General features: G+C 34.2%; 2 protein-coding genes across 10 annotated transcripts; one reads left to right on the forward strand and one right to left on the reverse strand.

Moving 5' to 3' along the window:
- The first annotated feature begins 22,932 nt into the window (after positions 1–22,932).
- LOC140864484 (uncharacterized) lies at positions 22,933–28,405 on the forward strand. 8 transcript variants are annotated; one of them, XM_073268697.1, is made up of 7 exons: positions 22,933–23,070; positions 23,224–23,419; positions 23,504–23,527; positions 23,815–23,905; positions 26,772–27,464; positions 27,543–27,731; positions 28,010–28,405. In XM_073268697.1, the coding sequence occupies exons 5-7, from the start codon at positions 26,787–26,789 to the stop codon at positions 28,028–28,030; spliced, it is 888 nt and encodes a 295-aa protein (XP_073124798.1). In that variant the 5' UTR covers positions 22,933–23,070; positions 23,224–23,419; positions 23,504–23,527; positions 23,815–23,905; positions 26,772–26,786; the 3' UTR covers positions 28,031–28,405. The 8 variants fall into 8 exon arrangements, 6 of the variants coding, with proteins under 6 accessions (XP_073124798.1, XP_073124797.1, XP_073124794.1 ...); XR_012144247.1 differs by having other exon boundaries at positions 22,943–23,419; positions 28,010–28,096; positions 28,177–28,405; XR_012144248.1 differs by having other exon boundaries at positions 22,943–23,419; positions 28,010–28,096; positions 28,184–28,405.
- A 1,134-nt stretch (positions 28,406–29,539) lies between these two features.
- Positions 29,540–32,797, reverse strand: LOC140863006 (probable protein phosphatase 2C 60). Of its 2 annotated transcripts, none has more exons than XM_073266085.1 (6): positions 32,746–32,797; positions 32,374–32,465; positions 31,531–31,955; positions 30,769–31,136; positions 30,432–30,668; positions 29,540–30,068 (listed from the first exon to the last, which is right to left on the reverse strand). In XM_073266085.1, exons 3-6 carry the CDS (start codon positions 31,838–31,840, stop codon positions 29,799–29,801), a joined length of 1,185 nt encoding a protein of 394 aa, XP_073122186.1. In that variant the 5' UTR covers positions 31,841–31,955; positions 32,374–32,465; positions 32,746–32,797; the 3' UTR covers positions 29,540–29,798. The 2 variants fall into 2 exon arrangements, with proteins under 2 accessions (XP_073122186.1, XP_073122185.1); XM_073266084.1 differs by lacking the exon at positions 32,746–32,797 and adding an exon at positions 32,590–32,729.
- Positions 32,798–72,089: the final 39,292 nt, after the last annotated feature.

The following is a 72,089-nucleotide window of genomic DNA, read 5'->3' on the forward strand; positions in this document are numbered from 1 at the left end:
AGGTACGCCCAGGCGGCGCACTGAACCAAAGGATCCCTGATACGAATGTCGTTCCACCTGATCTTCGGCGTGGGCGGCGGAGAACTCGGCAGCAAATCCTTCAAGCTGGTGTAGCTCATGCTCCGCAGATCGATGAGGCCCACGCCGCCGCCGCAGCCGCCATTGGCCGGAAACGGCGGAAGACTCTGGGATTTGAGAATATGGTTCCGAGTTTGAACCATTTTGTGGTGTTACACACAGAGAGGCCGATCGAGTCGGATTACAATGATTTCTAATTCATTGTGAGTGAGTGAGTGTGTGTGTGTGTGTGAGTGAGTGTGTGTATATAAGGAGTGGGGGGAGGTGGGGTCCACGAATGACACGTGTGCGTAGTGCTTTGGATGGGTGGGCCCGGTTGCGTGGGTTGTGTGGGTTAGCATTTTTCTTGTTGCGGAGGCCTTTGTCTCTTTTGCATGCCAAAATGTTTTCTTTCAATGCCTAGGTCCTCATTATTCTTACTTTACATACGTTATTTTACTTTTTTAACACAAAAAAAAAAAAAAAAAATTGAAATTTCATTAATCCAGTATATGGGCTTAATGTGAAAAGGTTGCGAGTGTGGCTTGGGAATTAATTTCACTACTCATTGAGTTGGGTTTTAAAGTTAATTAATAATTTCGAAACGACAAATTCTCGTTGATGATCGATGTCTATTTTCGGATCGATCTTATCTTGAAAGTGTTGTCGAATAATGGGACGATCAACTTTTAATATCAAAACGACAAAATACGGAAACGATATGTAATCCGAGCATGCGCACGTGGACATTTTTATAACGGTCATGCTCGCCAAAAATTAATATATACGTACGTGTGACTTACGTATTTTCGCTATGTCACAAATGTCATTCCATCACGATTAGATTTCTATACCATGTAAGGGATGGAATTGTAGCACCCTTAATTACCTCTTGTGTGTCGTCTAGCCACTGCTCTGTTTATATGGCTCGTCCAACTATAGACCTTCCTCGTGGAATGGAGTGTCCAAAATGAAAACAAAGATGTGGAAGACAAATCTCCCTATATGTAATGCACGAGAATACAAATCTATATGCAATGCATATATTGTGAACTGGTGATCAGAGATCAAATTTGGAATCTCATGCTTAGTCTAGAAACGTCATAGTGTATATGTAGTCGCTACATGATCGTCACCAACACACTCATATCAAGACGTGGACCTGGGAGGTCATGGGTTACCATAGCCCGCTCTTCCCATCGGACACTATGACTATCGGTACCAACATCCACAAAAACAAGATTGAGTGATTATACTCAACAAAGCTATCTCAAAGATACATAGGCTCAACATGATCTGCAATGCAACATATACATGAACATATATGATAATATGACAAGTAAAATGCACATATAAGAGTGTATTTTTTTTGTAGGGAGGCTTTGTCTCTTTTGCATGCCAAAATGTTTATTTCAATGTCTAGATGTCATTTTCCTTACTTTGCATTCGTGAAATTTCAGTTAGACAAATTCAGTTCAGTTCAGTTAGTTTCAGTTTTGCAGACTTGTTTAGTTGAATTCAGTTCAGTAGACCAGTTTGGTTCAGTTCAACTAGAATGATGAGTTCAACTAGAATGAAATTCCAACAGACCCAGAGCAACTGTTGCTTCAAAGTTATAACTGACGCATTAAATTCGAAATCATGTTGAATAATGAAAATAAATGATAGTCTAATAATCATATTTCTCTCTATAAATAACACTCGGATTTCTGAGATAAAACTACACAAATTCTTAGCATAAACACCTAGAAATGCGAGTGAAAGGAAGCAGATTTCGAGTGAAAATTTCGAGGAGTTAATTGAGCAGCTCGAGAAATCAGTTGAGAAGCAATCCAACAGTAACCACAAAATATATTTTAGCAAATTTATGGTAAGTGAGCTTTTTGTTTTAACTTGATAATATATTATCTATTCCAGCATGTTTAATTTGTGTTTAAAACTTGAGCTGCTACTCTCTCTCCTTCATCTTCTAGTCAAATTGAGACAACTGAAGTCATGACTACTCCTTCTCCAATAGCCATTCAATGCATCAGTGAACCTTCTATTGATCCGGCATCTTCCATATTGCAGCATACTCCTCTGATCCCTGAAAAGCCAGACTTAGTCATTGATGCCTTAGGCAAACTTTCTGAGGCTATATCTTCAATTCAGATGGACAAATTTCTTACTCCCAAAGATTTTGTTAACTTCAAGCACATTGTCTTGACACATATTGAAGAATCGTCTCCTCTATTCAGCACATGCATAATCTTCAGATGCGAGAAAATGCAAATATTCTCTGCCACATCAGCAGTGTTCAAACATCAATGCAAGATCAATTTCAAGAGATGAGATCTACCTTTGGTACCTAGCTCACAAAAATCATGGATTTTCTCCAACATGCTGGTGATGCCAAAAAGAGGGGAAAAGGAGCCTCCTCTTCTAAAGGAAAGGCCAAGAAATGAGAAATTTTTATTAGATTCTACGGTTCATTGATTTTAGTCATTAGACATTGATCTTTGCTAATTCAAACTTATCTGATCTATAAAAAAGATATTTGATCTATTAGTATGTGTTTCTTGGTTTTGTCATCACCAAAAAGGGAGAAATTGATAAAGATAACTTCATAATTTTGGTGATGAACGAGCAGATCAATTGATGAACGAGCAAATCAATCAGAACAAAACCAAGAACAAAGTACATTAGCGCAAAATCGATCATATGTCAAGACAAATCAATGTATCGATCTGGATACATAAAGACGAGAACAAAAGTTATCTCATAAAAACACTTCGTCAAGAAACAGATAAGAAGAAAAGATCAGAACAGATCGAATGATCAGACCAAATCAAAGCTACACAGTAAAACTAACAAAAATACAAAGATAGTTATTAATTGGGATATAAAAGTTAGCCTCCGTACTCGACACTGATTCAAATTCTCCACTATATTTGGAAAGGTACGAGGACACGTGTCATCTTCTGCTTCAATGTCGGATGAAACAGAGAAAAACATTCTATCGGCTACTTTTTTGAACGTTGCAGAAGGAGATACTATAAATACTTGATGCTACTCAGAGATCAATAACTTTTTTGCCAAATTTTGCTCTCGTGATTCCTAGTTTAAAATATTATCAAGCCTTCATTTGAAAATTCACGCAGTCAGACAAGCAGCAGATCAAAGTTATATATACAGAGTTCAAGCCTACTGCTTACATCAGATCCATTGATTTAGATCACTTCGTGATATCCAGATCAGCTTGTCAAAGCATCTTACATTTAGAATTTAAACTTGTAATTCAGACAGATAGTGATATGTATTGAGAAGTTGATACTAAAAGTTCCTTTCAAGGGTTGATCGAATCGGATTTGTACAAGTTGTTGTGTAAATCAAACTCTTCTAGTGAAATCTTTCTGGAAACAGAAGAAGGAGAGTCGTAGAATCTTAAAGCTTCGAACTTTCGTAAAAATCTCTTGTCTCTTATCTTTACTTACTGCACTAAATTATTTGATCTGCATTAATCTTTCCAGTTCAATTTTGCGAGGAATAAACTTCCGCCTGATCAGATCAGTTCTTTCGAGTAAAATCGTATTTAAGCAAATTATTTGTCTAAACAAGCTGTTAGATCAGCTCAAGTTACCAAAATATTTTTAAGTGTGTATTCACCCCCTCTACACACGCTTTCGATCCTAACAAATTATAAAAAAGTGAAAATATCCGATCAAATTTCAAAATTTTATTTGAAAATTGGTGTATATATGTGTGTAATTTATAAAAAATTTCACGTACATATGGATACAAAAAATTAACGCAAATTAAAAAATAGTAATACCATTTGATCAAATTTCAAATTTTAAATAAAAAATTGATGCGTCATTAATATCATTTATGAAAATTTTAACATATATCTATGGACATAAAAAAAATATTGATATCATCCTATCAAATTTCAAATTTTGAATAAAATATTGGTACATTATCATATATAACATTTATGAAAATGTTCAGATATATATGGACAAAAATATTAACTGAAATTTAAAATTAGTAATAACATCTTTGTAAATTTTGAACCCAAAATTTGTATACTGTGAGACCCCATTTCTAATCTTCTATACTCGATAATTAAACACAATCGAACACGAGGAGCCGCGAAAAAGCGAATCAATTTTTTTTTTTAAAGTCGCGCGCCCGCGCCGGGACCTCGCAAAAACCAGCGCGCCCGCGCCCAAGCCTCGCGGAACAACGGCGTGCCCGCGCCCCCCTCTCGAGCTGCAGAAATCCATTGCACGAAAAATCTTTACAAACTCAAATCAATAATCCAAGCAACCAAAGTTCAATCCATAGCTCCTACAACAAATAAGGGATTCGAAACACCAACAAAAACACGATTAACAAAACAAGTTCGACGATATAATACGACCGACTAATCAAAACAACACAAGTTCAATGACAGAACCCTAAGACACGGTGTCTCACTTCTATCATCTCACCCTGGGCTAACCCAAACGACTTGGTCCTGCTCCTGATCCTCCTGTTGCCAAGTACACATACAAACAAAAACAACAGCCGGATAAACCGGTTAGAAATATAATTTCTAAGTAAAAGAGACAGGCATGCAATATCGGATAAACACCTCAGATTAAAATGCAATAATCAATAACAAATCAAAATGAGAATGAATGTATGCGTGACTTCAAAACTCGGGACTATCAAATCAGATAATCGAAATATCAATCGGTATTTGGTTGGGATCCCGGGACCAAGTCTTCACAACAACTCACCGACATACTCATTCGAGGTGGATATCGTTCAACTCAACCACTAGACTTCAGAACAACTATAAGAAGTATTCTAGCACTTGGAAAAACTCGAAATCCAAAACCACTTCAATATAGCTCCCTAAATCGTCTAATTTCAAAACGAATCGAGAAATCGGCTCAATATGGATGCAAGTGTAAATAAAATGATCAATCAAATTCACACAAGCAAATAAATATGTAGTATGTGATTTTCGGGGCTCGAGAATCAATCGAACTCGAGTATTCAACCCTATTCAAATAAATGTCGTATTTTACCTTTCAAGTCCATCGAGGATTCAAATCTGAAAATAACAACGAACTCAAATAAATAATCAATCGAATCACAACAAATCGAAACAAATAAACTCAATCAATATACCGTTTTCGATTCTCAATTCGATCAACTCCCAAGTTTGATCCAAATCCGAAACTCCAATCCAAATCTGAAAATGAAGATTATATGGATTCGGTGTCAATCCAACAACTCAAACAAACCCGGAATTGAACCAAACAAACAACCAATAAACCAAAACTCGATTTCGACGGCATGATGGCTATAATCGGTCAAACCAAAAATCTCCAACAACAACAAACAATTCTATGCCATCCATAACCTCTTCCAATCCATCAAAAGAAACCAAAATCAACCAAAATCCAAACCCCCCATTTTCGAAATATGCCTCAAAAATCATATAAAATCCAAACTTCGTTCTTTTTCCGAACCGACTTCGAATACACAGTCCATGCTAGCTCAAGAACAACATACTCCAAGATTATTAAATTATAACAACCCGAAAAAAATCAAACTTCGAGGATCGTAGAAAAACTTACGTCATAATGAAGCCCTCGTTGCGGTGATCGTGAAACTCAACTCGGAATCAAAATCTGAAGGTCGGATCGTGCGAATCGGACGAAAGAAAAGTTTGGGAAATCGCCTCTCATGGCTTCGAGATTCAGTACGTATGAAATGGAGAAGGGAGGAGGAAGGAGTGAAGGTGATGTGATGGTCAAGTTGCAAGGTAATAATAATATAATCCAACTTTTGCATTTCGGTCCCTGAAACTCCCAATTAATTCGATTCAATCCCGGCTCAAAAAATCTCCAAAATAATTCATAATCAATTCCAATAATCACGAAAACTAATTTCAGGGCCTTACAATTCTCCCCCTCTAAGATTCGATTTCGTCCTCGAAATCTGACAGATCACAGACTGAAACAAGATAGAACCATACTGAAAAAGAACTCACCTCAATCGAACAATTCTGGAAATCGCTGCCTCATATCAGATTCGGTCTCCCAAGTCGCTTCTTCGACTCCGTGACGACTCCACTGAATCTTTACCAACGGAATCGACTTGTTTCTGAGCTGCTTCTCTTTTCTGTCGAGAATCTGAATCGGTCGCTCGAAGTAACTCAGAGTCTCATCAAGTTCGGCCTCATCTGGCTGAAGAACATGGGACGGATCCGGATGATATTTCCGCAACATCGAGACGTGAAACACATCGTGGATGCCTGAAAGAGACGGAGGAAGAGCAATCCTATAGGCAAGATCGCCTATCTTCTCCAGAATCTCATACGGACCAATGAATCTCGGCGACAACTTTCCTCTTTTCCCGAATCTGACAGTGCCTCTGAACGGAGAAATCTTCAGAAACACATGGTCTCCCTGATCAAAACATAGTGGTCTGCGTCTGACATTCGCATACTTGGCCTGTCGATCTTGGGCTGTCTTCATCCTGATTCGAATCAACTTCACTTGCTCGGCCATATCGCGAATCATATCTGGACCCAATTCAGGTGATTCTGAAATCTCATCCCAAAATAATGGAGATCTGCACTTCTTCCCGTACAAGTCTTCGAAAGGTGTCATTCCAATACTCACCTGGAAGCTGTTATTGTACGAAAACTCCACTAGAGGTAAAGATGAAAGAGTGGGTGCCCGGTTAGCCAACTTGTGGCTAAGGGCTTTTATGACTCTATGTATAAACAATCTTTGTTTAATATAATTTACATTCATTAATGGCATTTTCTTTGTCTTTCTTCATATTGTTATATTGTGATATACTATTGTTGTTTTGATAAAGACTTTGAATATACTATAGTGTAAGTAAGATGAGATAGTGAATAAAGAGAGATCACTATTATGAAACACATCTTATAGTCACTGTATATTCTAAATAGTTCCTAGTCAATTGAGTCGTCCGCTAATAAGGATAAGGATCGCTCGAGATTGAGACTAGCATTTGTGATGTCAAGTACCACGTTTCATTGGTAATGGACATGGAGATGTTCAAAGCATGCAAATGGATATTCATATGATGAATGATCGAACTACCCTATTCGAACTTTTCAAGTGGTTATTATTATTTGAGTGGATAAGTCCGCGGTTTTGGTTGTACACCATTAGTCCTTACTACTTGAAACATCATTGAGACTCTATATGCTAGTACTGTACTTTGACTCGTTTACCGACTCTATTGGGATCATCAGGTGTCGGGATTGGGTACAGTTATGACACATATAGGAGTCGATGCTTTGTTGTCAAGGATTCACCACATACTTGCGAGTGTGGATATCCTATGCGATCTGAGGAGATATTAGTGTGACAAATCTCTGGCCAGAGTACATTATGTGCTTTAAGAAATGGTTTCCTAGTAGCACATGCGATGTCACTATTTGATCTTCAAGATGCATTGCATAGTTATCGAATCTCGAATGACTCTCGATGTACCAATGGTTGTTGATTCGATCGGGATATATGGATGAAGGGACCGTACTGTACGCTAACCAAAATCTACTGGTTCTTGCAGGCACTATCAGTGATACCTAGGGAATCATGGGGCGATGTTGCTAGGCGCTCTTACCATGATTCGTTGGGTAAGTCGGAAATTGTTGTTCCGAGTCACAAGGTGTTGTGAGCCCACGGATAGCTGTATCCCTGAACCATTGAGGGTCACACAAGTAATGGATTACTAAACCCCGTTGAGATAGTTAAATTTAAAGAGTTAAATTTAATGAAAGAGAAGTTGGACTTCTTAATTAAAGGGAGTGGAATTTCCTAAAATGACATAGGGATGGACATTTTTGGAAATCACTGAATTCGGATTCAGAAAAATTATCTTGACTTTAAAAGGTGCAGAAATGGTTTCTGTGCACATTGGTGAAATTGGTTTATCAATCGGAGTCATGATGAATTTTATATTAATTTCTATAACAACGGGCTTGGCTTGTTGGGCTTAAGTTATGGATTGTGGGCCCTAAGGAGTTAGAGTCCTAATACAATTATAACTTAATCTAGTCTAGAAATTATTATCTATAAATACATGTGTAGTGTTAAAAAATTGACACAATTCATTCTAGCAATTTTCGAAATTCACATAAAATAATTCAAGGGGATTTTCGAAAATTCTCTGCTCCTTTTTGAGAAAATTCGGTTTGTGATTTTTACGAAAAATTACATTCTGAATTAACAGATCAAATCTGTTTATTCTCTTCGATAAACATCTGATTGATTTCTAGTGCAATCAATCAGAGGGTTTCTGTTTTATATTCGTGGACCTTATTCCGGTGATTGATCGTGGGAGACATCGGTTCCCGGGATATACAAGAAGAGCAGATTAAATTCTGTTGAAGTCCATTATCAAGCCTTTGCTTGAATAGGTAAAATATTTAACTGTGTTTATTATTTTACTTGCAACAATTTTAATCGTTAAGATTTGATACCCACGATATGAAATCGTTCCATATCAAAAAAATAAAATTTTTTAAACTTCCGCTGCTCCGGGTATCACATTCGTGTGATCAGAGAACGCGTGTTCCAACAGTGGTATCAGAGACAGGTCGTAATCTTTGATCAAACGATTAAAATTAATCGATTGCACAAAATTTTTAGCCTCGATTTTTGGAAAACAAAACAAAAATTTTAAACGATAATTAAATTTGAACAGGGCAACGGGGCAGCGATCGTCGCTGCCCAAAAGGGCAGCAATTGTTGCTGCCCAGGGCCGCGAGATCGCTGCCCAAGGGCAGCAATCATTGCTGCCCAAGGGCAGCGAGATCGCTGCCCTACACCCAACGTGGGGGCTGCCCTGCCCCACGTGGGGGCGGGGGCTGCCCGGGAACGTCCCGGGCAGCCCGAAAAATTAAATTTTTTTTTTTCCAGAATTTTAAATTTTTGAAATTTTAGTTTTTGGTCTGATCGAAAATTGTTTTTGATTGGTCCACGAGGCATCGGATCAAATTGTTTGAGTCCGAAATTTTTAAAATTGATTTTTGGATAAATTTGAATTTTTTGAAAATTTAAAAATTTTATCCGTTAAATTAGATTTTATAAAATTAATTATTTTGGTACAATTGATGATAAGATATGATCTTATGAAAGGATAAGATAAGATTTGATTTTATCTTTTTAAATATGATGATAAGATATGATCTTATGAAAGGATAAGATAAAATTTTGATTTTATCTTTTTAAATATGATGTCATTGCATGTTATCAAATTATTTAATTATTGAATTAATTATTGGATAAAAAGATGATCGATTGTCATGACCAATTTTGTAGGTGTATGTTAGGATATTTACATTTGTTTTTATTGTTGTTGGTTTTTATTAATGGGCTTGATTTATGGCCCAATTTGAATTGTCATTTGTAATAAAAAGTGGGCCTGGTTTATGGCCGTTTCCACATGGCGACCATCCATCACAACATAATATTGATGGGTTATCTTGACATGTCACAATAAACGGCGTCATATTATTGGGCCCTTATTGGACATGAGGTAAAAACATGGGGATTGTTTTGGAAGCAATTGGGCTCTACCTTTTGAAAATTATGGTTGGCTGATATTATTCGGGACTATAGTTTGTCAATTGGACTCCATGTTCTCACTAAGGAAACAAGTTTCCCGTTTTCACTAGAGGGTAGTGAAATCGTTAAAATAGTGGGAGTGAAATTCATAAAATAAATTTCGCCATATTTTATGTCTTAGTAAATTAATTAAGCAATCATCGATTATTGTCTGTTTCATCTCAGTATATCATTATGATGAATCTTCGTAATCCACATGTTTCAATTCTCGAACAAAACAAACTTTCTGACGCAAACTATACGGAATGGTTCCATAAGTTAAGATTGTCCTGAGCTCGGAAAAGATTTTCTAAGTGTTAGAAAAGGCTCCTTCGAAAACAGCCCCGGCTGATGTAACTTCGGAAAGGTTGGCCGAACTAGAGAAATGGTAGGACCATGATCTCAAGGCCAAATGTTACATGCAAAGATGGACAAGTCTAAATAAATTTGTCATCACTGCAAGAAACCCGGTTACTGGAAGCGCAATTGCAAAGAATGTATATCGAGTAGTTACGAACTACAAAGGATATATTTTATAAATGTTTCACTTAATAATATTTCTTGGGTATTGGATATCAGATGTAGATCTCACATTTGCAATGAGTTGCAGATGATGACAAGAAGTCGTAAGCTTAGGATGGGTGAGACCCAGTTATGGCTCGGGAATGGTTCCAGAGTTGAATCCAAAAGCTATGGGAAACATTTGTTTAATTTTGCAAAAACAATTTTAAGCTATATTTTGAGAGAGATGTTTTTATTTGTACCAAGATTTTATTAAAACATTATTTCTTTTTCTATTCTTGATAGAGAAGATATTTCTTGAAAATTTGCGAATGAGATTTGCAATATTTACAAGAATGAATGTTTGATTTGAAATGGACAATTTAAAAACGATCTATATAACTTAAAATTAAAAAACGTTCCAGTTTATTATGTTGATAAACCGGTAACAACAAACAAAAGAAAAATCGATAGTCAAAACCCGGCAAACCTTTGACATGCTAGGCTAGGTCATATTTCCTCAAGGAGGATGAACAAGCTAGTGGGAGAGGGCATGTTTGATATGTCTGATATTAACTCTCTACCTACTTATGAGTCCTACCTAAAAGGAAAAATGACTAAATCTCCTTTCAAAGAAAAGTCTGAGCGTAGTCAAAATATGTTGGATTTGATCCATACAGATGTTTGCGGACCATTTAGTATCGGTACTAAATTTGGTCACACCTACTTCATTACCTTTACTGATGATTATTCTAGGTATGGGTATTTATATTTAATGAAATATAAGTCTGAATCATTTGAAAAGTTCAAAGAATTCAAGGCTGAAGTAGAAAACAAACAAGGTAGAAGTATTAAAGCACTTCGATCGGATCGAGGTGGAGAATATTTAAGTACCAAGTTTTTGAGCTATCTAAAAGAGAATGAGATTCTCTCTCAGTGGACTCCTCCTATGACACCTCAGCTAAATGGTATCTCGGAGCGTCGCAATCGAACTTTGTTGGACATGGTTCGATCTATGATGAGCTTCACTGAGCTCCCTCCTTCGTTTTGGGGCTATGCACTTGAAACGGCGGTGTTGTTGTTGAAAAATGTTCACACCAAAGCAGTGAATAAAACTCCATACGAGTTATGGAATGGCAAAGCTCCCAAGTATTCGTACTTGAGGATTTGGGGATGTCCTGCTTACGTGAAGCAGACAGTGGGAGATAAGTTGGATAGTCAATCCACCTTATGTTATTTTGTAGAATATCCGAAGAATTCAATCGGATATTATTTCTATCATCCTACTTAAACAAAATTGTTTGTTTCGAGGAATGTCATCTTCATGGAGAAGGAGTTTTTATTAGATAAGAAAGGCAAGATGATGGAACTCGAAGAAATTCGAGAAGAACCTGAGATACAAAATAACGATCCCACACCTCAAGAACCTTCAGTGGACACGCCTACATCTGGGAGATCCGAGAGGACTTCTAGACCTCCTATTCGATATGGTCTTCTTCTTGAAGGGGATCAAAGTGAACCCGACATTGGATGTGATCCAAGAAACTTCAAGGAAGCAATTTCTGATGCGGATTCGAATTTATGGCTTGATGCTATGCAGTCGGAAATAGACTCGATGCATACAAACCAAGTTTGGCCTTTAGTAGATCCTCCCGATGGAATTGTTCCAATAGGGTGTAAATGGATCTACAAAAGAAAACTTGGGCCTGATGGCAAGGTACTAACCTACAAGGCACGATTGGTAGCAAAAGGTTATACTCAAAGACAAGGAGTTGACTATGATGAAACCTTTTCACCAGTCGCAATGTTCAAGTCCATAAGAATCCTTATTGCCATAGCAGCATGGTATGACTATGAGATATGGCAAATGGATGTGAAGACTGCATTTCTTAATGAAAACATTAAGGAAGAAATCTATATGATGCAGCCCGAGGGATTCACATCCATGGGAAGCGAGCATAAGGTATGCAAGCTTCAGAGATCAATTTATGGTCTCAAACAAGCATCAAGAAGTTGGAACCATATATTTGATGAAACAATAAAGGACTTTGGTTTCATCAAAAACCTGGAGGAACCGTGCGTGTACAAGAAAGTAGTTAAGGATGCGGTGACGTTCTTAGTGCTTTATGTTGATGACATCCTACTCATTGGGAATGACGTAGGGATGTTGCAGTCAACAAAGATATGGTTATCAGGTAGATTCTCGATGAAGGATTTGGGTGAGGCCTCCTATATTCTAGGGATACAGATCTATAGAGATAGATCTAAGAGAATGATAGGACTCACTCAAGCAACCTACATCGACACCATATTGAAAAGGTTTTCTATGGATGAGTCCAAGAGATGACATCTACCTATGTGTCATGGAGTTTCTCTATCCAAGCCTATGTGTCCCAAGACTGATGAAGAGATAGAGAAAATGACACACATACCATATGCGTCAGCCATAGGTAGTATTATGTATGAGATGATATCTACCAGACCGGATGTAGCCTTTGCTCTGAGTGTCACGAGCAGATATCAGGCCAACCCCGGTCAAATGCATTGAAAAGCCGTAAAGGATATTCTTAAGTACTTGAGAAGGACTAAGAATATATTCATGGTTTATGGAGGAAGAGAATTGAAATTGGAAGGCTATAACGACTCTAGCTTCCAAAGCGACGTGGATGACTCAAAGTCAACCTCTGGATTTGTATTCATGCTCAATGGCGGTGCTGTCTCTTGGAAGAGTTTCAAGTAAGACACCACAGCGGATTCCACCACTGAGGCAGAATACATTGCAGCATCAGCTGCTGCTAAAGAGGCCGTTTGGATGAGGAATTTCGTCCAAGAGTTGGGCGTAATTCCTGAAGTTGTTGGTCCAGTTCCGGTGTACTGCGACAACACTGGTGCCGTTGCTCAGGCAAAGGAACCAAGGTCTCATCAAAGATCCAAACACGTACTGAGGAAATACCACATCATCCGGGAGATTGTGGAAAGAGGAGACATCACTGTCGAGAGAGTGGCCTCTACAGACAATATCGCTGATCCACTTACTAAGCCCTTGCCAGGACCATTGTTTGACAAACATCGCGAAGCAATGGGATTACGTAGTATGACTAGTTGGCTTTAGGGCAAGTGGGAGATTGAAAGAGTGGGTGCCCGGTTAGCCAACTTGTGGCTAAGGGCTTTTATGACTCTATGTATAAACAATCTTTGTTTAATATAATTTACATTCATTAATGGCATTTTCTTTGTCTTTCTTCATATTGTTATATTGTGATATACTATTGTTGTTTTGATAAAGACCTTGAATATACTATAGTGTAAGTAAGATGAGATAGTGAATAAAGAGAGATCACTATTATGAAACGCATCTTATAGTCACTGTATATTCTAAACAGTTCCTAGTCAATTGAGCCGTCCGCTAATAAGGATAAGGATCGCTCGAGATTGAGACTAGCATTTGTGATGCCAAGTACCACGTTTCATTGGTAATGGACATGGAGATGTTCAAAGCATGCAAATGGATATTCATATGATGAATGATCGAACTACCCTATTCGGACTTTCCAAGTGGTTATTATTATTTGAGTGGATAAGTTCGCGGTTTTGGTTGTACACCATTAGTCCTTACTACTTGAAACATCATTGAGACTCTATATGCTAGTACTGTACTTTGACTCGTTTACCGATTCTATTGGGGTCATCAGGTGTCGGGATTGGGTACAGTTATGACACATATAGGAGTCGATGCTTTGTTGTCAAGAATTCACCACATACTTGCGAGTGTGGATATCCTATGCGATCTGAGGAGATATTAGTGTGACAAATCTCTGGCCAGAGTACATGATGTGCTTTAAGAAATGGTTTCCTAGTAACACATGTGATGTCACTATTTGATCTTCAAGATGCATTGCATAGTTATCGAATCTCGAACGACTCTCGATGTACCAATGGTTGTTGATTCGATCGGGATATATGGATGAAGGGACCGTACTGTACGCTAACCAAAATCTACTGGTTCTTGCAGGCACTATCAGTGATACCTAGGGAATCATGGGACGATGTTTCTAGGCGCTCTTACCATGATTCGTTGGGTAAGTCGTAAATTGTTATTCCGAGTCACAAGGAGTTGTGAGCCCACGGCTAGCTGTATCCCTGAACCATTGAGGGTCACACAAGTAATGGATTACTAAACCCCGTTGAGATAGTTAAATTTAAAGAGTTAAATTTAATGAAAGAGAAGTTGGACTTCTTAATTAAAGGGAGTGAAATTTCCTAAAATGACATAGGGATGGGCATTTTTGGAAATCACTGAATTCGGATTCAGAAAAATTATCTTGACTTTAAAAGGTGCAGAAATGGTTTCTGTGCACATTGGTAAAATCGGTTTATCAATCGGAGTCATGATGAATTTTATATTAATTTCTATAACAACGGGCTTGGCTTGTTGGGCTTAAGTTATGGATTGTGGGCCCTAAGGAGTTAGAGTCCTAATACAATTATAACTTAATCTAGTCTAGAAATTATTATCTATAAATACATGTGTAGTGTTCAAAAATTGACACAATTCATTCTAGCAATTTTCGAAATTCACATAAAATAATTCAAGGGGATTTTCGAAAATTCTCTGCTCCTTTTTGAGAAAATTCGGTTTGTGATTTTTACGAAAAATTACATTCTGAATTAACAGATCAAATCTGTTTATTCTCCTCGATAAACATCTGATTGATTTCTAGTGCAATCAATCAGAGGGTTTCTGTTTTCTGTTCGTGAACCTTATTCCGGTGATTGATCGTGGGAGACATCGGTTCCCGGGATATATAAGAAGAGCAGATTAAATTCTGTTGGAGTCCATTATCAAGCCTTTGCTTGAATAGGTAAAATATTTAACTATGTTTATTATTTTACTTGCAACAATTTTAATCGTTAAGATTTGATACTCATGATATGGAATCGTTCCATATCGAAAAAATAAAATTTTTTAAACTTTCGCTGCTCCGGGTATCACATTCGTGTGATCAGAGAACGCGTGTTCCAACAAAAGACTCCTGCTAACCTGAGCCAAAGTCAAGCACTACTGCTCGAAGCATATCCTCCAAAGTCTGGATCGTACGCTCTGACTGACCGTCGGTCTGCGGGTGATACGCTGTGCTCAAGTGCAAACGAGTACCCAATGCCTCCTGTAGACTGTGCCAGAAGTGAGAAGTGAATCTCGGATCTCTGTCTGATAATATCGAGTTCGGCACACCGTGCAATCTCACAACCTCTCTGACATACAACTCGGCCATCTGATCGTGACGGTATGTCATACGATATGGAATGAAACAAGCAGATTTCGTCAATCGGTCAATCACTACCCAATCGCATCACAACCTCTAATTGAACGTGGTAGCTTTGTGACAAAGTCCATAGAGATATGATCCCACTTCCATTCCGGGATTGGCAAACTGTGCAATAATCCACCTGGTTTCTTCCTCTCGGCTTTCACTTGTTGACAATTCAAACAACGGGACACAAACCTCGTGACATCTCCTTTCAACTGCTTTCACCAAAACCGAGTCTTCAAGTCCTTATACATCTTCCGGCCTCCAGGATGAACACTGAACCGACTGCAATGCGCCTCTCGAAGAATACGCTGTCTCAACTCAGAAACATCGGGCACAACAATACGGTTATTCAGAAATAGCACATCATCCCTTACCTGAAACTCTGACTGATGACCCGATCTGACCTTCTCTATCGAACTCTGAATGCTCGGATCAGATCTCTGAGCCTCTCTGATCGACTGAAACAACTCTGGCTCTGCCTGAATTGCAAAAACTCTGATGGATCTCCTATCGATCTCGAACTCCAAACCAGAAGTACAACAGTCTTTAATCATCTGAGAAACACCCCTCGTAGAAAGAGATAATGAACAAAGCTTCCGACTAAGAGCATCTGCAGCTGCATTCGACTTTCCAGGATAATACTTGATCTCACAGTCGAAGTCCTTAAGCAAATCCATCCATCTCCTTGTCTCATGTTAAGCTCGGACTAGGAAAACAATTATTTCAGGCTTTTATGATCAGAAAATATCTCAAACGACTCACCATAAAGATAATGGCGCCAATTCTTCAAAGCAAACACAATCGCAGCAAGCTCAAGATCATGGATTGGATAACGAGTCTCATGCGGCTTCAGCTGACTCGAAGCATAATCTATGACGTGATTCCTCTGCATAAGAATGCATCCAAGACCACGGTGAGAAGCATCACAGTAAACGGAAAAACCTCCCGAACCTGATGGAATAGACAAGATCGGAGCGCTGGTCAATCTCTTCTTCAGTTCAATGAAATTGACCTCGCACTCCTCGGACCAAACAAACGGTGCATTCTTTTGGGTCAACTGGGTAATCGGATTTGCAATGGAAGAGAATCCCTAGATAAATCGACGATAATACCCCGCCAAACCCATGAAGCTTCGGATTTCTGGCACTGATGTCGGTCTCGGCCAATTCATAACTGTCTCGATCTTACTGGGGTCAACAGAAATTCCATCTCCTGATACAATGTGGCATAAGAAAACCACTCGGTCCAACCAGAACTCGCATTTCGATAGCTTAGCATACAACTGTTCGGCTCGCAAGATCTGCAATACAATCCTCAAATGCTCTGCATGATCTGAACGGTTCTTCGAATAGATCAAAATATCGTCAATAAAGATAATGACAAACTCATCCAAATACCGCTGAAAGATACGATTCATCAGATCCATAAAAACTGCTGGAGCATTTGTCAAACCAAACGGCATGACTACGAACTCAAAATGCCCATATCTGGTTCTGAAAGCTATCTTAGGCACATCCTCGTCACGAACTCTTAGCTGATGATACCATGATCTCAGATCTATCTTTGAATACACTGAAGAACCCTGCAGTTGATCAAAAAGATCGTCGATCCTAGGTAAAGGATACTTGTTCTTGACCTTCGCTTGATTCAACTGGCGATAGTCGATGCAGAGTCGCATAGAACCGTTTTTCTTTCTCACAAAGAGCACTGGAGCACCCCAAGGCGATACGCTAGGTCGGATGTATCCCTTGGTAATCAATCTTCTAACTGCTCCTTCAACTCCTTAAATTCTAACGGAGCCATTCGATAAGGTTCTTTCGAGATGGGTTGAGTACCTGGTGCAAGTTCGATGTTGAACTCGATCTCCCGAATCGGCGGTAAACCAGGAATCTCGTCCGAAAAAACATCAGGAAACTCGCTAACCACCAGTATCTCTGTCAACTCAGAACTAGACCTCTGAACATCTACTGCATAAATCAGGAATCCCTCTGCTCCTTTCTTTCAGCAAACGAGACATGGACAATACAGAAATCAAAGGAATCTTGGATCGAGAACCCTTACCGAAAAACTTCCAATCATCTGCCATCTCAAGTCTGAAACGAACCACTTTCTGAAAGCAATCTACTGTCGCCCTATACTTGACCAGAGCATCAATCCCGACAATACAGTCAAAATCGGATAATCCAAGTACAATGCAGTCAATCTCAATCGAATTCCCCTCAAATTCTAATACACAGTTACGGACCAATCTCACCGAAACAGTCTCCACACCCAAAGGTGAAGTAATCGAAACAACAACAGATAATGACTCAGCAAATAAATCATGCATCACGACAAATCTTTCAGAAATAAAACAGTGAGAAGCACCCGTATCAATCAACATATATGCAGGATAACAAAAAATCGAACAGTTACCTGTTATCACGTCATTCGGGGCTGCATTGGCTTGATCCTCTGTCAGGGCAAACACCCTTGCCTGTTGTCGAGGAGGTTGGTTCTGATTCTGATTACCTCCCTGATGAGTCTGCTGCTGGGGCTGAAAGGAATGAACTGCGGAAGCTGATCTCTCGGGCTGAGCTGGCGGTCGAGAAGAACTGCCGCTCTGAGCTCTATCAGATCCTCACTGAGGACAGACTCTAGCAAAGTGACCCGGCTGCTGGCAGATATTGCAACTACCAAACACGCCTCGACACTGATCACTTGGGTGGCGTCCTCCACACTTGCTACACGATGCTCCTAAAAACCCAGAATTCTGTCCGAAACTGAACTGCCTAGAGCCACTGGAGCTCGATGAACTGCTCCCAAATTTCTTGAACTGTTTCCCCTTCGGTCTATACTGATCTCGCCTGTTTCTGCCACTGCTGCCTCCCTCAACCCTCTGAGACTGATTCGACTGCTGAGAAGGTTGGTACTGATACTGGGACTGCTGAGGCTGAAACTGAACAGGCTAGTTCTGAAAAGATCTCTGCTGCTGCTGAGGAGTTACCTGATTTCCTCGTTGCATCAAAAGTCCCGCTTCGGCTCCCTTTGCCTGATCCATAGCATCTGCAAAGTTGTTGGGTCTCCCGGTATTGACCAAGGTAAAGATCTCAGGATTCAGGCCATTGATGAAATGATCGGCTTTAGCTTCTTCGTGGTCTGCGACGTGAGGCGCAAACCTCAAGAGACTGTCAAACTTGCTCACATACTCTTCGACACTCAAATTCCCTTGCCTCAAATTCGCAAATTCGGCACCATTTTCCTTACGATACGAGATAGGAAAGAACCGCTTGTATAACTCAGTCTTGAATAAATCCCAAGTAACAACGGTACCTCGATTCTCATTTGCCCTTTTGGTTGTGGTCCACCAATTCTTGGCAACACCCTGAAACTGGTGAATGACTAACCTGATTCTGTGGTCATCGGTATAGTCAAGGGAATCAAAGAGCTGATCGATGTCCTCTAGCCAACTCTCACAGTCAATGGAGTTCTCGGTACCAGTCAAGGTAGGCGGTCGGAAAGATCGAAATCTCTTCAATAGAGTCTCCATTGGGGTTTCTGTTGCATCAAACTGATCCACTCCAGTACTACCCTGATCATTCGGAGGAGTTATTACTGGCGGCGGATTCTCAGTAGAAGGAGGAGTCAAAGGTGGTGGATTCCTTCTCACAGATCGTCGAGGTGTCATCTGATATCAAAGGTTAGGACACAATATTTCAAACTCAATCTCAAAACCTCGGTGTCCAAACTCTGCTCTGAGTACTCATGAATCTCAATGATATCCAATGACAGATAATAGCACATGTACAGATATATATCACGTAATTCATGCTTTATAAATTAAATCACAACTCATGTAATTCAATTAATTCAATAATCAATAAAGCATGCTCGCATATATTCAAGATAATCAATTAAATAAATCAATCACATGCGATAATTCAATTCATGCGGACTCGATCTACCCCGCTCACTCTAGTTCAAATCCAAGAATCTTATCTCTCTGATACCACTTAATGTGGGACCCCATTTCTAATCTTCTATACTCGATTAATTAAACACAATCGAAAACGAGGAGCCGCGGAAAAGCGAATCAAAAATTTTTTTTTTAAAAGTCACGCGCCCGCGCCGGGACCTCGCAAAAACCAGCGCGCCCGCGCCCAAGCCTCGCGGAACAACGGCGTGCCCGCGCCCCCCTCTCGAGCTGCAGAAATCCAGGGCACGAAAAATCTTTACAAACTCAAATCAATAATCCAAGCAACAAAAGTTCAATCCATAGCTCCTACAACAAATAAAGAATTCGAAACACCAACAAAAACACGATTAACAAAACAAGTTCGACGATATAATACGATCGACTAATCAAAACAACACAAGTTCAATGACACAACCCTAAGACACGGTGTCTCACTTCTATCATCTCACCCCGGGCTAACCCAAACGACTTGGTCCTGCTCCTGATCCTCCTGTTGCCAAGTACACATACAAACAAAAACAACAGTCGGATAAACCGGTTAGAAATATAATTTCTAAGTAAAAGAGACAGGCATGCAATATCGGATAAACACCTCATATTGAAATGCAATAATCAATAACAAATCAAAATGAGAATGAATGTATGCATGACTTCAAAACTCGGGACTATCAAATCAGATAATCGAAATATCAATCGGTATTCGGTTGGGATTTCGGGGCCAAGTCTTCACAACAACTCACCGACACACCCATTCGGGGTGGATGTCGTTCAACTCAACCCCTAGACTTCAGAGCAACTATAAGAAGTATTCTGGCACTTGGAAAAACTCGAAATCCAAGACCACTTCAATATAGCTCCCTAAATCGTCTAATTTCAAAACGAATCGAGAAATCGGCTCAATATGGATTCAAGTGTAAATAAATTGATCAATCAAATTCACACAAGCAAATAAATATGTAGTATTTGATTTTCGGGGCTCGAGAATCAACCGAACTCGAGTATTCAGCCCTATTCGAATCAATGTCGTCTTTTACCTTTCAAGTCCGTCGAGGATTCAAATCTGAAAATAACAACGAACTCAAATAAATAATCAATCGAATCACAACAAATCGAAACAAATAAACTCAATCAATATACCGTCTTCGATTCTCAATTCGATCAACTCCCAAGTTCGATCCAAATCCGAAACTCCAATCCAAATCTGAAAATGAAGATTATACGGATTCGGTGTCAATCCAACAACTCAAAAAAATCCGAAATTGAACCAAACAAACAACCGATAAACCAAAACTCGATTTCGACGCATAACGTCTATAATCAGTCAAACCAAAAATCTCCAACAACAACAAACAATTCTATACCATCCATAACCTCTTTCAATCCATCAAAAGCAATCAAAATCAACCAAAATCCAAACCCCCCATTTTCGAAATATGCCTCAAAAATAATATAAAATCCAAACTTCGTTCTTTTTTCGAACCGACTTTGAATACACAGTCTATGCTAGCTCAAGAACAACATACTCCAAGATTATTAAATTCTAACAACCCGACAAAAATCAAAGTTCGAGGATCGTAGCAAAACTTACGTCAGAATGAAGCCCTCGTTGCGGTGATCGTGAAACTCAACTCGGAATCAAAATCTGACGGTCGGATCGTGCGAATCGGACGAAAGAAAAGCTTGTGAAATCGACTCTCATGGCTTCCAGATTCATTACGTACGAAATGGAGAAGGGAGGAGGAAGGAGTAAAGGTGATGTGATGGTCAAGTTGCAAGGTAATAATAATATAATCCAACTTTTGCATTTTGGTCCCTGAAACTCCCAATTAATTCGATTCAATCCCGGCTCAAAAAATCTCCAAAATAATTAATAATCAATTTCAATAATCACGAAAACTAATTTCAGGGCCTTACATATACTATCAAATATAAATTTTATGAAATTTTCAAATATATAACTGGACACAAAATATTAACTGAAATTAAAAAAATAAAACATTATTATATATATCATTAGTGAAAATTTTCACATATATATGCTCACCAAAAAAATTATTTGAAATTATAAAGTTGCGATAGCATCCTATCAAATTTTCAATTTTAAAACGAAAAATAGTATATTATAATACATAAAAAAATATTGATTCTCTCTAAAAAAAAAATATTGATAACATCCAATCAAATATAGAACCGAAAAGTTTTATATTATCATATATAGCATTTATAGAAATATTCACGATACGCAGACAAAAAAATTTAACTGAAAATAAAAAATCAGTTATAACATTCGATCAAATTTTAAATTGTGAACTGAAGTTCAGAACATAACTCCAGATAGAATTTATGGATATTTTTAGGTATGTATCGATACACAAAAATTAAGTGTAATTAAAAAATAATGATAAAATTCAATAAAATTTAAAATTTTGAACGAAAAATAGGTACACTATCATCTATATCGTTTGTGGATAGTTTTGCACACAAAATACTAATTAAAATTAAAAAATAGCGACAATATCATATCAAATTTCCAAATTTTGAACCGAAAATCTTCATAGCTTTGATTACCATTATTTCTTTTCTTGGTAATTATTTTTTGACAGGAAATTATTATATATAGCAAACAACTATTTTAATATTTTATTTTATGCATGCATCATATTTCTTTCATTATTTTTAATTATGCGTATTGTAATTTATATGTTATGAATATATATATATATATATATATATATATATATTGATGTATTTTTCAGGTTTATGCTGTAAGTTCGACAGTTGGAAGTCGTCGCTGTATATTTTGACGAGCCTCTAAATTATGTTGAATAAACATATTATTGTTGTTCGTTATCGTCGGGATTAATCTAAAGATTATTGAGTTAAGAAAATCGTCAAAGTTTAATATTGAGAATTGTATATAAAATATTCGACTTTGAAGATTTTAGAATACTTGTTGGATTTATTTAAGAATTTTCGGTGGATTGTCAATTTATTAGGTTTTGGAATATTTAAATGTATTATAGGCCAAAACTTTGGGAATTCAAGTTGATTGTTTGGATTATTGTGAGTTGGTATATATGTATGTTGGTTGAGTCGACGCTACCCGCAGGATAGTGATTTGCGGGTGACGTGGCGGCTTATTATTGGGTAAATTTAGTGGGCTCCACATGGGACCCACTATTTTTGATCAATCATGAAGTTACACGTCACCCGCAGGGTAATGCCCTGCGGGCGACATATACTAAACCATGTATGTTATCGTATGATCCCTGTAGATAATTATCCGATAATTTGATATAATTAAAATAATTATTGAGATGCTAGATTAAAATATTTATTTATACCAAATAAATTACAAAAGTATGTTAAAAATATATATTTTAAAATATCGAGATTTGAAGCATATAAAATACATATTAATGCTAAAATAATACGCTTGCTTTATGGATATCTATACATAGATATATACATAGATACATACACGTATAATTACTGTCCTCTCTCTTCCCAAAAGCCCGTTCAAATATTCCCCTTTCTCCCCAAACCCTAGCAGCCTCTCGATGCCGCCGATTCGCCGCCTTAGTCGCCGGAAAGCTACCGATTGAAGCTAGAAAAGGTCAGCTCGTGCTTGGCTTCAATGTAATATCAAAATATTGAGGAATCTCGGCCCAAATTTCAAACTGTAGCGCCGCCCGTTCGCGACTGGAGCTGCGTGGGTTCTTGTTCTTCGCGATTTTGAGCTATTTCTGGTCGTTTCTTGGTTTTCCAGGTTGGGTTAGAAGATTAAAGCAGTATTTGAGCCAAGCCCAAAACTCGCAGCTATTTCAGACGTGATTTGGGATTCTCCGGCGCGCTGCCGCCGTGCCTGCACCGCGATAAAGCTGCTGTTCGAGTTCCACCTTAGGATAGACTCAAATTTGGACAGTTTCCAGCCTTGATCGCAACTGTAGTAGGCTGCCCGGAAAGTGAGATTTTAACCCTTCGATTTAAATTCGAATTTGTTGATTATATCGCACCATTATTGATATATAAATGTGATAATGTTGTAGGTTCGACATTTGAAGAAGTTTGAGGTATATTTTTATCGACTGATAACTTAGGTTGGATTAGTTTAGAGTGATATTTTGGAGAAGTTATGATTGTGATATTTTGGAGAAGTTATGATTGCTAGATATTTATTGAATTATAGTAGCGATTATTTATTTCAGAAAATAATCTAATTTGAATAGTTGTGTGCCATGGTAGTATGTTTAACAAAACTGGTGATTTTTGTGACCTGGGTCCTTTCAGAAGACTTATTTATCCTATCACCTCTGTATGTTAAGCAATTGAATCACAGTACATCTTGCGGATTTCTCAGTACTATTACGCATGGAGCCAATGAAATCGCATCTTCTTTGTACGAGTTACCATCAGAAGTCAGAGCTAGAAGCATAAGCATCCATTGATTTGTATGTACAAAATTTATGTTGATGTTATTTTATATGGTATTTGGAAGTTGATATAATATTTTAGTATGTTTTTTTTGTTATTAGGTTTGCCATTTTTTATGTTCGAAAAATTCAATTTTAGTTTATAATTAATTTATAGAGATGTAAAACGAGCTCGCTAACGAGCCTACTTGACGAGCTTGCTAACAAGCCTACTTGACGAGCTCGCTTAATGAGCCTGAAAACGAGCCGAACTCGAGCCAGACTCGTTCAATATGATAAACGAGCCGAGCTCGAGCTCCTTTATATTACTAAACGAGCCAAGCCCGAGCCTTATGTTAAAAACTCAGATCGAGCTCAAGCCGAGCCCGAGCCCGAGCCCGAGCCCTTATATATATCAAACGAGCCGAGCCCGAGATTGATACTGTTCGGCTCTGCTCGGCTCGGCTCATTTACATCCCTACTTGTATCTTGAAGGAATACAATATTTGTTTTAGGTACAATCGATTGGCTAAGGACTAGGGAGTGTTTTGGAGAGCTTTTACTTATTTAAAAGTGATTCTAGTAGAGATTATTTTGAAGTTGGTGAGAAGCTAAAGTAGGGAGTGTTTGGAAATAGAAGTTGAAAGATAATACAAGCTAAAGTTTAGTGTTTGGAGAATAATTCCTTCCAAGCTTAATTTTTTAAATAAATGACAAACATACTCTTATTTGATTATTTAATTTTTTATACTCACACTATAAAAAATGAATTTTTATATTATTTTACATTATGAATTTTGTACCAAAAATATTTTACTTTTTATAAGATGAATACTTGAAAAAATATATAAGATTAATAAAAATAAAAATGAAAAACATGAAAAAAATTGTATAAATATACGAGATATGTACAAAAATGTATGAAAATGCAATATATATATATATATATATATATATATATTTAAATAAATGCTTGTAATAATAATGTAAAATTTTTAAAAATATTTTTTTTAAAAAAGGCTTGTAATAATAATGTAAAATTAAAAAAATATTTTTTTTAAAAAAATTCTTGTAATAATAATGTAAAATTAAAAAAATAATAAAAGCATATGTAATATGATAAATTTATTAAGGATATATATGTCAACTTGTAATTTTATACCTTAAACAAAAAAGCATAAGCTAAAAAAAACATCAAATTTTAGCTTCTTGTTTTTGGGTAAAAGTTGTAGAAGCTAAACAGAGAATAATAGCACACTGAGCCTTGTCCAAGATTTCATCTTTTTCCTTTATCCTTCAAAGAACTTGACATTTCTCCCCTTTTTATCAATGCCTCAGCCCAACCTTGCTGTGCAAGGATTTCCCGCATCTTAATTATCCATAGAGCAAAGTCATTCTTGCCCATAAATTTCTATGTCAAATTTCATCGATCCCATAATGTCTATAATTCCCACGTAGGGCGCCACTGTTATGAAATCGACCTAGAAGACTCAAGAAACTTACCCAACTATGCAGATACAAACTTTACTTATGAACACCAGAATCTAATGCAAACTATTTCCCGAGAATCAATCAAGTAGCTAATAAAACCAATCAATTGAATAATAATCAAAGCAATGCAGAAATTATCAAGATAAATTTACGTGGTTCAGCACAAATTGGCCTACGTCCACGGGGAGGGAAACCAATCTCTTCATTTCTGGAAATTCACGTCCAAGTATACAATCAATATCCCAAGATTCACAGATTACAAAATACAAGAAAATTTACAGATCTTTCCAAAATTCCTCTATGTTCTTTTTTGCGATCGCCTCGTCAGTCCTTGATCGCAGCTCACAGCCCTTGAATCTTGGTAGGTGTTTTGTATGTTCTGTTATTCCTTTGACCAAATCCATCAAAGCTTATAACTGAAGCTGGAATCTTCCCCCAAAGACTATAAAACAATTGGGTTTTTTTGTAATGTATTCTTTAGTCTGGGCCTTGGTCTAACTTAACCCTTGGGCACTGACCAACAATCTTCCACAGCCTTCAGCCTCCGATGATCATGGCCCAAGCAGCAACTTTGCAGACACCAATCCAACACAATTATTTTCTCACTGGCATATGTCTCGTGCTGGTATATTAGCAAGCTGTACATTGAGGAATTTTCTATAATAATTAATATAATTGGAAAATCTTAAAATATAACTGAAATATACTTTATTTCCTTTTAATTTTTCACTCTCAGCTCCCCTTTACCTCCTAATGTCTGCCACATAAATCCCTAGCCTACAAACTCACCGATGCCAACTCCCACCGGCCGACTTAGCCAACTCCCGGCGAATTCCGCCGGCGGAGGAACCTATTGATAACGTTCAATTATAGATTCTGAGATTTCAAAACTTATGCCTAAGTTGTGCATTCAAATAAGCTAAGAACTTAAGGTGCTGGCATTTCTTCTAATCAGACACGTTTCAAAGAGGATCCGTGATATTGAATTTGGTTGTGTATGTGATTGTTATATGTTTATTGCAAACAATATATGTATATTGTCTACGACTTCTTTACATATTGCATTATTACCTTCTCCTTGTTTATTTCATATTGTTTACCATGATATTTTACAGAAGTTTGATTTCTCATGCAATTACTACAATTTTTTTGCGAGGTACAGTGTATATGTGTGTTTATGCAAAAATTATATGGGTGGATTTTCCATGTTAATGTTTCACATGAATGGATTTTCCACGTTAATGTTGTTGATAGAGTTTCCTCGACCTAGTCTTATATAGGTGATATTCTGTGAATTAATGTGGTCACTAAGGTTGTCTGCTACACTTGTAGCAATTAGCCAATTACGGCCTCACCAAGGATTTTCTTACATTTTTCCTCAGTGTAATCAAATGTGTATTTTTTATTTTTGCAGGTGAGATTGGGATAAATGGATGTTGAAGTTGACCATTATGTTGTTTTGAGCCTACCATCTGGTGAAGAAGGTGCCAGACTTTCAGAGCAAGAAATTAACAAGGCTTATCGATCGAAGGCCAGGGAGTTGCACCCAGACAAGAGGCGTGATGATCCCAACGCACATGCTAATTTCCTAAAGCTTCAAACCTCTTACGAGGTTCTGAAGGATGAAAAGGCTAGGAAGTTATTTGATGATCTACTTCGAGTGAAGCGAGAGAAGCTTCATCGCCAGAGACAACATGATTCTAAGCGCCAAAAGATGATGTCTGATCTTGAAGAGAGAGAGAGATCTTTTTTCGCTGCTGACCCCAGCTTAGAAGCTCAAAAAGAGGAACAGAGAATTTCTCAAAAACTGAAGGAAGAGATCAATAGAATTCGTAGTATGCATTCAAAAAAAAAAATGGCATCTGGTACATCACCTTTCAAGAAAGATGCACCATCAGGGGGAAAGGAGGATAGCAAGGAAGGTGGAAGCGATGGATTGGATAAAGATAAAGTGCTTAAAGTTTCATGGGAGAGGATTGGTGAAGAATATACATCGCAAAGACTTCGCGAAATTTTTGAGAAGTTCGGTGTTGTTGAAGATGTAGTCATTAAGAGTTCAAAGAAGAAAGGATCAGCGCTTGTTGTAATGGCCTCTAAGGATTGCGCTGTGAGTATATTTTCAGGTTTTCAGTGTTATTCGATTTTGTTCTTATTGTGTTTCTCAGGGGGACGTTGCTCTTGTCAGGTTGCTGCAACTGGAAATGTATTGGGTGATCTTTCCAACCCTCTACTGGTTTTACCTCTTCAAACAGCTTCAACGCCATCTGGTTTCAGTGCCGAGAGAAACGAGCCCGGTAGTCCAAAATTGAGCAATCTTGTTGGTGCTGGATATCAGGCGTTTGAAGAATCGGTGCTGGATAAATTGATGAAAAAGGTTGGTGGAGCTTCAATTTTTCGCTTGCCTGCTCTGTATAAATTGTTATATTATCTGTTCAAACTTTTTCAAGTTCTTCGCACTTCAAAGGTCTTAAATAGAAGAAATATAAGTATTCTCGTAAGTGGGTTGTCAATTTGAAGGGACATTATATTTTTACTGAATTTAGGTTCTTTATTTCTTTGTTTCTCATTACACTTGTGTCAAAAGTAATTGTTGCTTTGTTGTGGACAATATCATATATAGTCATTCTGATTAAGTTGTTTCTGTGGTGACAGGCTGCTCAAAGGCCAAAATGATATCCTAGGACACTTGAGAAGGAGGGCTGAATGGTTGCACAAGGTGTTCTCAGTTTGGCAAGGGAGGTAGCTACTAAAACAGAAGAGTATATGAATATCTTAGTAACATTATTTCCTTCTTAATGCTAGCTATGCTTGTGATATAGCATGCAGGTTGCACAGCTTGCACTTTCGGTTCTAGCCTAGCAGGACAGGAGTGGCCACATTTATTTCGCTCCCTTGTATGCAATTAGAAGCTTTCTTCCAGTATAACTCACATGATAGTGATTTGTTTTCAGAGTAATATTCATTTTGGTACGATAAAATGTCAAATTGGTATATGAATTATTGTAACCTTGTTAATTGGTACCCGATCAAATTAAAAAATTTAGTTTACCCTTAACCTAAATTGCTATGGAGTCTATTCTTATTATTAAAATTTGATTAGGTACATAATTTTATTTTCAATGTTATTTTTATTCATTAATTTTTAAAAAATTATATTATGATAAATAATTATCAAATTGTACAACAAAAAATATTGTAATATATTAAAGAAAATATAATAAAATAAATATAAATTATCGGATTTTGTTGATCTTGTTTTTAGACTGTTGAAACAAACTAATAATTATTTTAGGATAAATTGACTTTTTTTTTAGTTTGATCATTTACTAATTAAGTTATTTTAAATAATTCACGCACAAATTTGACATTTATCAATAGTTGATGTAGGAAAATGAATTTTACTATTTGTTTTAATGATAGAATAGAACAATTCTTACTAATGTTGCAATTGTTACATCATTGTTACGTGATATATTTTGCCACTGTAAAAGGCAGATGTGGTGTTTGGGTTCATACAACCATCAAGTCAGTGGTGAGGGGCTTTGCTGCATTTTTTTTTATCTGCTCATATATTCTGAGTTCTGAGTATCGCAAAGGCCAAAGATCACCTAGAAGAGGCCACAATAAGACAAGAAAGTCGATGAGATCTAACAAGCCCTAGGACAACAATATGCCGAGGAAGAGGGCGCCCAAGCTCGAAAATGCCATGTGTATGGTCTGCACATGCCTCTGTGGAAATGTGGACCGGCCGGTTATGAGCAAAAATATGCAACACAAGGTGATCAACTAGACCCAGTTTCGAGGTGTGACAGATGACTTTTGGGAGCATCTTACCAACCAAGAAGCAGTTGATCTAGTCCAAGATAATCCACGCATCGTGTTCCCCTCAGCTAGCTAGGGAGGATTGCGAAATTATAAGAACAGGGGATTCTGTGTGATTAGGACACCCAAGCTTAGAGTTTTTTTGTTTGGAAAAATATATTTAGAATTTTGATGATAAAGTTTTTTTAAAACCAAAGAAAATCAAAAAACATCTGGATACTGAAACTGAGAATCATCTGTATGGCAACCTAGCTTTTGAGACATCATTTGTAAGATTTGATGCTTGTTATTAGTTACCACTGATAACTACTGAGCAGAAGCTTAGTTTGTACGACAACATAAACACCCATTCATCAACTTTCAGGTGCTTGGGCCATAACCATATCTCGAAAACGTTATCAAAAGAGTCATTTAGCTGCAAGTTCACTTAACGAATCTGCTCAGAAAACATAACTACATTAGTTGTCATCTTAAAACTTGCTTTTTCCCAAGAGCCAAGTGTGGTCTTTGGTTCAACAGTTACGCTTACATCAAAGAATCCACGAGGAGTTCTCATCTCTAACTGTATTCACATCAAAAGTGCGCTAACATGTAATATAACATCAGAGGCAGAAGGGTGTCAAGTGGCTACAGTTTCAGAGGGCGTGGAGAAAGGAGCCAGGCTACTGGTGGGGAGAGTAACGCCACCACCTTTCACAGATATGCTGGAACTCTGACCCGAGCTTGCCCTGCTCACAAGATGTGACTCGATGAACACCACCACGACAGTGATATCATCGTGGAAGTGGCGACGAATTCCACGGTCGATTCTCTTCAAGTCTGAGTACCTCATCTCCCTCTTCTTTGCTGCCTCTAGTAATGCTGTTTTCACTAATCTCCTAGCAATCCCCTGCATCATTCGAGGCGTTTAGAATATGAACATTATGTTACCTTCCTCTTCTTCAAAGGAATAAGTTCTTTGGTTTGGGCTTTATTTGCCAAAGGAGAGAGAAACTGTTAAATTCTTTTCTTTTTGTTAGTACATTAGATGCTCTTTGTTGAACTGGAATATCAAATGCCGTCTCAAACTCTGTACCATCTCAAATCCAAAAGTTATCGGAATCATCACGGGCCTTCCATCCTGAAGGATAAATTTTACAACTACAACGTACTCGAATCGACCCTATAACTGATGCAGGTAAGGGCAAGTAACCATTGGAAATAGAGTCCAAATCATAAAAAGGAAAATGTATTTAACTGCTAAAACACTTACATTGCGTGGATTATTTTGGACTAGATCAACTGCTTCTTGGTTGGTAAGATGCTCCCAAAGGCCATCAGATGCAAATATAATGAATTGATCGTGTGGCAGCAACTGGTGCACGGAAATTGATGGTTCTGAGCTCAAAATTGGTTTTCCGAAAGGTTCGCGTAGTCGAAATTTTTGATACAGAGGCTCCCTGTTGAACTCAGCATTTTTCAGATACACGTCTCCGATTGATCTCGTGATCTGTGAAACAACACCAGAAATGTCAACTGAACAAACATGAAAAATAAACCTGAAACAAGCATTGATCCGAGCATCTTTATTTGGAGAAAAGATTACAAACCTGTATAAGACCCTTTACACGCCACACATTATGCTTTAGGACTACAATTTGCGAGTCCTCGGGGTGCTGATATTTTAGCTCCTGCCTCACAGAATCGATACTCGCGTTATGCTCTGCCGAGAGTTGAACAGCGAGTACTTCACCGGTAGACTTGACGAGCCTCCCTAAAACAGCACGAGAATCGCCAAGATTGGCAACATAAAGAGTTCCACTGCAGATTATTCCGACAAGGCAGCATGAGCCAACTGCTGCAATCTGTGGTTTCATAGGCCACTGTCTGCTGACAACCGAGAAAAACCCATCTTCTGTTGCTTGAATTGCTTTCTTGATAACCTCCACAGACATAGATTGGTGCTCCGCAGCAAATCCTGCAAAATCAGAAAAAAAAAAAAAAAAAAAAGATGCCAAAACTTAAATCAACAATCAGAATATAAAGTTAAGCAGATTAAGGAAGAGCATTTTAGAAGCATTTCTCAGCTTTTCGTTAATTTTTGTTAACGAAGAGCTGAGAAGTGCTTCTAAAAAGCTCTCCTAAACACTACCTAAATGTCTAAAATAAAAATTTGCAACCAAGAACTTGAACTAGCACGTATACCCGATCACGATGTGTTTCACAAGGACACAATCAATGATATCCAGAAAAAGACACTTACAAAAGATTAGATTTGAGTGGAGAAACATCTCCCATCATCACAATCAAGTAGAATTACATAGTTAAACCATCTGAAGATGAAAACAAATCTAAATTCTCATAGGACGTACTCTTTATATGGTGGAAGAGCTGATCGTTGATGAACCGAGACGTCTCAGGACCGCCATGTCCATCATAAACCCCAACAAAAGTTCCATACGGCCCCGAATTATTCAAGCTCAGACAACCAGATTCAAGTTGGCTCTGATCCTCTAGCAAATTATTAGCTTGAACAACGGCCATAGAAAACTCTCCATTGAAATGTGATCCAGAGTCCTTATACCATAACAGCCCATCTCGACAACCACCGCCGTCGTGAATATTTCGATCCGCACTTGGCAGGAAGCAGGCTCGAAATAACTTCATTAAACCTGATAACATCCCTCATCTCATCCAAAACACCATCCAAATACTCCACATCTGAGGAACACTTGACGTAACCTCGGCGATGTTGTAACTATTTCTTCCCAACTAAACAGCTATATGTGTAGTAAATCTAGTAGCACAATTCACAACAAATCAGATTATAGAGTTGGGATAACAAGAATCTTACAAAGTGAACAGAAGCTAGCAGAGAATCGACTGCTATAGAATAGAAACAGAGGAACCCAAGAACACAACAGCCACAAAAAAAGTATAACGATTGAACAAAATCTACACTACGGGAAATGGCAGCAGGCAGGCTTTGATCAACAAAAAATCACGTTTCATTAATACAGCTACTTGGTCAACCAGATGAAGGCACTCCAAGCCCCCCGAAAAATACAAAAATGGGGGAAGAAACAAATCAAGAAAAAAACACACACAATTTCATAATTATAAAAAAACCCACGTCCAGCGGAAAGGAGCAATTCCAAATATATAACAAAAACATATTCACAAACATGGGATAGTGTGAAATATGCCAATCATACCTTTGGAGCCGATTAAGAAGGCAAGGATCCAAGATCTGTGGATTCACCATGCATCAAAGGAACAAAAAGTAGCCGTGAAGAGTGTTATTTCACTGCAACAAGATGATGATGATGATGCAACAGTGATTGAAGCAGAGACACAACACAACAAAAAGCAATGAAAAGAAAGAAAAAGAAGACCAAAAATGGTGTAGAGAGAGAAAGTGGTATTATTACTCGATTTATACATGATTTTGTTTAGGCTTTCAGGGCAGAGAAAGCTCCATTAAAACTAAACTAACAAGGCCAGCAAAGCTTTGGGCTCCAGCACTAAATAAAGAGGAAAATATACACTAAATAAATGAAATTTGGAAAAGGAGTCAAAGAACTTACTTGGATAAGAGGTAGATGAATTCTGGTGGGGATCAATTTATTATTATCTTTAAACAATTTTAATGCAGAAAATTATGCAGGATACGATCTAAATCCAAATTCAGACATATTAGCATGAAAATAATTATGCTCCTCAATCTTTGGTAAATTTGTGTCCTATAATTGTCAAGGATTTTTTTCCCTTTTTTTGCAATAAAAATTTATATTTATTAAACTAACTTTTTCCTAGTATTAAACTTTGAACACGTGAAAGTTTGAAATAATTTATCAGAATCCAGTAACATCGTGTTGTGCGTGGCAATTATATAATCCCAACTGCACAAAAAAATCAATTGTTTCCATGTCACCTTTGCTTTAGAAAAATAAAGAAAGTCTACGTTTTCTTACTCATTTCAAAAATACCTATTAAATATAATTAAGCATATATTTTGTGAGGCGGTATCATGGATTTATATTGGTGAGATAAGTCGACTCGGTTTATATTTATTATTTAAAATGAAAAATAATAATTTTTACATAAAAAATAATATTATTTTATGAGTCGAGTTAAAGAGGATATCTATTTCCCCAAATTATGGCCTAAAACCGTCGTAACAGAAGATGTTGTGGTTATATATATCCTCTTTCATAAAATCAAAAGCCTGTCGTCCTTATTTAATTATATATATTTTTTGGTAATAAGTACTAGATATCCTAAAAACCCATGATCGTAAAAATTACAAATAATCTAAGACAATTAATTTAGACATAATTAATTAATAAATCAAGTCCATAAACTATTAATTATCCTAGTGCTAGACTTCAACCAAATGTAATTTAACTCTCGCAATTGCTTGTTTTAGTTTCTAACTCATTTTCTTTTCTTTTCTTTTCTTTTTTTAAAAAAAAAAAAAAAAGAATTCCTGACTCATTTAAATCACGTGCATGGACTCAACTCGTATAATTAAATTTCACTTGGACTTTTTTCAAAAAAAAGAAAGAAAAGAAAACAAGAAAAATTCCCTTGGACTTCTTAGCTTCTGATGTTGATCTAATTAATACGCTATTAATGTTCAAATTATTATATAATGAGATATTATAAGTGCTCTAAGACTACATGAACATTTATCAATATTAGCGTCTTGGAACACGCGTTGTGCTCGTACAATTATAATTTTATTTTTTAATTTATTTTATTTCTAAATATTTGTAATTAAATTATAAAATAAAAAGATTTGTAAAAAAAAAAAGATAAATAAAAATTTAGAAAACAAAAAAAAACTAATTAAGGATTTAAGGGTATTATTGGCATATTAAAAATAGTCTCATCATAGTTACTATTCACCTCTCTCCCTTAATTAATAGTATAGATATGTGGGTCCATCGATTTTTCAGTAAAGGCATTTATTATTAAAATAAATAGAGTAATGTTACATGTACAACGAAATTTGTATACAAAATTTTACAACACAAAAAAAAATCAATACAAAAAATTTATTTATTAAAATCAATACATTAAATTCAAAATTTCGCAATAAAATAGCAAAATCTCACGATATAATTATTGTAACTATCGTTGTACATGATATTTGTTGTACTTTTAGCATTATTCTATTAAATATTCACTCTTACATGCATCTTAAAGTCCTATCCTAAATCTAACTTGATATTTCTTCCATTAAATCCATGTATGGATTAATAGAACATTAATTAATTGAATTATGATAAAGCTGGGAATTATTGGGGTGGCACTTTATAGGTGAAAAGTGTGGTCCAATTTTTTAATTAAACGAAACCAACTTCTTCGTCATGTTGGCGCATTTTAAAATTCGGCCGACTTTTAATTACATTTGGATGTTTCTTTCTTATGCCATTAATGCACTTTTATTTTTAGGTAAACTAATTCAAATATCGTACATGTCATGTAATTGATGATTAATCTTGTTATTTCGATTTTGTTAGTAATTTCATTTGAATGAGATTCTTATATGTTGACTTATTAAAAGGGAATACTGTTTAATAACCAAATTAAAATTGATTAAATTTATTTGATTAAGATAAAAGAGAAATATCTAAACTGTTTTTTAGAAGGAAAAAAAAAAAGAACAAAAATCTTTATATCTATTTTAAACTTCATGTATCTATATTTTTCTCGATTTTTCATGTCTCTATTTTAATTTTAAAATTAAATATTTAGAAATAAAAATATAATAAAAACAACAACAACAACAACAATAATAAATATCCATGTTTTAACAATACACGCAATCGTGTGCGGATGCGACTAGTAATAATAATATGTGCAATTCTGCTTTAAATATTTATATACTGATTCACTATATCCATTTATAGGTCAATTTATGTTTTAGCCACGAATTTGAATATTTAGGTAGTGTTTGCAACTTCTAAAAATAAGTGATTATGGAGATTCTCTTCACAAATTTGTGAAGAGAATCTCCATAATCACTTTTTTTAGAGGCTGCAAACACTACATTAAATTTGTTTTCTTCAAAGAACAATTATTGTATAAGAAATTTACATCTCAATTTTTGTTACTCGTCCAATATGTGATGTATAGAATTTACTAACATATATCGTGGAGTACATGTAACCCTTAAACATATAGTTTCATAAAAAATAAATTAAAAAAATGATTTTGTTTAATTTGAGTCGATCTCGGGCTGTCCTCGATTATCATAATATATGATTTTTTATGAGTGAAGTTTAGAATTTTCTTTATGAAGTTTATCATGTAAAGGTGATTTTAATATGTGCTTCAAATTTTTCGTACGTATGTTGATACAAATAATTAATAAACAAGGAGTAGAAGAACGCAAATTTGATGTATACCCAAACCTAAAAAGTGTGCGTCAGCAGGTCCCCCGGAGCACAAAAACCCCACCACTAATTAACACCCATCAAAATTTATTTATTTAACAAATATTAGTTCCCATTGGATCGGGTGCCCTCAATTTCATTGACAATTATCACAAAATACAAATGGCCATGAAATATTTTCCCTCTTTTTCATTTCCTTTTCAGTTTTCGCCCTCATTTTAGGGGAGAATATTAATTTATATGTAGTAGGTTTCCCAGTGAAACGATCTCATGGAACTATAATTGTGACATAGATCGATTAGACCCGTGTATGTAATGAAAAATAATATTTTTACATAAAAAATAATATTTTTTCATGATTCATGTTGTATTAGATATCTGTTTCACAAAATTTTTTGGTAAGACCAAGGGTGACTCTATGTAGGGGTAAGGAGGGCATCTGCCCCTTAAATTATTATGTGAAAAAAATTCCTTTAGTTTTTTAAAAATTGTACACATAAATTATTATTATTATTATTAAAATAATAGAATATCATTCAATTTTTATTGCTCTTTGTATGTATTCCAAAGTCAACATCAATTAATCGAAGGAAAAATATATATTTGAATGATAGTTTAATTATTTATATTAAAAGGGATATTTATTTCGTATTTTGTCTAATATAGTTATTATTAATTATTTTCAAAAAATTTCAAATCGTAAAAAATATTGTATCTTAAATTTGAAATTAAAAAATATTATTTATATTTTGTTATTGTTGAAAAATATTATTATTATTAATATTATGTTGAATATTGAATGTTGAATATTGAGTTGTAAAATGTGGAAAATTAGTGTGTGATGATGTAGATAATGATGTATTTATTTTTGGACTAATCTCAAATGTGGATCTATAAATAGGTCTTCATTTGTGATGAAAAATACAATTTAATTGAGAGAAAAATATTTGTGAAGTGTAGAGTTTGATATATTTTGAGTTTTGGAGTTTTTACTTTTTACCATAAATTTTTACTTTTTCACAACACGTTATCAGCACGATCGCTCGAAGGTTCTCTATATTTTCCGACGCTTCAAAATACAAGAAGAAGTCAAAAATATTCAACAAGTAAGAATATTTATTTTATTGTTTATTTATTTATTGTGTATATATTAATATATAATATCATGTTATGAAAAAAATAAGTTTTTTTTTTCAAAACTTGTTATAAATCCTGGGAGGATGTTAAGACGACATCCCACACTCCCGGTAAGGGATACGACAAGTATAAAAACCTCTAAGGTTTTTAAACAATAACATGATATATATTTATTATGTATATATATTAACTATATTAATATATAATTTCATGTTATTATATAAAAGGTTGTCTATGACACTGACCTTATAATAACGTGATATGATATATATTATTATGTATTTATATACTAACCATATTTGTATAATCTCATGTTATTATATAAAAGGTTGTCTACGACACCGACCTTATAATAATGTGATATGATATACATAATTATTTAATTATGATTATCATTATATGCATTGCATCATTATCACGAATTTTTATTCAACACATAATCATTTTTTCTTACCCTCAACGGTCACAAACGGTAACAAACGGCTAAATTTTTGCCCTATAAATATTTTCACTCAAACTCATTTTCAATCACACCAAAATTCATTCTTCATCTCAAAACATTTTCTTCTCGGTTTTTTTCGAAAAAGAAGAAGATGGAGTTTTTGGTTTTTCTAAGGATATTTTTCATAACGATTATGATCATCATGCTCACGAGTTTTGTACTCACCAGCGATTTTCCACCACATGTTTTTTTTCTATTTGTACACGTACTTGTACTTATCGTTTATCCATTATTTTGTATTGTCATATTAATGAAAATTAACTTATAAAATACATTGTTATTTTTCTAGTACCACCATGTCAAATTTGGCAAAGTTTAAATTCGTTGCTCTCGATATCACTAGAAAAGAGCAAAGAAATGTTAATGAAAAATCATCAATCCCGACTCAATGTATCTACGGCATTTCCAGAAGCAAATGTCGTAAGTAAAAATGAAAACCAAAATCAAAGGCATAAACTAGATTTTGGTTGAGGTCGAGGATGTGGTCATGAACGTGGATGTAAAAATGATCGCGGTCGTGGTTACGGCCGTGGATATGAAAATAATCGAGATAGTTACTATGAGTGAAAATATGAGTGAAAATAAAAATCATTCAAAAAGATATGAGAGTGCTTATTATAAATGTGGCACTCCAAGAAATTGGTCATGTACCCCTGAGCACTTATGTAAGCTCTTTAAAGTATCGATAAAGGGGAAAGAAAAAGAGACCAATTTTGTTGAAATCAGTAACCATTTAAGTGGTTCAACTTATTTCAATGCTGCCGATTTTTTCAAATGATTTCGAGAACATTGATTAATATATTGGTGGGACTAGAATGTAACATGCTATATTTTTCATGCATTTTTATGAAACATGATATATTTTGCATATATATATTATCCTTGATTTTTCTTTATTATATTTTTGTGAAGTTTGATATGAAAATGCTATGAGCAAACATGAAAATAATATCATGGAAATTTGCATACCAGATAGTGGTACAACGCACATTATTCTGCGAGATAAAAGATATTTCCTGGAAATAAAACCAACAAAAGCAATGGTGAATACCATATCAGGTCCTGTAGACTTGATTGAAGGTTGTGGTAAAGCACAATTTTTGTTACCAAATGGTACAAAATTTTTGATAAATGATGCTTTATATTCACCATAATCGAAAAGAAATTTGTTGAGTTTTAATGACATATATTCTCATGGATATGATACTGAGACGATAACTGATGGAAATCAGAAATATATGTGTCTTACCACATATAAATCAGGAAAGAAATATGTGGTTGAAAAATTATCAATGCTCCCTATGGATTGCATTATACACATATAAGGCCAATCGAATCAAATATGATGGTTAATGGTTCTTCAATATTAACCAATTGGCATGATCGATTGGGACATTCTGGTTCAATAATGATGCGAAGAATTATTGAAAATACGCATGGTCATCCATTGAAAGACCAGAAGATCTTTCAGAATAATAAGTTTCAATGTAAAGCATGTTCTCTTGAAAAACTTATTATAAGACCATCGCCAGCTAAAATCCAAACAGAATCACTCATATTTCTTGAACGTATTCAGGATGATATTTGTGGGCCAATTCATCTACCATGTGGACCATTTCGATATTTTATGGTATTGATCGATGCCTCCAGCAGATGGTCACATGTATGCTTATTGTCAACTCGAAATGTGGCATTTGCAAGACTAATGACTCAAATAATAAAATTGCGGAATCAATTTCCCGATTATACAATCAAGAAAATAAGACTTGATAATGCTGGAGAATTTACTTCCCAAACTTTCAATGACTATTGTATGTCAATGGGAATTACTGTTGAACATCCTGTTTCTCATGTTCATACACAGAATGGATTAGCTGAATCATTGATTAAACGTCTACAACTGATTGCTAGACCAATGATTATGAGAACAAAACTCCCTATTTCTATATGGGGACATGCAATTTTACATGCTGCAGCATTAATTCGCATCAGACCAAGTGCATATCATAAATTCTCCCCGTTGCAGCTTGCATTTGGTAAAGAACCAAATATTTCTCATTTGAGAATTTTTGGATTTACGGTGTATGTGCCTATTGCACCACCTCAACGATCAAAAATGGGTCCTCAAAGAAAAATCGGTATTTATATCGGTTATGATAGCCCATCAATCATTCGATATCTTGAGCCTCAAAAAGGCGATGTGTTTACAGCATGTTTTGCTGATTGTCATTTTAATGAAGAAATCTTCCCAATGTTAGGGGGAGAAAAGAAACACATCAAAAAAGAAATCACATGGTATGTACCATCGTTGTTACATTTGGATCCAAGGACCAAACAATGTGAGAAAGATGTACAACAAATTGTACACTTGCAAAGAATTGCAAATCAAATGCCAGATGCATTTGCAGACACAAAAAGGGTAAAAAATCATATATACACGCTGTAAATGCCCCTGCTCGAATTGAAATTCCAAAGAAACAAATTGAAGACACTCATGATGTCATGAAACGCTTGAAGCGTGGAAGGCCAGTCGGTTCCAAGGATAAAAATCCTCGGAAAAGAAAAGGAATAGAGAAATACGATGATCATAAAATAGAAAATGGTGTTCCAGAAGAAACACCAGATGATGAAAATGTTCTGTCAGAACCACAAACTGACGAGAATCGTGAAATCTCTATCAATTATATTAATACTGGAAAAATATGGAACCGAAAAGATATAGAAGATATTGATGAGATATTTTCTTATAATGTGGCATGTGACATCATAAATGAAAACGAGGATCATGAACCAAAATCCTTTGGTGAATGTAAAACCATCATGATTGGGCAAAATGGAAAGATGTCATCCAGGTTGAATTGGATTCGCTAAATAAACGCAATGTTTTTGGACCTATAGTCCTCACACCTGAAGGTGTAAAACCTGTTGGATATAAATGGGTTTTTATTCGAAAGCGAAATGAGAAAAATGAAATAGTCAGATATAAAGCTAGACTTGTTGCACAAGGTTTTTCTCAAAGGCCTGGAATTGATTATGAAGAAACGTATTCTCCTGTTATGGATGCAATTACGTTTCGATATTTGATTAGTTTGGCAGTCTCTGAAAATTTGAAAATGTGTCTGATGGATGTTGTTACGGCTTATTTATATGGATCACTTGATAGTGATATATATATGAAAATCCCTGAAGGATTTAAAATGCATGAAGAACAAAGTTAAAAACCAGAAAATTTTATTCTGTAAAATTGCAAAGATCATTATATGGGTTGAAGCAATCCGGCCGAATGTGGTATAATCGGCTAAGTGATCACTTGATTAAAAAGAGATATGTAAATGATCCAATATGCCCTTGTGTTTTCATCAAGAAAACAACATCCGGATTTGTAATAATTGCTGTATATGTTGATGATTTAAACATCATTGGAACGAATAAAGAAATTGAAGAAGTTATGATGTACTTGAAGGAAGAATTTGAAATGAAGGATCTTGAAAAAACCAAGTATTGTCTGGGTTTGCAAATCGAACAAAAAGAATGTGGAATTTTTGTTCACCAGGCAAATTATACAGAAAATATACTTAAACATTTTAATATAGATAAATCAAATCCATTAAGTACTCCAATGGTTGTAAGATCATTAAACATAGAACAGGATCCATTCCGTCCATGTGGAGATGATGAAGTTATTCTTGGTCCAGAAGTACCATATCTAAGTGTCATTGGTGCCCTTATGTATCTTGCAAATTGCACTAGACCTGATATATCTTTTGCTGTAAATTTATTGGCAAGATTCAGTTCATATCCAACAAAGAGGCACTGGAACGGAATTAAACATATATTTTGTTATCTACAAAGAACAACAGATTTGAGAATTTTGTACTCAAAAAACACCAATCAAAGTATCATTGGTTATGCTGATGCTGGATATTTATCTGATCCACATAAGGCACGTTATCAAACCGGATATGTATTTACTCGTGGAGGCACCGCAATTTCTTGGCGTTCACAGAAACAAACACTCGTAACAACTTCATCAAATCACACTGAGATTATTGCGCTACATGAAGCAAGCCGTGAATGTGTTTGGCTAAAATCAATGACACAACATATCCAAACTTCTTGTGGATTATCAGTAGACAAGAAGCCTGTGACGTTGTATGAAGACAATGCTGCATGTATTGCTCAAATGAAAGAAGGATACATCAAAAGTGACAGAACAAAACATATACCCCCAAAGTTCTTTGCCTACACTCAAGAGCTTGAGAAGAATAAAGATATTGATATCTGTTATATTCAATCAAGTGAGAACTCATCAGATCTCTTCACAAAGGCACTTCCCACGACGATATTCAAAAAGCATATATACAACATTGGGATGCGCAATCTGCGGAATATGTGAAGAATCACTCATGTTAACATGAGGGGGAGTTTACGTGGCTGCACTCTTTTTCCCTTACTATGGTTTTTATCCCACTGGGTTTTTCCTAGTAAGGTTTTTAACGAGGCAGTATAAAACACGTAATGAAGACAATCATCATATCACGATCATCATCACAAGGGGGAGTGTTGAAAAATATTATTATTATTAATATTATGTTGAATATTGAATGTTGAATGTTGAATATTGAGTTGTAAAATGTGGAAAATTAGTGTGTGATGATGTAGATGATGATGTATTTATTTTTGGACTAATCTCAAATGTGGATCTATAAATAGGTCTTTATTTGTGATGAAAAATACAATTGAATTGAGAGAAAAATATTTGTGAAGTGTAGAGTTTGATATATTTTGAGTTTTGGAGTTTTTACTTTTTACCATAAATTTTTACTTTTTCACAACAGTTATTATATTTTAACTTTTGTTATCGATGCTTATATATATATATATATACATACATACATATATTTTTGTGTATTTTTTGTCTTTTTGCCTCCCTTAATAAAATTTTTGGATCCTTCTCTGGATAAGCTTCCAAATGATTACACCTTATCTATACAAATTATAAACATGTTCAATATATTCAAACTATTATTTTCATGAAAGATCATCATATATTATCCAAATTATGATTATAAACTACCATAAAAATACCACAGTAGCTTCGATGTAAATGAATATATATATATATATATATATATATATATATATATATATATATAAATATGAAACATCCTAAAACTACTACTGAATTTTTTTTTTTTCTCTATCTCTAATTATAAAATAATGAATATAAAAATATATATGCAATACATATATATATATACATCATACTTAAAAATAACTTTTCTTAATTTAATATACATCTACACGATAAACATAAATAATAATAAAAGTACAAGCATGCAACTAAATACCTAACATTAATTACTAAATAATTATTTATAAAAATTTCCATAATAAAATTCCTAAATAATATCTCTTTCACAAAAATCCATGAAAACTTAGAAAATAAATACTTAAATCTAAAATCCATGCATATACTAACAATCCAAAATAATAAAACATGTGCGGAAAATACATATTTTATATCTCAACATAAATATCGTGATAGAGCAATGGTCACGGGTTCTAGCCGCCTGGAAACTCATACGCCCTCGCCGCCAGTCGGGAACACATTATCCTTATTGACATTTTGCTCACCTGCACCATTTAAATCTAGTAAGCCTAGAGGCTCAGCACGTTCTATCCTTATATAACAAAATGAAACCACACACAAGCACACATTATATAAAATACGTAAATAATAATTATACGTGCATGATCTTAAAATTATGTGCATATAAACTTGAAATAAAATAATTATACTAGTTTATCATAATGCTAAACATATATCATCATACTTAATAAATCTCATAAAATAACTTATCATGATTTCTTAGTTCTCAATAGGTCGTATCCATGTCGGTGGCATCATACTAAGCGATTGATCAATCTATAAACCAACGTACGCGGCGGTGGGGTTTCCACCTCTGTGCTGCCACTTCACCAGCCCTCTCAGCTGGATCCATAAGCTCATCATACTTATACATCATTAGGAAGGTCACCGGGCCCAGGTATCCCGGCCTCCAACCACATCACTTTCCACCTTCACTTTAACTTCCATAAAAATATATTTTTTTCTTAGCATACATTTAAACTTATCATAAAAATTCTTACATGATGCATGAACTTAAAAATTCTCATTATTTTTTTATTTCATGAAAGTTCGCCCGTAAATATATATTTAATTTATTTTCTTAAAAATCATACTTATATGTCTACTAAAAATGCATGCATGAATTCAATATATATTTACGGACATTTATTTTTTCCAATGACTTGTTCGAGCTGCTGACCGCTAGACTTAAACTCAAAAATTCTTAGACTGACCCCAAAAACCCAAAAGCCCAACCTGACCTGGCCCATTAAGCTTCATGGGCCCCCAAGCCCATGAGAAACTAATGGGCTCACTTAAAATATAATTTAAGTCCATTATCTAATTAACTTAAAATTAAATTAATAAAACTTATTATTTAACCATTAATTATAAACTAGACCGATAAAATTATTAAACCCATCACAACTTGGCCCGATAATTCTCATGGATCACACGGCCCATGACAAATTAATGGCCTCACTTCCATAATTATTAAAGCCCATATATTAGTCTAATTAATTAATTAAACAAGTCCAACCCATTAATTAATTACTTAAATTCTTAATTAATTAAAATAAAATACCCAAGCCTAATTATTAAAAATTTAGACCCGGACTAAAAATTAATTTGACCCATTAAATTTTAGACCCGACCCGGATCCAAAAACTCGAGCCCGACCCGCTTAAACACATGACAAGCCTCTAGCCCCTCTTTTCTTAACCCTCACGGCAGCATCCCCTTTCCCCTTGCTACCGCCCAGCTCCGGCCACCCTGGCCGGAGCTCCGCCGGCAGGACCACCCCAGGGTCCTGCCGGTTCCAACAGACCAGCCCTGGGCCAACCCCATGCCTTGCATGGAGCAGCCGACCCCCCTCTCATCCTTACTTGCCGCGCAGCCTGCGCAGCCCCCAAACCAAGGATTTTCTGACCAGCTCCGGCCACCACCGGCCGGAGCTCCAACACCTGGACCACCTCATGGTCCAGGCGCAACTTTAGGACCAGGCTTGGCTCACGCCAAGACCTTGCCTGAACCAACCGAAGCTCCAACCCACAATGAAGCCGCTGCGGGAAATCTGCCGATCCGAGGAAGGGACATGCCTAGCTTGGGTTCGAGCCTTATCCATGAACGAACCACCCCACTAAACAGACCCTAAGGACTCTAGTTAGGACCCCGAACCTAGGTGCAACAGACCCGAACATATCATGGACATAAACATGCATAAATCGGGACATGCATAAAACGTGAAAACAAGCATGAGCCATGAAGAATGTCATTCAAATTAATCTGAAACACATGCGCGTAATCTCATCATTCATCTTAAAAAAAATAGTTTAATATAATCTAAATGGTGTTCAAGAATGGAAATCAAACATGCCTCGATGATTGCTTGATCCAAAAATTGATAATAACACGTATCGGCGCACCGGGACGATCGAGACGTCGAATCTCCAAACTTTTCTTCAAACTTACGTGAAAGTGTGTGGTGAGTGAGAATGGAGGCTGAAGGTTTCTTTTGGAGGCGGCTTAGGGGTGAATTTACGTAGGGTAATGGGTAGGAGGATTAAGGTAGAAGATCTTAGGATAAACTAGGTTAATTAGTTAATAAATAATTAGGATAGATAAATACTATAATTTAAACTTTAAAATAAATACATGATAATTTGCTAAAAACTTAATAATCTCGAAAAAATAAAATAGGAGATTTTTAAAGGTTAATAAAAGTAATTAAAATAACTTATTTTGGGTAAAAATTAGCACATAAATAAATATATATATAAATACCATAATTTTCTTCAAATTATACCTTAAAATAATATTTTAAGGCTCTTAAAAATCTCATAAAATATTTTGGGTGAAAACAACATCTCGTCCGTCCACGGTCCCGCCTACGCGATCAAAAATAAACTTTCTCAAATAAATTCATAAATCACATCATACAGATTTAAATGCCGAAATAATATTTAAAACATGCAAATAAATCAATTAATTTAAATAATCACTCATAAAAACAATTTAACACATTTTCACATTATTATAAAATTATAAAATCCCCTAGTTATGCATGCGGATTTACGTGACGAATTTTTGGGCGTTACAATTCTCTCCCCCTTAAATGGAATTTCGTCCTCGAAATTGAAACGAACTCCAGGCAATAACAAGTTTCTTCGTGTAGTTCCGAATCGAGCAATCCAAATGCAACAAATTTAATGCGTTAAATAAAATTACCCATGATGCGCAAAGTATCCGGTACTGCTTCCTCCGCCTGCATCACATAGACTCGTCCGGCAGCATTCTTCTTGGGACAGTGCAGCATAATGTGTCCCGGTTCCTTGCAATGGTAGCACATGCCTGATCCCTTCATGCACGGTCCTGGATGGGGCTTCTGGCATTTCTGGCAGAGGGGTAGTGCTTCTGCACGAGGAACGATAGCTCCCTGCTGTCTCGGTGGATTAGGGCCCTTCAACGGCCCAATGGACTGCTTCTTTGCATCCTGTTGTGGATACGACTCGTGGTACGATGGTTGGAACTGCCTTTTCCTCTGCTGCTCCCTCAAGATCTCCTTCCTACCATCCTCGGATCGTAGTGCCCTACTCACCGCTGCCTCATAAGTGGTGACGTCCATCATTCGTACATCATGCTTGATCTCCGCCCTAAGCCCATCGATGAACTGTCTCATCTTCTCCTCGGCACTATCAGCAATCAGGGGCACAGAATGACACCCCCTCTCGAACTGCTTGATATACTCAACCACCGTTTTGTCCCCCTGCCGGAGACTCATGAACTCTCGAATCATTCGGCTGCGCACATCCTCAGTAAAATATTTGGCGAAGAACATCCGCTTGAACTCCTCCCATGTCAAAGTTTGTGGGTTCACACCTCGAACTGCGCCCTCCCACCAAAGGGCTGCATCGTCTTTCATCATGTACACCGCGCACTTTACTTTATCGGCATCAGTGAGTCCCATATAAGCAAATATGGTCTCCAAGGAACGGATCCACCCCTCAGCCACGAGTGGGTCAGTGGCACCAGAAAACTCCTTCGGTCCCTTTTTCTGGAACCGTTCCGCAACGTCTTCGTCGTGTGAAAGTCGGGGTCGTGCTGCATGTTGCTCCAACAGTGCGGTGATCCCTGTCATCATATTAGCACTGGCCTGCTTCAGTGCTGTGAGCGAATTTTGCTGAGGAGGAGTTGGAGGATTCCCGCGTCGGTTCATCTGTCTAGGAGGCATACTGCACCACCACATATTTCCCCACGTAAATCGCAATGCATAACTAATATTTTTGACTTTAAGACTGTCGTAACTTTAAATTCTCATTTTCATAAATCATTAAAAATATAACTCCTGTGTCCCATGCATAAATCATAATTTTAAACACTTAAAACTTACAGACTGGCAGTGCGGCTTCTGAGCTCCGAGAAGCAGACTAGTCACCCTCCAAGGACCATGACTTTGATACCAAATGAAACATCCTAAAACTACTACTGAATTTTTTTTTTCTCTATCTCTAATTATAAAATAATGAATATAAAAATATATATGCAATACATATATATATATATACATCATACTTAAAAATAACTTTTCTTAATTTAATATGCATCTACACGATAAACATAAATAATAATAAAAGTACAAGCATGCAACTAAATACCTAACATTAATTACTAAATAATCATTTATAAAAATTTCCATAATAAAATTCCTAAATAATATCTCTTTCACAAAAATCCATGAAAACTTAGAAAATAAATACTTAAATCTAAAATCCATGCATATACTAACAATCCAAAATAATAAAACATGTGCGGAAAATACATATTTTATATCTCAACAAAAATATCGTGATAGAGCAATGGTCACGGGTTCTAGCCGCCTGGAAACTCATACGCCCTCGCCGCCAGTCGGGAACACATTATCCTTATTGACATTTTGCTCACCTGCACCATTTAAATCTAGTGAGCCTAGAGGCTCAGCACGTTCTATCCTTATATAACAAAATGAAACCACACACAAGCACACATTATATAAAATACGTGAATAATAATTATACGTGCATGATCTTAAAATTATATGCATATAAACTTGAAATAAAATAATTATACTGGTTTATCATAATGCTAAACATATATCATCATACTTAATAAATCTCATAAAATAACTTATCATGATTTCTTAGTTCTCAATAGGTCGTATCCATGTCGGTGGCATCATACTAAGCGATTGATCAATCTATAAACCAACGTACGCGGCGGTGGGGTTTCCACCTCTGTGCTGCCACTTCACCAGCCTCTCAGCTGGATCCATAAGCTCATCATACTTATACATCATTAGGAAGGTCACCGGGCCCAGGCATCCTGGCCTCCAACCACATCACTTTCCACCTTCACTTCAACTTCCATAAAAATATATTTTTTTCTTAACATACATTTAAACTTATCATAAAAATTCTTACATGATGCATGAACTTAAAAATTCTCATTATTTTTTTATTTCATGAAAGTTCGCCCGTAAATATATATTTAATTTATTTTCTTAAAAATCATACTTATATGTCTAATAAAAATGCATGCATGAATTCAATATATATTTACGGACATTTATTTTTTTCAAGGACTTGTTCGAGCTGCTGACCGCTAGACTTAAACTCAAAAATTCTTAGACTGACCCCAAAAACCCAAAAGCCCAACCTGACCTGGCCCATTAAGCTTCATGGGCCCCCAAGCCCATGAGAAACTAATGGGCTCACTTAAAATATAATTTAAGTCCATTATCTAATTAACTTAAAATTAAATTAATAAAACTTATTATTTAACCATTAATTATAAACTAGACCGATAAAATTATTAAACCCATCACAACTTGGCCCGATAATTCTCATGGATCACACGGCTCATGACAAATTAATGGCCTCACTTCCATAATTATTAAAGCCCATTAAATTAGTCTAATTAATTAATTAAACAAGTCCAACCCATTAATTAATTACTTAAATTCTTAATTAATTAAAATAAAATACCCAAGCCTAATTATTAAAAATTTAGACCCGGACTAAAAATTAATTTGACCTATTAAATTTTAGACCCGACCCGGACCCAAAAACTCGAGCCCGGCCCGCTTAAACACATGACAAGCCTCTAGCCCCTCTTTTCTTAACCCTCACGGCAGCATCCCCTTTCCCCTTGCTACCGCAAATTAAGAAAAAAATATTATTAATATAATAAAGTTGATTATCATAGGTATCTTTCGTGTAGAAAGATGAATAAGTCCGTGGACTTAGTCTATATACTCACTTAGATATTCCCAAGAAATTCTTCGATTTCTTCCGGAAGCAGGGTGGCCGGAGCTCCGCCGGCAGGACCACCCCAGGGTCCTGCCGGTTCCAACAGACCAGCCCTGGGCCAGCCCCATGCCTTGCATGGAGCAGCCGACCCCCCTCTCATCCTTACTTGCCGCGCAGCCTGCGCAGCCCCCAAACCAAGGATTTTTTGACCAGCTCCGGCCACCACCGGCCGGAGCTCCAACACCTGGACCACCTCATGGTCCAGGCGCAACTTTAGGACCAGGCTTGGCTCACGCCAAGACCCTGCCTGAACCAACCGAAGCTCCAACCCACAATGAAGCCGCTGCGGGAAATCTGTCGATCCGAGGAAGGGACACGCCTAGCTTGGGTTCGAGCCTTATCCATGAACGAACCACCCCACTAAACAGACCCTAAGGACTCTAGTTAGGACCCCGAACCCAGGTTCAGCAGACCCGAACATATCATGGACATAAACATGCATAAATCGGGACATGCATAAAACGTGAAAACAAGCATGAGCCATGAAGAATGTCATTCAAATTAATCTGAAACACATGCGCGTAATCTCATCATTCATCTTAAAAAAAATAGTTTAATATAATCTAAATGGTGTTCAAGAATGGAAATCAAACATGCCTCGATGATTGCTTGATCCAAAAATTGATAATAACACGTATCGGCGCACCGGGACGATCGAGACGTCGAATCTCCAAACTTTTCTTCAAACTTACGTGAAAGTGTGTGGTGAGTGAGAATGGAGGCTGAAGGTTTCTTTTGGAGGCGGCTTAGGGGTGAATTTAGTAGGGTAATGGGTAGGAGGATTAAGGTAGAAGATCTTAGGATAAACTAGGTTAATTAGTTAATAAATAATTAGGATAGATAAATACTATAATTTAAACTTTAAAATAAATACATGATAATTTGCTAAAAACTTAATAATCTCGAAATAATAAAATAGGAGATTTTTAAAGGTTAATAAAAGTAATTAAAATAACTTATTTTGGGTAAAAACTAGCACATAAATAAATATATATATAAATACCATAATTTTCTTCAAATCATACCTTAAAATAATATTTTAAGGCTCTTAAAAATCTCATAAAATATTTTGGGTGAAAACAACATCTCGTCCGTCCACGGTTCCGCCTACGTGATCATAAAATAAACTTTCTCAAATAAATTCATAAATCACATCATACAGATTTAAATGCCGAAATAATATTTAAAACATGCAAATAAATCAATTAATTTAAATAATCACTCATAAAAATAATTTAACACATTTTCACATTATTATAAAATCCCCTAGTTATGCATGCGGATTTACGTGACGAATTTCTGGGCGTTACAATATATATAAGTTGACTTAATAAGCGAACATCACATGAATCCAAATTCGAGCTAATTGCATCAACACCTCTTATGATAAGTCTAAAAGACATAAAACATCATATGTAAAATTAATACCATGTTAAACCCTATATTTTAAAAAAATTAGCATAAAAATCACTATGAGAGGGTATAAATGTGTCCGAGTTTGTACAACATAAGGGTGAAATGTGCTACATTTTAGAAAATTGAAGAATGCATTAGCCTAGCTATTAATATTTCTTATGAGGTTTTATGACTTTTAAACTTTTCACTTAGACCTAAAGCCGTCAATTTGGGTTAGGCCCGTCGGGTTGGCCCGGTCCGCCACACAATTTAAGTGGGTTGGGTTGAAATTTTTTCAACCCAACAAAAGGTGGGCCTAGCTGGGCCAACCCGCCTAGGCCCGCGACCCGCGCGTGTTGGCCCGCCGCGGGCCTGGGTTGGCCCACGGGCCTAGAGAATTAATAATTTAATTTAATTTTTATTGTTATATATGTATTTTTTAATAAAAGTTGTGAATTTTTTTTGAAAAAATTATTTTATATAAAATTTACATACCTGAAATCAATAATTAAAATTTTTATTAATATGTTTATATTAATATTTATTTATGAAATGATTTTTATAATTAATTATAATATTTTTTATTTATTTTTATTTATTGTGATTCAACCCGCGGGCCGGCCCGCCTAACCCGCAACCCACCTTGGGTTGGGTTGGGTTGGGTTGAGGATTTTGAGCCCGCCAAGATGGTGGGTCGGTCCGCCGTCGACCCGCCAAAAGGTGGGTTTTTGATGGGCCGGCCCGCCCCGCCATGAGTTAGACCATCCAAATTCTCAGAATTAAACTTGTATACACGCATTAGTTATCTCCAGTCAACGTAATCTCTAAAATAGACCCATAATTATTATTAACATTTGCCCCCAAGTCTAATGTATTGATTATCATATGATTTGTACAAATCAAATCCATAGTCAAATTCCTTAATCAATGAGAAATTCTTTAATTAACATATGATGGCATTCAATTCTTTTAAATACATAATGATCATTTTATTAATTTTTTGAAACACATGATTCAATAAATAAATAAAAAAATCGTGGAGTCATAAAATCAATATAATTATACAATTATATGATAATTTATAGCACAAATATTATCTTTTAGTTATGAAGCATTTTTTGGAAAAAAAATCTTATAGAGGCTTAAAATCATATTCAATATGTAGAGAATATTATATAATTCTTTGTTGGTCACTAGTAGTAGAAATATGTTTGGCTGTGTTTAGATTGAAGCCAAGTCCTTGATAGGGTCGGTACGAGGGATCAAATATTATAATTTATTGAAAATATTTCGACGACTTATAATAGGGTCGGTACAAGTGATTAAATCTAAAACAAAAATTTAAGAGCGAAAATGATAATATAAAAAATCTAAACAAAATTGTAAATGGACAACATATATTGATGCTTGAAAAAGCAGAAATAACATTATCACAAAAATTCTTGTGAGACACAATTTCACTAGTCAACTTATGAGACAGATTTTTTATTTGAGTCTCTCATAAAAAAATGTTACTTTTTATTTCAAAGTTATTTTATTTTTTAAAAAAAATGTGAGCATTATGCCATTATTGACCGTCTCACGGGAAAAAGAATTTATATCACAAGAAAACTGCTCTAAAATATTACCTATTCAAATATCTTTTCCGGTTTTTTAATCTTAACTTGGGCTTAATGTAATGGGCCTATGTAATGGGCCTATGTAATGGGCTCTCAAAAAATTATTAAATATAAATTTAACGGCTCATTATATAATAGAATGGGTTGCTCGAGTATAAATTGGGCTTTGAGTTAAATTCGGGTGAATCCATCACTCATTAAATTGGAAAATTAGATTTCATGATTCATATAGGTGTCAAAATGGGCTAGGCTCGTCGGGTTGGTCCATCTCACCCTGCCCCGCCTAATTAATATGTTGTGCGTGGTACAGTGAGATTTTTTTTTTCTCATGTAGATGAATATGTGTGACTAATTAAAGTGTGATCAATGAGATACGCAAGGGTGGTAAGTCTGCCTAGGGGTGCAAACGAGCCGAGCTACTCGTGAGCAGCTCGTGAGTAGCTCGGTCAAAGCTCGACTCGAGCTCGATTTGACCAAGCTCGACTCGAGTAGCTCGAGCATACAGTCGAGCTTTAAATCTATGTGCTCGAGCTACTCGATAAGACACGTATATAAAAAAAATATAATATAAATATATATATATATAAATATAATATATACAATATTATATGTATATATTTATTTATTTAAAATATTTATTTATTTATTTATTTAAAATATTTATTTATTTATTTATTATATTTATTTGTTTATTAATAAATATGATATTATTATTTCAAAAAATATATATAATATTATATTTATTTATTTATTTATTTATTTATTCATTTATTATTTATTTATATATATATAATTTTCAAGCTCGAGCTCGAGTACAAAATTTACTACTCGATCGAGCATTTTCAAGCTCGAGCTCGAGTACAAAATTTACTACTCGATCGAGCTCGAGCTCGAGTAGTATGCTACTCGAGCTCGGCTCGGCCCGATTGCACCCCTAGGCCTGCCTGCTAAGAATGTGGTAGTTTCATTTCTGTGTGTGTTGTTATATATATATATATATATATATATATATATATATATTATTTGTATTCCAAAACCAATTCAATTGATACACACGTATTTGTTAAGTGTTTGATATTTATTCTATTGATACGTGATAATTTATCGTAAGCATAAAATATAATCGACTAATGGATAAAACATGAGTGATACTAAAAGGTAAGAGAGAATATTTGATGATTGTGTTTATATTTAGTTTTGTTGTATGTATATGCATTCATGTATATGTGTGTGTTATATAAAAATTTATTTGTTGTTGATAGATTATTTGCGCACACATTTAATTTAACATATCTTTGGAACTCTTGAAAACCCCAAGTCTCTTTCTTTCTTTCTTTTTTTCTTTTCTTTTTTCTCTTTTGTTGTAATGGACATTATAGGTAATATAATACTTTATTATTTAAAAGCGAATACTGACATTTGATTTGTGTTTGTATATATAGTTTTGTTGCATGATAATAAATATGTATATGTGTATATCGTGTTACTCATTTGTTGTCATTTGTTTGTTATTGACATGTTATATACATATTTAGAAAAATATTTTAGTAATACCGGAAGACATATATATTAATTGCAATTTTTAATTATACCAATATATATATTAAGATTAAGAAATAAAAAGAAGTGTGGGGCAATGCCCATTTAATTTGTCGCAACAATAGTTTGCATAGGAGAGGATAACCAAAATATTCCTGTAAGTTTACCATTTTGTGTTTTTGTCATGTAAGCAAGGGCGGGCCCAAAAATTTTGTTCAGGCGGGCGCAATTAAGAGCGAAGCCATATGTTGCTCCGTCAGATGGTAGCTTGGGTGACCAGTTTTTTCCCTATTTTTTATACATTAAATTTAGTCCACTTTGTCAATATCTCTGTGAACAATTTAAAAAAATAAAAAGATACAAACTAAACACATTTAAAAAAATTGAGATATTATAAAATTTTAATTCGGGTAAAAATAAAAATCTGACTTCATTATTGTATACAATTCATAAAAAATCACGAATGCATAATTTATATCACTAATAGACGAGCAAATAATTTAAAACATTGTCATCAATTCATAATACATCATAATATTTATTTGATAAGTCGCTAAATATTTTTATTTTTTAATATATAACACCAATATGAGTTAGAATTGACATGTATCATATTTTATTTTATTAAATAAATAATACAAGTATATAATAAAAATTTATATTAAAAATTGAGGGGGGGCCATTCCCCCACTAGACCCTATATGGGTCCGTCCGTGCATGTAAGTATTTATTTTTGGCCGGTTTTGGTTTATAAGTTAAATTATGTTTTGAATGTTATTTATTTTCTCATGGAGTGTTGACGTGACATCAAAAAATACTGATATAATAGTTGAAAATTCTTACGTGACACTAAGAAATGATGATGTGTCAGTCACCTCGTCAGCGCTCAAAAGAAAAAAGATTAAAACCAAAATATATATAACCTAACTTACAAGAACAAAACCTAAATTTAAATACTTACATGACCAAAACACAAAATGACCAAATTTTTATGACTATTTTGACTATTATCCCATTTGCAATTTTGCATTGAGGTGTATATAAGATTTTCACCATCATTATATACCTGATTGGATTTTTCAATATTAACAACATTTTTGACAACTTTCAATATTAACAACATTTTTGACAACTTGTATACCATATATATATATATTTTCAGGCTCAAGATACGATGAATGATACTCTCTCCGTCCCATATATATTGTCTTCTTTAAATTTTCACACATATTAAGAAAAATGTATTGGGAAAGCAAATTTCATATAAACTTCCTATTTTATCCCTATTCAATGTATTAAAAAATGATTGCACAATTTTCAAAGTGTAGTTAATAGGGGTATATTAGTAAAGAAATGTAAAAAAATATTATTAAATATGATATATGACTATATATTTGGAACAAACAAAAAAGGAAAAGTGGACAATATAATTGGGACGGGGGAGTATAACTCAGATACGTGGAAAAAAATGCATTAGACTCGAGTAATTTATTGTTGAACTTATAAGAGAACATGATTTACAAACAATGAAAATGTCCTAAATATTTTTGTGAAATAATCTTACTCTTATTTTGACTAAGAGGTAAACATCGTAATTATAATTTGTATATAATAAACATAATTGTTGAAAATCATTGTGCCATTTTTTTATGTTTTTTTTTTATTCAAGAGCTTTACAACTATAAAACGTACAGTATGTCGCATCTATAAAATATTTGTAACTAATATTAATATTATTATATTTTGTCCATAATTTGAAATTATAAAACGAATTTATGTCTAGGTAAATATATAATCGTCCAAGTGCAAAGGAAAAACCAATCACAAGAAGGGATTTGACGACACGATTTTAATTGTTGGAACTTAATTGGAAGTGTTATAGTCGAATCTTAATCGTGAACAATGTCATTGTGCAAAAAAAATATGGAATAAATTTCAGTTTTTTAGGATTTGTTGTGATGTGATTTGATGAATTTTTTGTTGAATTTTGACATCCGACTAAGGGAGTTTTTGAGAGATTTTACTTATTTAAAAATGATTCTAGTAGAGATTTTTTGAAGTTTGTGAGAAGCTAAAGTAGGGCGTGTTTGGAAATAGAAGTTGAAAACTAATACAAGCTAAAGTTTAGTATTTGAAGAATAATTGATTTCAAGCTTAATTTTTTAACTAAATGACAACCATGCCCTTATTTGATTATTCAATTTTTGATACTCACACTATAAAAAATGAGTTTATATATTATTTTATATTATGAATTTTGTATCAAAAATATTTTATTTTTTATAAGATGAATACTTGAAAAATATATAATATTAATAAAAATAAAATATAAAAAATAAAAAAATTTGTATAAATATACAAGATATGTACAAAAATGTATGAAAATGCAATATATATATATATATATTTAAATAAATGCTTGTAATAATAATGTAAAATTTTAAAAAATATTTTTTGAAAAAATGTTTGTAATAAAAATGTAAAATTTAAAAAATATTTTTTAAAAAAAATACTTGTAATAATAATGTAAAATTTAAAAATATTTAAAAATAATAATAAAAGCATATATATGTAATATGATAAGTTTATTAAAGGTATATATGTCAACTTGTAATTTTATACCTTAAACAAAAAAGCAGAAACCAAAAAAAAATAATCAAATTTTAGCTTTTTGTTTTTGGGTAAAAGTTGTAGAAGTTAAAGCAGAATTTAACATTTACAAACACTCAAAAGCACTTCTATGCAGCTAGAAGCTGAGAAACACTTTGTAAAAGCTCTATCAAACACTCCCTAAATTGGGAACGATCGAAGTGGTATGAATAATCATCAAATGTGATTGACACACAAATATTCAGACATCGTGAAACAAAATGAGAAAGGATACTTATTTCTGTCCTTTGGTATGTATAACAAAGACTAGACCTTCTAACATATAACGTTTTAGAGTTAATTTTTGTTTTGTTTTTTTTATTTTTTATGATCATATGTGTTTTCTTACTCGATATTGTTGCTGATAGGTAAAGATATGAGACTAAGCATTTGTTCTAGTTTGGGTGTGAGTAAGTAGTTCGAGGAGAAAATGTATAATATCCTCTTCTTATTCCTACTTTAATTTCTTTACTGGTTCTTTCAAAAAAAAAAAAAAAATTCTTTACTGGCCATGGTGCGGAAATTTTGATTGATTTCCCCCCTCTTTTTAGTGAATATGGAAGTTAAACTTGAGTTGGTGATAATTATGGTAAAGTCATTTTTGTGATAAATTAGATCTTACATGTATCAGCACTATCCAAAAAGAATCTAAAGGTGGATATTTATCAATAGTACATGTATGATCTACTATTTTTTTAGTGGACTCCACATACATTGATAAATTTTCACCCTTAGATGCAACTAAATTTGAGTCGTAATGTTGTTTGATCGTCTTTTCGGCAACACAAGATGATGCAGATTGGTTAAAAGTAGGAGTTAAATGATTTTTTTTTCTCTTGGTTAAGAATGTTTAATACATGTGTAGAATTTAAATATTTTATGCTGTGTTCTTTTATTTTGATTCAAGGTCAAAGTTTGATGATGATGGGAAGTGCAAATTAGATTTTCAAGGCCTAGAAAAAGAGTTACCGGCATAAGTATCTGCACTTTGTTTAACAACCGAGATGCTCATAATTTTTGAAAATTTTCAAAGGCATTCATGTATATGCTGATTTTGGGGTGCCCTCAAATTCTTTGACAATTATTACATAATATAAATTCCTATATATATATATATATTGTTGTGAAAAGTAAAAATTTATGGTAAAAACTAAAAACTTTAAAACTCAAAATATATATCAAACCAAACACTTATAAAATCTTCTCTTTAAACTTGTGTTCTTTTTTCACAAATGTTGAGGTCTATTTATAGATCCTCAATTGAAAAATGTTCAAAAATAAATATGTCATCCATTACATAATCAAAAATTAAAATATCATCACATCACCGTCACAATAATTTTCAATCTAATTTTAATATATAATTTCCAATACTCCCCCTTGTGATGATGATCGTGATATTACGTGTTTGTATACTGGCTCGTTAAAAACCTTACTAGAAAAAACCCAGTGGGATAAAAACCATAGCAAGGAAAAAAGAGTGCAGCCACGTAAACTCTCCCTCATGTTAATACGATCGATTCTTCACATACGCTGTAGATTTCGCATCCCAATATTATATATATGCTTTCTGAATATTGCCGTAGGAAGCGCATTTGTGAAGAGATCTGATGAGTTCTCACTTGATTGAATGTAACAGATATCAATATCTTTATTCTTCTCAAGCTCTTGAGTGTAGACAAAGAACTTTGGGGGGATATGTTTGGTTCGGTCACTTTTGATGTATCCTTATTTCATTTGAGCAATACATGCAGCATTATCTTCATACAGCGTCACAGGATTCTTGTTTACTGATAATCCACAAGAAGTTTGGATATATTGTGTCATTGATTTTAGCCAAACATATTCACGACTTGCTTCATGTAGCGCAATAATCTCGGCGTGATTTGATGAAGTTGTTACTAGTGCTTGTTTCTGTGAACGCCAAGAAATTGTTGTGCCTCCACAAGTAAATACATATCCGGTTTGGGAACATGCTTTATGTGGATCAGATAAATATCCAGCATCAGCATAACCAATGATACTTTGATTGGTGTCTTTTGAGTACAAAAGTCCCAAATCTGTCGTTCCTCGTAGATAACGGAATATATGTTTAATTCCTTTCCAGTGCCTTTTTGTTGGATATGAACTGAATCTTGCAAATAAATTTACAGCAAAAGATATATCAGGTCTAGTGCAATTTGCAAGATACATAAGGGCACTAATGACACTTAGATATGGTACTTCTGGACCAAGAATAACTTCATCATATTCACATGGACGAAATGGATCCTTTTCTATGTTTAATGATCTTACAACCATTGGAGTACTTAATGGATTTGATTTATCCATATTAAAATGTTTAAGGATCTTTTCTGTATATTTTTCCTGGTGAACAAAAATTCAACATTCTTTTTGTTCAATTTGCAAACCCAAGCAATACTTGGTTTTCCCAAGATCATTCATTTCGAATTCTTCTTTCAAGTACATCATAACTTCTTGAATTTCTTTATTCGTTCCAATGATATTTAAATCATCAACATATACAACAATAATTACACATCCGGATGTTGTTTTCTTGATGAAAACACAAGGGCATATTGGATCATTTACATATCTCTTTTTCATCAAGTGCTCACTTAGCCGATTATACCACATTCGGCCGGATTGGTTCAACCCATATAATGATCTTTGCAATTTTACAGAATAAAATTCTCTGGGTTTTAAACTTTGTGTTTCAGACATCTTAAATCCTTCAGGGATTTTCATGTATATATCACTATCAAGTGATCCGTATAAGTAAGCTGTAACAACATCCATAAGACACATTTTCAAATTTTCAGACACGGCCAAACTAATCAAATATCGAAACATAATTGCATCCATAACAGGAGAATACGTTTCTTCATAATCAATTTCAGGCCTTTGAGAAAAACCTTGTGCAACAAGTCTAGCTTTATATCTTGCTATTTCATTTTTCTCATTTTGCTTTCGAATAAAAACCCATCTGTATCCAACAGGTTTTACACCTTTAGGTATGAGGACTATAGGTCAAAAAACATTACGTTTATTTAGCGAATCCAATTCAACCTGGATGACAACTTTCCATTTGGCCCAATCATGACGAGTTTTACATTCTCCAAAAGATTTTGGTTCATGATCCTCATTTTCATTTATGATGTCACATGCCACATTATAAGAAAATATCTCATCAATATATTCTATATCTTTTCGGTTCCATATTTTTCCAGTATTAATATAATTGATAGAGATTTCACGATTCTTGTCAGTTTGTGGTTCTGACAGAATATTTTCATCATAAGGTGTTTCTTCTGGAACACCATTTTCTATTTTATGATCATCGTGTTTCTCTATGCCTTTTCTTTTCCAAGGATTTTTATCCTTGGAACCGACTGGCCTTCCACGCTTCAAGCGTTTTATGACATCATGAGTGTCTTCAATTTGTTTCTTTGGAATTTTAATTTGAGCAGGGGCATTTACAGCATGTATATATGATTTTGTTACCCCTTTTGTGTCTGCAAATGCATCTGAAATTTGATTTGCAATTCTTTGCAAGTGCACAATTTGTTGTACATCTTTCTCACGTTGTTTGGTCCTTGGATCCAAATGTAACAATGATGGCACATACCATGTGATTTCCTTTTCGATGTGTTTCTTTTCTCCCCACATTGGGAAGATTTATTCATTAAAATGACAATCAGCAAAGCGTGCTGTAAACACATCGTCTGTCTGAGGCTCAAGATATCGAATGATTGATGGGCTATCATAACCGATATAAATACCGATTTTTCTTTGAGGACCCATTTTTTTTCGTTGAGGTGGTGCAATAGGCACATATACCATACATCCAAAAATTCTCAGATGAGAAATATTTGGTTCTTTACCAAATGCAAGTTGCAATGGGGAGAATTTATGATATGCACTTGGTCTGATGCGAATTAATGCCGCAACATGTAAAATTGCATTTCCCCTTATAGAAATAGGGAGTTTTGTTCTCATAATCATTGGTCTAGCAATCAGTTGTAGACGTTTAATCAATGATTCAGCTAATCCATTCTGTGTATGAACATGAGCAACAGGATGTTCAACAGTAATTCTCATTGACATACAATATTCATTGAAAGTTTGGGAAGTAAATTCTCAAGCATTATCAAGTCTTATTTTCTTGATTGTATAATCGGAAAATTGATTCCGCAATTTTATTATTTGAGCCATTAATCTTGCAAATGCCACATTTTGAGTTGACAAATAAGCATACATGTGACCATCTGCTGGAGGCATCGATCAATACCATAAAATATCGAAATGGTCCACATGGTGGATGAATTGGCCCACAAATATCATCCTGAATACGTTCAAGAAATATGAGTGACCATGTGTATTTTCCAAGAGAACATGCTTTACATTGAAACTTATTATTCTGAAAGATCTTCTGGTCTTTCAATGAATGACCATGTGTATTTTCAATAATTCTTCGCATCATTATTGAACCAGGATGTCCTAATCGATCATGCCAATTGGTTAATATTGAAGAATTATTAACAACCATATTTGATTCGATTGACCTTATATGTGTATAATGCAATCCAGTAGGGAGCATTGATAATTTTTCAACCACATATTTCTTTCCTGATTTATATGTGGTAAGACACATATATTTCTGATTTTCATCAGTTATCGTCTCAGTATCATATCCATGAGAATATATGTAATTAAAACTCAACAAATTTCTTTTCGATTGTGGTGAATATAAAGCATCATTTATCCGAAATTTTATACCATTTGGTAACAAAAATTGTGCTTTACCACAACCTTCAATCAAGTCTACAGAACCTGATATGGTATTCACCATTATTTTTGTTGGTTTTATTTCCATGAAATATTTTTCATCTCGCAGAATAGTGTGCGTTGTACCACTATCCGGTATGCAAATTTCCATGATATTATTTCCATGTTTGCTCATAGCATTTTCCATATCAAACTTCACTAAAATGCAATAAAGAAAAATTAAGTACAATACAAATGCAAAATATAACATGCTTTATAATACAAGAATGCATGAAAAATACAAATTTGTTACAATCTAGTCCCACCAATCTTTTAATCAATGTCTTCGAAATCATTCAAAAAATCTGCAGCATTGAAACTAGTTGAACCAATTAAATGGTCACTATTTTCAATAAAATTGGTCTCTTTTCCTTTCCCCTTTGTCGATTCTTTATAGAGCTTACATAGGTGCTCAGGGGTTCGACAAATATGTGACCAATGTCCTGGAGTGCCACATCTATAACAAACACTCTCAGATCTTTTTGAGTGATTTTCATTTTCACTCGTATTTTCATGCTGCCTTTTTGGTGGGTGATTCGTGACGTTCTTTTGAGATGAGTTATTGAAATAACTATCTCGATTATTTTTATATCCACGGCCACGACCACGATCGCGATAATTTTTACGTCCACGTCCACGTCCACGCCCACTTCCTCGACCTCGTCCATGACCAAAATATTGTCTATGCCTTTGATTTTGGTTTTCATTTTTAATTACGACATTTGCTTCTGAAAATGCCGTTGAACCAGTGGGTCGGGATTGATGATTTCTTACTAACAATTCGTTGTTCTTTTCCGCCACAAGAAGACATGCGATGAGTTCAGAATATCTCAAAAATCCATGCACTCTATACTGTTGTTGTAGAGTTATATTTGATGCGTGGAATGTGGAAAATGTTTTTTCAAGCATTTCCATCTCAGTAACAACATGCCCACAAAATTTCAATTGCGAGACTATTCGATACATCGCAGAATTGTAATCACTGACTTTTTTAAAGTCTTGGAATCTCAACGTATTCCATTCATCACGGGCGGTCGGGAGTATAACTTTCCTTATATGCTCAAATCTTTCTTTCAGCCCTTTCCATATAATCATTGGGTCTTTTTCTGTGAGATACTCACATTTCAATCCTTCATCAAGATGTCTACGTAAGAAAATCATAGACTTTGTCTTTTCTTGTGAGGATGATATATTATTTTCTTTGATGGTATCACTTATACCCAATGACTCAAGATGCATCTCTACATCGAGAGTCCATGGCATACAATTCTTTCCAGTGATATCGAGCGCAACAAATTCAATCTTTGCCAAATTTGACATGGTGGTACTAAAAAAATAACAATGCATTTTATTAGTTAATTTCTATTAGTACGACAATACAAAATAATGGAATAACGAAGATTACAAGTGCGTGTATAAATAAAAAAAAAGTATGTGGTGGAAAATCGCTGGTGAGTACAAGACTCGTGAGCATGATGATCATAGTCGTTATGAAAAATAGCCTTATAAATGCCATCATCTTCATCTTCGAAAAATCGAGGAGAAATTATTTTGAGAGAAAGAGTGAATTTGGTGTGATTGAAAATGAGTTTGAGTGAACATATTTATAGGGCAAAAACTAGCCGTTTGTTACCGTTGGGGGTAAGAAAAAATCGAGTATGTGTTGAATAAAAATTTGTGATAATCATGTGATGCATATAATGATAATCATAATTAAATATACGCAATAAAATATATATCATATCACGTTATTATAAGGTCAGTGTCATAGACAGCCTCTTATATAATAACATGAAATTATATAAATATAATTAGACAATAAAATTATATAAGCAGTAATGTATAATCATATCACGTTATTATAAGGTCGGTGTCATAGACAGCCTCTTATATAATAATATGAAATTATACAAATATAATTACACAATAAAATTATATAAGAACTAATGTATAATCATATCACGTTATTATTTAAAAATCTTAGAAGCTTTTATACTTGTCGTATCCCTTATTGGAAGTGTGGGATGTCGTCTTAACATATCACGTTATTATAAGGTCGGTGTCATAGACAGCCTCTTATATAATAATATAAAATTATACAAATATAATTACACAATAAAATTATATAAGCACTAATGTATAATCATATCACGTTATTATTTAAAAATCTTAGAAGCTTTTATACTTGTCGTATCCCTTACTGGGAGTGTGGGATGTCGTCTTAACATCCTCCCAGGATTTATAACAAGTTTTTTTTAAAAAACTTATTTTTTTTATCATGTCTGATAATAACATGATATTATATATTAAATATATACACAACAAATAAATAAACAATAAAATAAATATACTTACTTGTTAAATATTTTTGTCTTCTCTTTGTGTTTTGGAGCGTCGAAAATTATAGAGAACCTTCGAGCGATCGTGCTGATAACGTGTTGTGAAAAGTAAAAATTTATGGTAAAAACTAAAAACTCTAAAACTCAAAATATATATCAAATCAAACACTAATAAAATCTTATCTCTTAACTTGTGTTCTTTCTTCACAAATGTTGAGGTCTATTTATAGATCCTCAATTGAGAAATGTCCAAAAATAAATATGTCATCCATTACATAATCAAAAATTAAAATATCATCACATCACCATCACAATAATTTTCAATCTAATTTTAATATATAATTTCCAATATATATATATTAGTTGTTACCTAATAAATGATTACACCACATTATTAATCACAAAGTGTTTGTATACAAATTCATTATTGCAAATATATTTGTAATATTAATTTTAAAAAGGACAGTGCTAAATGGCTAGAATCTGGCCAGCTAGAATGGATTTTTTGGTAATTTTGAGGTTTATTATTAAGGGTGTTAATGTAATATTATATTTTATATGACAATTATAACATTTTCACCTATTATTGTATTTAAATTGAAAATTATATCTCTCACCACAATAATTGATTGCATTTCCAAGAAAGTAGTTGAAAAGACATCCAATCATCTCCTAGATTTTGTTTTACATATTTAAATTTAATAAATAAATATTTTATATTATCTATTACTCAAAATAACCACTAATATCTCTTTCACTTCTTTTTTTATTATAATCCAAAAGCATCTAGTATTTATAAAATATTGATATATAACAAAAATTATCGATTTAAATAAATTTATTTTATTTAAAACATATATCATTATAAAAATATATATTTTTAAGTGTAAATTTTCATATTTTTCATTTAAAAAGGTAAATGCATATTGATTAAAATTTAAGATAGTCAATTTTTTAGTTAAACTAATTCGAATTCAGTTTGGGGTAATATTATTAAAAAATAAATTATTATAGAAATATTTAATTATGGATATCAATATATCTATTTTTAAATATAAAAATAAAAAAAAATCTTTTTCATCGAATCTCAGTATTTTTGCAAGTATTAAAATATCATATTAAATTCTAACAAAATAACAAAACACTATATGTATTTTATTTTCTTCGTTTTAGAAAAAAAAATTCTATCTGAAGCAAAAAAAAAAAAAACAAATGAATTAATTTTTATTAAAGCATATAATTTTATTCATCCATTTTGCTCTTATATGTGACTCAATTAACCATGTTTATCAATTTATTTTTGAAATAATTTACACGTGTATAATGTTAGGTGATATTTAATAGATCACTAATATCAGTTATTCAATTAATCACGAGGTATACATTAATTCGAAATAATTTATACAACTTGTATATTTATAATATTACTAGTACATATAACTTGTAATATATGTTGACATCAGTTACTGGTTCTCTTTAACACAAATCAATATTTAATATGGTGTGATTTTGTTTTGTTTGTTTTTTTAAATATTTTAAATATAATTTACCGACACGAATTGCTGATATACGTGGACGTGTCGATTTATTGATATTATTGTTTATAAGTTAATCAAATGAGTTAGAAAATTTTTTTATTACTTGTTGGTTGAGAAAAATTGGATTAGATTGATTAAAAAAAGGGAGGGTATATGGAATAATGATTGATAAATTAAATAATATTATGTTTATTTTGATGAATTAAATTAGATATAAAATTATAAATACCGATTTTATTTTTTATTAATTTTAATTAATAACTATTATAAAGAAACTATAGTATTTTAATAAAGCTATTATATGGATAAATAAAATTAAGTAAATATTTGATTGGATTTGATTAATGTTGGATTACTAAACGAATATGACTCAATCTCGTCAAGTAAATAAAGTTTAAAAAATATTTAATTTTGTTAGAGTTAACTAGCTATAATACTTTTATTATTCTATTACTAAAATTTATATTGGATTATATAAATTTGTAAAAAGTTATAAGCTTTTTAAATTCTTTTCAGATAGTTCAAATGTGATTTACTTTAATTTTTTTATACTTATATCTTTTTAAAGAGGCTTTTATGTTTTTCCTTCTACTTCTTCTCAATTGTGTACTATACTAACTTGAGTGTTATTTTTTTATTACGTAATTTTCTAATGGTTAATCTTTTCATTACTTTTCTAATAGTTAATCCTAATAGTAATTGAAAATTAATTTTACAGACATAAAAAAACGTTCAATTGGACATCTAATCTTAATTTATTTATAAATTTTATTATTTATTATTTTGTCGTGAGTCGTGATTATTTTAAAAATTATTATTTTATTACAATAAAAAATTAAATTAAACGCACCAAGAATATCGTACATTAGTTATTTAATTTTCATAGTTATATTTGATATTTTTCAAAATAATTAAATAATTAAATTATGAAACCAAAGTTAAAAATGAAAATATTAGTTGAACTTATTGATTTGTTAACAAGTATGCAATAATTTATTCGTTCTATTCATATATATTATTTACAATGATAAGAATATTTTGTCTTTGAACGGCTAAATAATATGCAAGATGACCATTGTAAAAAATTGTAACACCACGTGGCTCTGATAGTTTTTTTATAACAGTACATGCGGTGAGTGTTAGAGAATCTGACTAGGGATGACAACGGGGCGGGTTTGGTCGAACCCGAGACCAGCCCCGCAAAGGAAAATCCGGACCCGGACCGATCCCGCCTCACATCAAAACCCGGCGGGTCCAACTCGTGGACCCGTTTTATATTTAATTAAACACTTTAATATATTATTAATAATATTTATAATTAAATAAACATGTATATATATTAGATGATATATATATATATATATATATATATATATATACATGCATTATATATTGTGTGTGTGTGTGTATATACCATGCATATCTATTACTATATAATAAAGCAAGAGGGTAGTATAATAACTACTTTTGGTATATTTATGTGAACTTCCATATTTACTTTTATTAACTACCACTAATCCAAAAAATCTACCCTTATAAAATAACATTAATTTTATATATTATCAATTATGTTTCTCATAACTTGGTCAATTTATTTTATATTTTAAAATTATAATAAAAATCAAATTTTTTCCAATCAATTTTTCATCTCACAAAATATAATATTTTAAAATACAAATAATATATGCACACGTGTTACGTGTTCAAAGACGCTAGTATTTAATAATATACATGTATGACCGGCTAAATCGGTGTGATATGAATCTACCGGCAAGCGTACCAGGTCAAGTTATAGTAAAGTGAACTGAGAGTCCAAGTATCGATCCCACAGGGACTGCAGTCAGTTCTCAAAAATTAATTATTTAGCTTAATCTAGACAAAATCATAAATATCAATTTGATTTAAATAAAATAAGAATTTATAAAAAAACTGCTTAAGAAATAAGAATTAAAAAATAACTAAAGATAAAAATAATTAAAATAAAGACAACCAAGACACACGTAGGTACCGAACAAATCATGTAACATGTAGTCGATTCAGGACTCAGATTTAATCTTAATTCACGGGAATTCTCCTAATTTGTTCAAAGGACTATTTCTAGAACAATCAAACCTATTCAAATATTGATAAACTAATCTTTCGTAATTTTAATCAAATTTGAATGCATTAAATATTTATGAAAATTCAGTTTACACCCAAACCGCACACTGAAACCAAATTCTATTTCTAGTTGGTTTTACAATATGTTAATTATCAAAGTGATCGAAATCAATACCTCATCTGTCGACTTGGAATCGATTAATATGCAAGCAAACAGTTGATCAGACTATTCACAAGACAAATATAAATCTGACAATCAATAAAATAAAATAAACTCTGAAAAATCCCAAATAAACATCCAAGTTTTTTACATAAATTTGTTCGGTCCAATCACGCCGTCTTGGTTGAAAATAAACTACTCAATAATTAAAAATAATAATTCAAAAATAAAAGTAAAAAGAAGAAAAGAAAGAAGAAATCTTCTCTCCCAAGCCTTGTAGCCGCCTCCTTTGTGTTGTCTGCCTTCTGGAACTTCCGAACCCCCAAAAATATGTTATATCTTCTATATATATGGTCCGGAACGCCTACCAATTAATTTTCTTTCAAAACAAGGAATTTTCGGAACAAATCTGACGCCAGAACACGCGCGCGCGCAGAACAAAAAAATAGAGGTCTGTAACTCCGATTCGCGCGCGAGAGAGCTTGATTCTCGCGCGCGCAGTACAAAAATTCTGCTGCGAGCGACGATTTTGAAAAATTTATATCTCGAGTTCTAGCCGTCGGATCGAGATGATATTTGGACAGCAGCTTCAAAACATCTTGAAATTTATTCTGAACGGTGTAGATCGGATTTGGATCTTTCTAAAATTAAATTTGATTTTTCAACCAAAGCTGCTCCGTAATTCACTCTTCAAAAATTCATTTTCCTACAAAATTAACCCGAGGAGTGAAATACACACACATGCACTAAAAAAAATAAAAATACATAAAAAAATATGAATGCACACAAAATAGATAAAAACCTATCACAAAATAATGCACACAAAATGCACTTATCAACACCCCCATACTTAAACCTTGCTCGCCCTCGAGCAAGACATGTAAAAACAATATGCACACAAAAATATAAGTAAGAATGAATCATGAACAACATATCCTCCGATTAGTTTCAAATTCAACAACTAAAAACCATAAAAACTTCTGATTGTTCACAATACACTGTCAGTTTAACGTAAACATGTGTGTGTGTCATGTCATTCCAGTTTCGTGCAACTTCAAAAGAATTTGTCCTAAGAATGCTTAGCGACCTATGACAAATCAGTGTAAGTATCACAATCCAGCACTCCGTCATCCCAACAATCCCAAACAAAAACATGTACTTTCTTGAGATTAATTACGTACCTCCGAATTTTTCACCCGATATTTTTAATAAGCTCCAATAATTATCTGCAAACTTAGCTATAACTAAGATATGATTCGAATTTCAATCCTCTCGTCTATAGCTCGGATGGAGCATAAATTCCATTTAACCCGCAAACTTAGCTATGAAACAAAGATTAGGATTTCAATCATTGCCCAAGCCCGGATGAAATTGTTATTTTAAAATTTCAAATTTTCAACCCCATGGAATCCGCATACTTAGTCAAGAACAAGAGATTAGGATTTCAATCTCTGCTCGTAACCCGGATGGAGTTAACTTAATTTTCAACAAAAAGTTTTTCAAAAATTTTATAGGTACGCCCAAGATCATACATGCAATGTCTAACTATCAAGAATCTAAAGCACTATCATGAACAACAAACACCTATTGTCGTGCAATGGTCAAACAAACACGAACTTCATCAATTACTTCGCTACACTACACCAGTCTAACATGCGTGCTTAAAAAGATTCACGATTCAACCAGCAGCTTCTCATGTTCAATCAAAAGCAACATTTTCTAAAAAAAAAATTTGTCTCGACAACTCTATCATCATCGGCCAATAGTCATCATTCTACTTATTCACACAACATAAACACAAAACATAATGATATGCATGAATACAAACTATATGCAATAAACTAAACCATATGAATGCAAAACAACAAAACAAACAAAACTAATCTACCCCCCTCCCCCCATACTTATCCAAAGCATTGCCCTCAATGCTTCAGAACAATGAACAGAATGGGAAACAAACACATAATGAAAAAAAAAAATAACACTCCCTCGGTTTTATATTCGTCCTTTCCTCCTTTGTAAAAGTCCAACGACAACTTCTGGTGGCGGGGCAATATACTGCACATATAAAGGCGACAGGTAAGGCATTGGATTAGCAAAAGATAATAAAAATAAAAAAAAAATAATGAAAAGAGAACACCGGGTTGCCTCCCAGTCAGCACTAAGTTTATAGTCTACAACCCGACTATGCAGAAGAAACCATCAAAGAGCGGCTGCCGCCCATAGTAAGAATCATACGACTCTACGCATGGGTCTTGATTTTCTTCGCCCTCAAGCTTGGCGTGATATATACTTTGTAAGCTCGTCGGTCCAACAACACTTGGTCTAAAATTTTTCTTTTGGAAGGAGACTCCGAATCTAGGCTGAAGCTCATAGAGGATGGAATATGCTGGAGGTGGCGTCAATGGCAAGAATGGATCTTCAAGTGGTGTGCATGTAAAGTCCATTAACGAGGTCAAATCTTTCACCTTGAATACTTCCTCCTCCTCCTCCTCCTCCACTGTCACTTCTGGCTCATCTTCACAAGAAGATTCCTCAAAAATTATGTTCTCATGATCTGACTCAATTATTTCATTCTCTTGGCAGATCTCAAAAATTGGTTCTCTAAGAAGCGCAATCTGCTCATCCAGAAGACTCAAAGAGTTGATCTGGCTTTCCAAGAACTGATTTATCTCTGTCTGTTGTCGCACAATATTCTCCAACTGAGCCACATGATCCTAAGAACGCCCTATACACTCTTCTTGATTTGTGGAGTTGAATTGTGGAGGATATTGGTGACTCCAACCCTGCAGTGAAGGATCACAATGCCAATGGTAGTAAAAATCTGCCATATCATTTAACAAGTGCATCGCACTGTCGTAATATCCGTTGAACAAATGACTGCCAGTAGCCAAAGCTCCATAATCAACCCAACTCTTTGTTGTCGCATCCAAACCACCATACAAAATCTGAACTACAGTGTAGTTTGAAAAATCATGGCACCAAAATTTGTCTGCCAAATAATTGAATCTTCCCCAAGAAGCAAAGAATGGCTCTGAGTATTGTTGGCCAAACCTTGTGAACACCTGTCGATGATCCATCTTCAAGTACCTCACAAGTAAGAAAAATAAATATAATTAATAATTAAAAATAAAAAATGCTAGAAAAAAAAGGTCTAGTATCAAGCAAATAATCTATCCTAATATTAACTAAACAGTCTCCGGCAACGGCGCCAAAAACTTGACCGGCTAAATCGGTGTGATATGAATCTACTGGCAAGCGTACCAGGTCAAGTTATAGTAAAGTGGACTGAGAGTCCAAGTATCGATCTCACAGGGACTGCAGTCAATTCTCAAGAATTAATTATTTAGCTTAATCTAGAAAAAATCATAAATATCAATTTGATTTAAATAAAATAAGAATTTATAATAAAAACTGCTTAAGAAATAAGAATTAAAAAAATAACTAAAGATAAAAATAATTAAAACAAAGACAACCAAGACACACGTAGGTACCGAACAAATCATGTAACATGTAGTCGATTCAGGACTCAGATTTAATCTTAATTCACGGGAATTCTCTTAATTTATTCAAAGGACTATTTCTAGAACAATCAAACCTATTCAAATATTGATAAACTAATCTTTCGTAATTTTAATCAAATTTGAATGCATTAAATATTTATGAAAATTCAGTTTACACCCAAACCGCACACTGAAACCAAATTCTATTTCTAGTTGGTTTTACAATATGTTAATTATCAGAGTGATCGAAATCAATACCTCATCTGTCGACTTGGAATCGATTAATATGCAAGCAAACAGTTGATCAGACTATTCACAAGACAAATATAAATCTGACAATCAATAAAATAAAATAAACTCTGAAAAATCCCAAATAAACATCCAAGTTTTCTACATAAATTTGTTCGGTCCAATCACGCCGTCTTGGTTGAAAATAAACTACTCAATAATTAAAAACAATAATTCAAAAATAAAAATAAGAAGAAGAAAAGAAAGAAGAAATCTTCTCTCCCAAGCCTTGTAGCCGCCTCCTCTGTGTTGTCTGCCTTCTGGAACTTCCGAACCCCCAAAAATATGTTATATCTTCTATATATATGGTCCGGAACGCCTACCAATTAATTTCCTTTCAAAACAAGGAATTTTCGGAACAAATCTGACGCCAGAACACGCGCGCGCGGAATAGGTCTCGCGCGCGCGCAGAACAAAAAAACAGAGGTCTGTAACTCCGATTCGCGCGCGCGCAGTACAAAAATTCTGCTGCGAGCGACGATTTTGAAAAATTAATATCTCAAGTTCTAGCCGTCGGATCGAGCTGAAATTTGGACAGCAGCTTCAAAAATCTTGAACTTTATTCTGAACGGTGCAGATCGAATTTGGATCTCTCTAAAATTAAATTTGATTTTTCGACCAAAGCTGCTCTGTAATTCACTCTTCAAAAATTCATTTTCCTACAAAATTAACCCGATGAGTGAAATACACACACATGCACTAAAACAAATAAAAATACATAAAAATAATATGAATGCACACAAAATAGATAATAACCTATCACGAAATAATACACACAAAATGCACTTATCAATGTACATATAATATTTTTAAATATTACTGCAATATATGTATACACATATTATTTATGTACATATAGTAGGTATATCATATTATATTTATATATATAGTGCACATATAAATATATAATATGTACAATATATATTATATAAATTTATCATATATATATATTGTCCAGTGTACATATTGTGTATATAATATATATACAAATATATATATATATATATACATATATATAGTATACATTTATAATATATTATATACATATATATGCGGTACGGGTCCATCCAAACTCGCGACCCGCCGCAGACTCATTGACTCGGACCCGTCCTGCCTCAAAATCCGTTTGACCGGGTGTGAACCTGTCCCGAGCGGGGCGGGTTTGACACGGGGTCGGACGTTGCCATCCCTAAATATGACATGTAACATGTAATGTTACCTGTTCATTTGTTTAATTCTTAAAATGTTATCTGATATTTTAAGTTTAGCTGGATGTAGATATGTGATTGTTAAAAAATAATATCGAATTTAACTTTGAGTTTTCCTAACTTATGAATTCATTGAGTCATTTTTTTTAATTTATCATAACATTTTTTAGTCATTAGTATATTATAATAATTTTTAATATATGAAATTGAAAATTTATTATAATAATTTTTAATATATATAATTTATA

This window comes from Henckelia pumila, chromosome 4, assembly GCF_033568475.1.
Source record: "Henckelia pumila isolate YLH828 chromosome 4, ASM3356847v2, whole genome shotgun sequence".
NCBI classification, from domain to species: Eukaryota; Viridiplantae; Streptophyta; class Magnoliopsida; order Lamiales; family Gesneriaceae; genus Henckelia; species Henckelia pumila.

Excerpts from the sequence above, each read along its gene's own strand:
- LOC140864484 (XM_073268697.1), top strand. The coding sequence starts at position 26,787 with ATGGATGTTGAAGTTGACCATTATGTTGTTTTGAGCCTACCATCTGGT. Across the intron at positions 27,465-27,542 it reads TGGCCTCTAAGGATTGCGCT|GTTGCTGCAACTGGAAATGT; the intron begins GTGAGTATATTT and ends TGCTCTTGTCAG. Across the intron at positions 27,732-28,009 it reads TGGATAAATTGATGAAAAAG|GCTGCTCAAAGGCCAAAATG; the intron begins GTTGGTGGAGCT and ends CTGTGGTGACAG.
- LOC140863006 (XM_073266085.1), bottom strand. The coding sequence starts at position 31,840 with ATGTTATCAGGTTTAATGAAGTTATTTCGAGCCTGCTTCCTGCCAAGT. Across the intron at positions 31,137-31,530 it reads GCTCTTCCACCATATAAAGA|GATTTGCTGCGGAGCACCAA; the intron begins GTACGTCCTATG and ends CTGATTTTGCAG. Across the intron at positions 30,069-30,431 it reads TCCAAAATAATCCACGCAAT|GGGATTGCTAGGAGATTAGT; the intron begins GTAAGTGTTTTA and ends CGAATGATGCAG.